The sequence below is a fragment of the Pinus tabuliformis genome, chromosome J (assembly GCF_031772625.1).
Source record: "Pinus tabuliformis cultivar Carrire ecotype Pingquan chromosome J, CPIR1, whole genome shotgun sequence".
NCBI classification, from domain to species: Eukaryota; Viridiplantae; Streptophyta; class Pinopsida; order Pinales; family Pinaceae; genus Pinus; species Pinus tabuliformis.
In genome coordinates this window covers 1171985112-1172057200 of record NC_142295.1, presented here as the reverse complement: position 1 = coordinate 1172057200, position 72089 = coordinate 1171985112, and positions in this window count along the sequence as shown.

The following is a 72089-nucleotide window of genomic DNA, read 5'->3' as shown; positions in this document are numbered from 1 at the left end:
TAAAGGAGGATGGGTTGAAAATTAAAATTTCATGTCCTTTGTTCACAAAGTAGTATGTCTTATTTTACCCTATCCATATTCTATTATAACTTTTATTGGTTTCCACTAGCACTGATCCTTTTAATGATTTGGTCTGGGCCTTCCACTGATCACATAAATGAGTCAAGAAGTTAGGAAACTTCCATGCTACCCATGAGCGTTCCTCATCCCATTCTAATATGTCTACTATCCTTTCTATTACTTATTCCTCCATCCATATTGCTAGATCTTGGCACTCAATTTCGTCATAGATATATGTGGAAGATGAGATCTGATCCTTCCATGATTGGATACACTTCCCATCATGTCATTTCCATTCCATACAATGCAACACAATTGGATTTAGTGCTTTACATAATTTGCAAACTTTGGAGCAATTAGACTCCTAGGCTTCATCCTTTGATCTGAGAAGTTTTTTTTTATGAAAGTATTTTCTCAGAAACGCAAGATTCCACCACTCTTTGGATTGAAAAAGTAGTCTATATACTAACTTTACTCCCAATTCCAAGTTTATATATCTTGGATCTTTGATCTCAAGCCCTCTATATTTCTTTGGGAGCCTTACCATATTAGAATTTACTAAATGGAGGTGTTTCTCATTCCCTTTCCATCCTTGCCATAATGTTTTTCCAATCATACTACTTATTTGATAAGATATTCCTTTTGGTGATAACAAGCCAAATTGAATATACAAAGGGAGGGGGGATAAGATTGATTTGATGAGGATTGTATTTCCTGAAACATTCAACCACTGTGAACCCCACGAGAAGTTTTTTTTTCTTAATCTTCTAGATGAATTATTCCCAATCTTCACCACTCACCGATCCCAATGATATTGGGATATCAAAATATGAAAATGGCTTCCAATTCCTGGCCACTAGGAAACCCAAGATTTGTGAGATCTCCTACAAAAAAACTTCAAAGAAGTTCAATCCAAAAAAACAACTCTTTCATTTATTAATTGGCCCTCGACAAAGAAGTGAGAATCCAAAATCCTTTTAAACCTTTTTGCTATAAATTTTGACACTCCAACAAGAAAGACAGTGTCATCCACAAATTTTGAATGATTTATTTCTTCAACATTTCTTGATATTCTCAAGCCTAAGAAACATCATTCATTCATTTCCACTTCCAAGTTTATTCTAAGACTTTCTACCATTATAATATATAGAAGGGGAGAAAGGGGACAACCTTGTCTCAAACCTCATGATGCTGAGAAGAAAGGGGTGGGCTTTCCATTAACTAGCAGGATTATCCAGGGTGCACTGATACATGAATAAATCTAGTGGATAAACTCTTGACAAAATCCTAGCTTCTCATGAATGAGAAAAAGGAAGGAGTGATTTGCTCTATCAAAGTCATTGCCCATGTTGATATTTATTACCATTCCTTCTTCATGTGCTTCTTAACTTGCATGGACTAACTCTTGCACTGGAACAATATTGTATATAATGTTTCTTTGCTACATAAATCTTCCTTGATTATAAAGTATGAAGAGGGGGAGAAACTTATTCGACCGATTTTCCATCAAATTTTTTAAAATATTGTATGCCACATTACATAAGGATATAGGTTATAATCGAGATAAACTAACAGGATTTGAGTCCTTTAGGATGTGGGAATGAAAGGAGGAATTTATACCTCCACCCAATTTCTTTTTCATCCTAGAGTTATTTAACACTCGAAGGAGGTATTTTTTGATTAGGAACCAAACGGATCAATACTAATTGATTATGAATCCATCAACATTGGGTGCCTTCTCTAGGTCTAAAGCCTAGATTACTTATAACACTTCCTCTTCTTCTATTGGCTTGATTAGCTCCATATTCTTGCAGTGCAACATTACCCTAGGTATAACTCGAAGGAATTCATTTGCTTGATCCATGGGGATTGAATTGACACTAATCGAAGAATGAAAATGATTATAGGCCTCCATTTTGATTTCCTCAAAAGTGGTTATCCTTGGTCCACCTTCCAGAGATATTTCCTTGACTTGGTTTCTTGTTTATCAAGTCTGCACTTACTTATGAAAGAAGGTGGTGTTCATGTCACCATCCTTCAACCAAAATATCTTGACTTAATCTTCCATAGTTCTTCTTTTCTTCTTGCTGAGAATATTTTCCTGGTTAGTTCTCATTCTCTTTTTAGATGCTCTTCCTCCACCTTTACTGATTCCATAAGCCTATGATATTCTTCTAATTGGCTCACTAACTCTCTTCTTGTTTGACCCAATGGTTTTAATTTTTCCTTTAGCCATTTTCGGAGAGCGTCTTTTAGTAATAAAAATGTGCTCTCTCATGTAACATAGGTCGGCAAGTCCCTTACTAAGGAATGCCAGGTCTTCTTAATCAAATCCATAACTCTTTCCTCTTGAATCCAAATTGGGTTAAATTTGAAGGGGATTTTTCCCTATTCATGGCATTGCATACCGTCAACATACATGGTGTCTGCCCAATGTGAATTCTTAATTAGACTTCACAACTTTTAGAATAGGAGCCCCATCTGGAGTATCCATTTGGCCACCATAACACAAAGCTTCATCTTGGCTTCAATATATAACATAAGAGATCATATACATAACCCTTAAACAAGAAAGTAAGTTGACATTATGAAACACTGATTTTCATGTGTAAAAGGATACCTTCATGAAGGGGAGAAAAAATAGTGAGCCTTTAGAATGAAATAATAGTACTAACCTAAGAGATACACGCGAGCAAATAAATATCCGTTAGTTATCTAGAAAAATAGTTTACATAGACACAACAATCATTAAACAACAAACAACACACCTTATACAATATAAGTACTCAGGCCACCAAAATAGTTCAATTTCCTTAGTATATATGAATAGAACATATATATAAAGCATACAAATAATAGTCCTAAGACATCCAGAGTACATGCATGCAAATTTGTTGGCTCATTGAGCTTCAATTATAAGGTGAAAGATCCAAGTACACAGTTACAATAGTGAGACACTAGCTCCAATAGTGGAACATTAAGTCACTTCTTTATTGTCCAAATACTACTTTTCTCTCCTATTCCAAGTAGAGAAGTTAAGAATAGCTCTCCAAAACATAAGCCTCGAAAATCCTTCTACTTGATTTATGAGGTTGCTTTTATAAAAAGGGGGGGTCACCTTTCATATCCCCATGACACTTGAATTACCATCATTACTCTTGGACTTCTAGTGTGTCCATTGGACTTCTAAAGAATTTTTGAAATTATAATGACTTTTGGAATTCTCCAACTGTTATAGACATTTTTGGGCACTGCAACCCCAATCATAAATGTCCATAAACCAAGGGCTCCTAAGTCCCTAAAGGTGTTTTTCCAACCCCTAGAAAAACAAGGTCAACTAATTATAGCATCTCCCAAAAGTTCTCCATGAAAAACTACTCAGAACTGGTCAAAACTGGACAATTTCACCTGCTCCATAGACAAAGTGTGTTGCATCCCACCTAAATACACACAGTAGGTGCATTGCATGTCAAAAAACCCTTCTATGGGGTGCGATGGGCGAGAAGGGACAAATGGCAGGGTCAATCCGCAAAGAGGAGAAGCATGGAATCTTCCAGAAACTTCTCCTGTGACACTTGCCTCTCTGAATTCGACCAGGGATGAGTAAGAGATCATCAATCTCCAAGTGGAATCAAGAAATATAAGAGGGAAGACACTAATCAAATCTCAAGTTGACTCACCTCCCTTGCAGACATATATATATGGATCCCTCATCCCAGAGATCCAGAGGCTGGAATTTTGTATCTTTTAAGGAAGTGTTGTTGGTTTCCTGGTGCAATATCATTGTGTTGGATGATCTAAGCTTTTCATGAGGTGAAGAAGGGCTTACTTGCTGAGAGGATGATGCTGGGTCAGAACAATTGGTTGTAATTCTCTTTTCTCTTTCTTGATTATCAATAAAGTTATTCAAGTTTTCCTCCATATTCTTGTATGATTGACTATGTATGCATTTGTATGGTCAATGTACATTTGATCCTATATTGTTTATGATAATAGATCTATGTTCTTGGATAGTGTTATGCTGCTTTGGTTCTACAGGTACTCTTTGAAGTTGGGTAGACAAGGAAGCGAGTGGCAAAGACCTACCAGAAGAGAGAGGAATCAAGCAAGGAACCAAGCGCAGGACAGAGGTTGGTCTCCTTATTTTTCTCTTATCTATTTTTCATAAAGGAAAATAAAGTGGTTTTTAGTGTGCTTGTTTCTACGGTAGCTACCAGCCTTAGTGGGATTAACAGCTCTGCATAGACACTATTCCCGATAACAAAATGGCGACTCCGCTGGGGAGCGAGTAGATTGTTTGTTCATCTACATTTGCTTACTTTATAAACTTATAGACGGAGCCTAAAGTCAAGCCAGCTAGCCTTCGAACTGTATTTGCTATGCAAGTGAAAAGTAGATCAACGTTGCTTCAGTCAATCTCTAGGTTTTGTTTATGAATTAAAAGATTGATTTAGAAGGTTTCTAATTTCCCTCGTGGTGGCTCTAGTAACCTCCTTAGATCTACCCCTGCGATTGATTTACTGATTACCACTTGCTTGGCCTAAATCCCCGAACTGAACTGCAAACTGTGACTCAGAGCCAATCAAAGTCTTGTCCCTGGTCCAACGCACTGTCCGTTATGTGAACTTCAAATGCAGCGCACTTCCCGAGTGACTAAAGAGTGACTATGGAATCCTAACGCTTCTACATAGCCTAATAAGTGTTTCTTATCTTTGTTTACAGTTTATATGTTTTATGCCATCATTGTTTCACTATCTAAATAGCAGAAAGAAAGAATAGTTCAGAGCTCACTTAGTTGTATTCTGTTCTCAATTTCTGTGATTTATCTATGTTTTCCTCTAAATTAGTCCTGAATATGAATACTGATTGGCTCATATTTACACTAGTTCCTTCATATATGAATGTTGTTTAGGAATCCTTGATTGCTCCTATATAAATTTTCATTCACCTTCCCTCTGTTAGCATAATCAGAGCTACTTAGTTTCCTTTCATTCCCTGACCTTCATTCCATCCTTATTCCAGCTTGATATTGTTTTATGTGTAGCTATCCTGCTCTGTATTCCTCTTGTGACCAAGAAAACGCAACAGCAAGCCTAATCCACGACTCCATGCCCAATGGTTTGAACTTCTCACACTATGCATCCCAACTCTGTTTGAAAGAATCCCCCATCCCACCAAACATAAACAAAACCCCCATGAACTGATTAGCTAGCCTAATATCATCTTCAACAAAGCTAAAATATAAAGAGAGAGCCCTCTCTGATTGCAGGTAGGCTAGGACATGCAGTCCAAAGATTGGTTTGTGGTTACCTCGGTCATATCCTTTAAGGAGCTTTAAGGAAAACCTGAGTGATAACAAACCCAACACCATTGAGCATGCTTCTTTACCTTTCCATCAACGTCTTGTTCATTCTTTCTGCAACTCCATTTTGTTGAGGTGTATATGGAGTAGTCTTCTTCCGTGCTATACCACACTTCTTACAAAATTCCTCAAATTCCTTACTTCAAAACTCTCCACCGTTATTTGTCCTCAACACCTTTATCTTCCTCTCTATCTGGTTTTCCACTAGAGCCTTAAATTATTTAAACCTATCAAATACTTCATATTTCTTCTTAAGGAAATATATCCATGTATTCCTTGAGAGGTCATCTATAAATGATACATAGTACACAAACTTACCCAGTGATGGAACCCTCGCAGGTCCAAACACATCACTATGCACAAGTTCTAATATATGTTTCTCCCTTTTACCATCAGAGGGGAAACTCACCCGATTCTACTTCCCATATACACAATTTTCACAGAAATCAAAATCCAGAGAGTTATTACTCATACCTGTTGGCATTATGAGACAAGTATTGTCCTTGATGGAAAATCACACTGATAACAAATCATAGTGCAGAAGGATAGCAGCAAGGAATTGATGATCAGTCTACAAGTATGAAGAAAAATATATACACGCTAGTTCACTATATACCAAGTCGCGTATACAAGCAGGTTCACTATATACCAAGTCACGTGTCGCGTGTACACGCTAGTTGGCTTCAGTAAAAGCGCGTGTATGTGGAAAACTTATCTTTGGTCCATGGCGGTTATTCCTTGGAAGTTGTGCCTATGGTTTTGGACCTTGGTGTCTCGACGGACGTGTTGATCCCTAGTTTTGAGGATGATGGTATTGGATTTCTATGGTTTTGGATCTTGGTATTGAACAAGGCCTAAGGCTATATAAGGAGAAGGAAATCATTAGGCAAGTGTATCTGAAAAGTCTTGAATATCTGATGAAGTATTAGATCCAGTATGCAGGTTATTGGTTGATGATGTATTGCTTGATCTGAGCTAAGGAGAGATCTCATCGGTTGATGGAGAACAAGATCTAAGGAGAGATCGGGATCAAATGGTTTGAAATGAACTATCTTTATATGGTTGATTATGCGTATTTCTAGATCTGCATACTGACGCAATGTTATATTCTGGGTATAACTGATATCTGGTACAGCTGCAAGTTATGAAAAGTTATTTTTAGATCTGTACGCAGGTTGTCTTCGGTAAAACCGCGTGTATACGCGGGTTGCCTTCATTGAAGTAGCGTATATCTTTTGGAGCTTGATTTTTGGGTTGCAGCTGGGTCTGACTGTTATTGCAGAGTTCTGTAGTCTGCTCTGTGTTCTGGTGACTGGGTTTGACAGGGTTTCAGTGGTTCAAAGATTGTTGATGCGAGTATTGGTTGTTTTGTAATCTGCTATGAAAGTTGAATGAATTGTGGTCTTCAGATTGTAATGTTGTGCTTCAGGAATATCCAGTCTGAAAATTGATGAAAAGTGGTACCTGAAGGAATGAAGATTGTAGGCCTGCACCTACGTACTAGTATCTTAGCTAGTACAAGAGCAAAGGGGGTTGGAGCTCCCTTCCAAGGAAGTTTGGAGAACGAGAGAAGGTTGAAGCCTTCTGCAGGTTGTAGCCTGCGTACTGGTATAAGGCTGCACCAGTACAAAAGATTGTAAATTGAAGTTCTTATTAAAGAAAGATAGAGACGACTTGCAGCAGGTGGTTTTCACCCACATTGGGTTTCCACCTTATATCATGGTGTTCATGTGTGTGGCTTTTGTGTGATGATCTGTTCTGTTATACTGCATCTGTTTACTCTTAATATGGTGAATAATGTCCTAATGCATTTAACTGAAGATAAACTAACTGAATTATAAGATTTGTGGTTATACGCTGGTTTCTTTAGACACAGTTGCGTGTACACGCTGGTTCACTTAACTGAAGTAGCGTATATGTTTCTGAGCATTGAAAAAGTTTCATTGATCTGATAATACTGATTCAGCCCCCCCCTCTCAGTATTATTTCCAACAATTGGTATCGGAGCAGGTCCTTCAGAGAATCTTGATCGCTTGAAGGTAGATCATTCATCATGAGCAACTACGAGAGAGAAGCATCAATCAGGCCACCGATTTTTGATGGGACAAACTTCAATTATTGGAAGGTAAGAGTTACTGCCTATCTTCAATCTCTTGGTACAGAAGTTTGGGACATCGTAGAGACAGGCTACACTTTTCCTTCAGCTACTCCTACAGATGCAGCCGAGAAAAAGAAATATGAAACAAATGCGAAAGCAGTCAATACTCTATTGGGATGTATATCTCAATCAGAATTCATGAAGGTAATGCACTATAAATCTGCAAAAGAAATATGGGACAAAATTGTCACGAGCTATGAAGGAGACGAACAGGTAAAGCGTGCTAAACTTCAAACTCTCAGGATTAAGTATGAGACTCTCAGAATGTATAATGATGAAAGTGTGGCTAACTATTTCCTTAGGGTAGATGAGATTGTTAATTGCATGAAAAACTTGGGTGAAGAAATAAAAGAGGCTATTGTGGTTGAAAAGGTTCTAAGATCTTTGTCCCCCAAGTTTGAATCTAAAGTGTCTGCCATAGAAGAAAAAGAAAATTTGCAAATTCTCACTATGTCTCAGCTTCACGGAATTCTAACCGCTTATGAAATGAGAAAGGGAGGTCCATCAGACAGAAGAGAAGCTGCCTTCAAGGCTTCAGGCAAAGAAGATTATTATGAAGCAAGTCACGTGCCAGAAGATGAAGAAGAGGAATCAAATTTTGTCAAAAATCTTCAAAGGGGTTCTGGAAGGTTCAGAGGTAAGTTACCTTTTAAATGCTTTGCTTGTGGAAGAGTAGGTCATTATGCTGCCAGATGTCCTCACAAAGATAAGAATGATAAGGGAAAGGAACCTGTTAAATGGAACAAGAAACAAAATGAAAAGAAGAAAAGCTATTACACTCATGAAGATAGTGATGGTCTTTCAAATAGTGATGAAGATGAACAAGGTAATAGATATAAACTTTTAATGGATTTTGAAGATGATGACTATATGGATGCTATAGATTTAGAAGGTTTTTGTGAAGAAATGAAAGATCTCAAAGTTTTCTTAGAAGAGAAGAGTGCTATTATTGATTCTCTACAATGTCAACTAGCTGAAAAAGAAAAACATCTTGAAAAATTGGAATGTGAGATTGTTTGTCTTAGAAAGGAGATTGAGAAAACAAAAGCGATTAATCTTAAATTTGTTAAAGGATCTGAAGCCTTGGATGAGATTATCAATGTGCAACGATCTCCTCTGATCAAGACAGGTCTTGGATGTAATGGAGAAACATCTCAAGCATCTACCTCTAAAAGCTATCTTGATGCAGCAAGGAGAAGCGAGCAAAGGCCAAATAAAAGTCATCAGGTGAATCAGGGACAGTTTACCTCAAGAACAAATAAAGACCATCAAGAAATTCGGGGACAAACTGCCTTAAGGACAAACAAAAGCTACAATCAGCCTCAGGTAAAATCTTCCCAATTTGCTCCAAGAATGAATGTGAATAGAAGCTACAATCGATTGGATGATAGATCTGATTATCGCAGAAGTTTCTTTAATGGCCAATGCTTTTCTTGCCATAACTTCGGTCACAAAGCAGCTCAATGTGTTGCCTACAAGACAATCATGACTAGAGAAGCTCAAAAGCAAGGGAGAATGACTGGAACCATGAAAAGGACTTATAACAACTTTTTGGTTCTTGAAAATGAAGTTGAATGCTCTATTTGTAATAACTTTGGTCATGAAGACTCTGAATGCAGGAGCAGGTTTCGAAAGACAACTCAGAAGGAACAAACCTCAAATGTCAGAACATGGAGAATAAAGGAACCGCAACCAGAAAGATGTGGGATAGCCTTTTATGCAGAAGGTCAAGAAAGTCTATGGTACATTGACAGCGGATGTTCGAAGCATATGACAGGGGACAAAGAAAAGCTTGAGTCATATACCGCATTAGAAAAGGGGAAGAAAGTTTCTTTTGGAAACGATATCTCTGCAGCCATAAAAGGAAAAGGTGTTGCTCCATTGAAAGAGAAGGTCAAAGCTGGAAATGTTTTGTATGTTGATGGATTGAATCATAATCTTCTGAGTGTCAGTCAGATGTGCGATCAAGGAACAGAGGTAATATTTATATCAAATGGATGTTGTGTTCGTGACCTTGATACAGGTAAAACAGTGATCAAAGGAAGAAGGACTCCAAACAATCTATACATATTTGAAGAAGGACCACAACAATGCTATTTGAGCAAGGATGATGAACACTGCCTATGGCATCGGAGGTTGGGGCATCTAAGCTTTTCACAAATAAGGAAAGCATGCAAATATCAGGCAGTTCGTGGTCTTCCAGATATCAAAATTCCAGACAACACTATATGCAAATCTTGTCAGTTTGGAAAGCAAACCAGAACTAACTTTCCAGAGAAGGAAGGATCAGCCAGCATACCTCTTGAGCTAGTCCATACAGATGTATGTGGTCCATTTAGGAAAAGGACACCTTGAGGAGAAGAATATTTGATATTATTCATTGACGATTTCTCCAGGTTTGTCTGGTTAGGGCTTATGAAGCACAAAGATGAAGCATTCGAAAAATTCAAATCCTTCAAAGCTTTGGTTGAAAATGAATCAGGACACAAAATTAAGTGCCTCAGATCTGACAGAGGTGGGGAGTTTACCTCAAACGAATTTTTCGATTTCTGTGAAGAACATGGGATAAGAAGAGAATTCTCTACAGCTAGAACTCCTCAGCAAAATGGGGTTGTGGAAAGAATGAACAGAACAATCCAACAAATGGCTCGTGCTATGCTCGATGAATAAGGTACTCCCGCAACTTTCTGGGGTGAGGCTACACATGCTGCGGTTATTATTCTTAACAAAACAAATGTCCGAGTAAACAGCACTCAAACACCTCATGAGCTCTGGAGTGGTGAGACACCTTCGGTGAAGCATTTCAAAATCTTTGGGAGCAAATGTTATATTAAGAATACTGATGAGCAACTTGGAAAACTTGAACCAAGAGCAGATGAAGGCATTCTTCTTGGTTATTCTCCACATAGCAAAGCATACAAGTGCTACAACAAAAGACTTGGCAGAATTGTTGACAGCATTGATGTAGTGGTTGATGAGAAGGGATATATTCCTAGGCAAGTTCATCATGAAGACATTGAAGAAGATGAAGGCTACCCTCAAAGGCAGAATGATGAAGAAGAAGAACCTCAAGAAGAACCTCAAGAAGAAGAAGGACCTCAAGAAGAACCAGAGGAGCAGACAAGAATAGAAGAGAAGACTCCATCCAGATATGTTCAAAAGAATCATCCAGAATCTCAGATTGTGGGGCAGAAAGAAGCAGGAATACAAACAAGGAGAAGAATTGCAGAAGCTTCAAGCTATTTGGAATTACTCTCTTCCACTGAACCACAAAATGTGAAAGAGGGATGCAAAGATGAATGTTAGGTCAAGGCAATGGATGAAGAACTTGAGCAGAACGAAAAGAACAATACTTGGGAATTGGTTCCTAGACCAAAAGATAAAAATGTCATAGGGACTAAATGGGTCTTCAAAAATAAATTGAATGAAAATGGAGAAGTAATTAGAAACAAGGCCAGACTTGTTTGTAAAGGGTATGCGCAGCAAGAAGGAATAGATTTTGAAGAGACCTTTGCTCCTGTTGCAAGACTTGAGGCCATTCGAATGTTCCTTGCTCTCTCAAGCTTTCAAAACTTCAAGGTATTCCAAATGGATGTGAAATCAGCCTTTCTGAATGGAGACTTAGAAGAAGAAGTATATATTGAGCAGCCAGATGGTTTCATTCTTGGGAATGATCCAAACCTTGTATGCAGATTGAAAAAGGCTCTCTATGGTCTCAAACAAGCTCCAAGGGCTTGGTACTATCGTCTGGACAAATATCTTCACAAACAAGGTTTTTCAAAAGGATCAGCAGATAGCAATCTCTATATGAAAGTTGAAAATAACAAATTGCTAATACTTGTTGTGTATGTAGATGATATTATCTTTGGTAGCAATGAAGAGGCTATGAGTCAGAACTTTGCCTTGGTTATGCAAAGAGAATTTGAAATGTCATTACTTGGAGAATTGACATACTTTCTTGGATTGCAAATCCAACAAAATGAAGGAGGTATTTTCTTGTCTCAAACCAAGTACCTCAAGCAAATCTTGAAGAAGTATGGCATGGAAGATTCAAAGCCAGTTTGTACCCCCATGGTTACAGGATGCAGCCTCAGTGCAAATGACGAATCAGCAGCAGTTCACCAACCCACTTATAGATCCATGATTGGGAGTTTGCTTTATTTGACAGGTACCCGACCAGATATTATGCATGCAGTAGGAATTGTTGGAAGATTTTAAGCCAACCCAAAGGAAACTCATCTTCAGGCAGTCAAAAGAATCTTCAAGTATCTTCAAGGGACCCAAAACTATGGCTTATGGTATCCTAGAGATATAGATCTCACTCTTCATGCTTATACAGATGCAGATTGGGCCAGAAGTGTGGATGATAGGAAAAGCACAAGTGGTGGTGCTTTCTTCATGGGTTCCAGATTAGTAGCTTGGTTCAGCAAGAAACAGAGTTCGATTGCCTTATCTACAACTGAAGCAGAATATGTGGCTACGGCATCTTGTTGCACACAACTTCTTTGGATGATGCAGACCTTGCAGGATTTTCAAATCACTTGCACTCCACCAGTCTCTATCTTATGTGATAATACAAGTGCAATCAGCATTTCAAAGAATCCATTCATGCACTCAAAGACCAAGCACATACCAATCAAATGCCACTTTCTTCGGGAACAAGTGCTTGAGCAGAAGGTCAAGCTGGAGTATGTTCCTTCTAAGGAACAAGTTGCTGATATTCTCACAAAACCATTGCCCAGGGAAACTTTTGAATATCTCAGACAAAAGCTGGGAGTAGTTGATGCTTCATCCTGCTGTTGAAGCTTGTCTATTCTACAGAAAAGTTGGTATAAGCAAGTTACGTAAGGGATATCCGCGTATATACGCCTATTTATGCTGGGAAAGTCGCGTGTATGTTGTACGCGTGTTGCAGAAAGCCTATCCGCGTGCATACGCTGTTTTATGCGGGAGAAGTCGCATATATGGAGTTATGAACAGCAAAGGCAAACTCCGGTTGGAGAAGGTCTGAGATAGGTATGCCAGAATTCTTCAGGAACAGTTTTAGGGGGAGCAGCAGGCACAGGTTCAGGGGGAGCAACTTAAAGTCTCATAAAGCATTGTTGGCATTTAGATGCTTTTGGTTCTAGTACACAACTGTTGTTGGTTTCAGGAGAAGGAGCTCAGAAGGAAATCTTGGTTGCTGATCTAAAAAGATGTTTATCAGATGCTGCTTATGACCTTCATAAGTCTTGGTCTAGATCTGCTGTCTCTATGTCATGTATTTTTTTTGTGATATCCCTTTTATGGTGTCAAGGTCATGTAACGGCCTATGTTGGTTTCCCCACTATGCCTGGGATGAATGATGTAATATAATTGGTTGTTTCTGATGTATCCCCTCTTGGTTGGGAGTATGGATTGAGTCTTTTGGTGATAGGAAGGTCCCTTATGGTGTATAAGTCTTGGTTCTTTTGAAGAACATCTTTTGCAGATCTTACCTACAGTCAGGGGGAGCATGTTTCAGCACAGCCAAGCAAAGATATCAACATGTACTCAGGGGGAGCACAGCCCTTTTCCCTTGATGACAAAGGGGGAGAGTGATTTGATTTGGTGTTGTTGCCATCAAGTCCAAAGGGGGAGATTGTTGGCATTATGAGACAAGTATTGTCCTTGATGGCAAATCACACTGATAACAAATCATAGTGCAGAAGGATAGCAGCAAGGAATTGATGATCAGTCTACAAGTATGAAGAAAAATATATACACGCTGGTTCACTATATACCAAGTCGCGTATACAAGCAGGTTCACTATATACCAAGTCGCGTATACGCAGGTTCGCTAAAGTCGCGTGTACACACTGGTTGGCTTCAGTAAAAGCGCGTGTATGTGTAAAACTTATCTTTGGTCCATGGCGGTTATTCCTTGGAAGTTGTGCCTATGGTTTTGGACCTTGGTGTCTCGACTGACGTGTTGATCCCTAGTTTTGAGGATGATGGTATTGGATTTCTATGGTTTTGGCTCTTGATATTGAACAAGGCCTAAGGCTATATAAGGAGAAGGAAATCATTAGGCAAGTGTATCTGAAAAGTCTTGAATATCTGATGAAGTATTAGATCCAGTATGCAGGTTATTGGTTGATGATGTATTGCTTGATCTGAGCTAAGGAGAGATCTCATCGGTTGATGGAGAACAAGATCTAAGGAGAGATCGGGATCAAATGGTTTGAAATGAACTATCTTTATATGGTTGATTATGCGTATTTCTAGATCTGCATACTAACGCAATGTTATATTCTGGGTATAACTGATATCTGGTACAGCTGCAAGTTATGAAAAGTTATTTTTAGATCTGTACGCAGGTTGTCTTCGGTAAAACCGCGTGTATACGCGGGTTGCCTTCATTGAAGTAGCGTATATCTTTTGGAGCTTGATTTTTGGGTTGCAGCTGGGTCTGACTGTTATTGCAGAGTTCTGTAGTCTGCTCTGTGTTCTGGTGACTGGGTTTGACAGGGTTTCAGTGGTTCAAAGATTGTTGATGCGAGTATTGGTTGTTTTGTAATCTGCTATGAAAGTTGAATGAATTGTGGTCTTCAGATTGTAATGTTGTGCTTCAGGAATATCCAATCTGAAAATTGATGAAAAGTGGTACCTGAAGGAAAGAAGATTGTAGGCCTGCACCTACGTACTAGTATCTTAGCTAGTACAAGAGCAAAGGGGGTTGGAGCTCCCTTCCAAGGAAGTTTGGAGAACGAGAGAAGGTTGAAGCCTTCTGCAGGTTGTAGCCTGCGTACTGGTATAAGGCTGCACCAGTACAAAAGATTGTAAACTGAAGTTCTTATTAAAGAAAGATAGAGACGACTTGCAGCAGGTGGTTTTCACCCACATTGGGTTTCCACCTTATATCATGGTGTTCATGTGTGTGGCTTTTGTGTGATGATCTGTTCTGTTATACTGCATCTGTTTACTCTTAATATGGTGAATAATGTCCTAATGCATTTAACTGAAGATAAACTAACTGAATTATAAGATTTGTGGTTATACGCTAGTTTCTTTAGACACAGTTGCGTGTACACGCCGGTTCACTTAACTGAAGTAGCGTATATGTTTCTGAGCATTGAAAAAGTTTCATTGATCTGATAATACTGATTCACCCCCCCTCTCAGTATTATTTCCAACAATACCTTCTACCATACCTTTACCATGAAGTATTCAAAGGCCTTTCTCTCCAATATGTCCAAGCTTTTGATGCCACAGCATGGTCTTCTCTCTAGAGACCACTACATTTTCTGCTCCACTTTTAGGAACCACAAAACTGTTGCACCCATCAACAACAATGCTACCTTGCAGCTTGTACAGAGTTCCAATCTAAACTCCCCCCATCAATACCAGTGCTCCCCGAACCATCTTGCAGGTATCCTTCTCGAACACTGTGTTTACACCTGCATCATCCAGCTTGCTTATAGAAATCAGATTTCTGGCCAATGTAGGAATATGCAGAACACCCGGAAGTGTTCTAACCCTTCCAGCTTGCAACTTCATCTTTACTTTTCGGCGACCAATGATTCTAGTGTTCCTATCATCCCCTAAGAAGACATCACCACCATCGTATTTCTCATACTCGCAAAACCACTCTCTATGGGAAGTGAAGTGAAAGGATGCACCTGAGTCAATCAACCTTGCCTCATGATCTACATGTGTACTTGAGGAAGCTAAGTAGACATCCCCACCTTCATCTGAGGTGGTTTTTGCCTCTACAGAAGGAGCATAATTAGATCCCTTTCCTTTATCAGGATCTCTAGATTTACAGTCCCTTTTGTAGTGCCCTTCCTTTTCAAATTTCTAGCACACCACCTTTACAAGTTTTCCTGGAGATTTAGATCTCACTCTAGATTTAGATCTCCCACTCAATGACTTATTTTTGTTTCTGTTCTGGGACCATCCTCGTATAGACAAGGAGTCACCATTCTGGCTCTCCATATTTTTCCGTCTCATCTCCTCCGTCAGCAAGGATGAGACTATTTCATCAAACTGCAAGGTAGTTGCATTGCTACCTATTGTAATAACCAGACTATCCCATGAATCTAGTAGAGAATACAACAAACTGATGCACTTATCTTCATCTGAAATTTTAATATCAACATATGCTAACTAAATTACCACAGTATTAAATGCGTTCAAATGCTCTGTCACCAATTCTCCATATTTCATCGTCAGGTTATACAGCTTTTTCTGCAGGAACATTTTATTCACCAGAGACTTACATTGCTACAAAGTCCCTAAATTGTCCCACAAAGCCTTCGTTGTAGCTTCCCCTGATACATTCAGCAATACTGAATCTAAGACATACAATTGTATTGTGCTCTTTGCCTTCCGATCCAACTTCTTCCATTCTTCATTGGACACTCACGTTGGTTTAGTACCCGGATCTACCACGATCCACTGATCTTTATCCACCAACAGATCCTCCATCTTGAGTTTCCACAACTCAAAACTCTGACTATTAAATTTCTCAGTCTCTATCTTTCCACTTCTCACCATCTTCTTTCACCACCAAAATCGATCTCGCAGATCTCCCACTGAACAGGATATACCACAGGCCTGAACGAAACCCCTCTGCAACAAAGGCATTGCCTTGAAGCCAAAAACAACTCTGATACCAAATGTAGGTTTTAACCCCGTACAGAAAATACCTGCATACGAATTCTAAAAACACATAAAATAAACAATGTGAGAGCATAAGACATAAAACACATATAAACAAAGATTTTCCCCTGGATCCCAAAACTAGTACTACTAGCTTGATTTTTCATTATGTTCCTTTCAATTTTATAATACATATTTATACATGCCGAAGCATCCAATACCATGGACTGAAAACCATCACGTCCAATAACATGGACTGAAAAACCATCGCGTCCAAAAAACCATGTGCGAAAATCATGCACAAAACCATAGGTGGGTCCGCCCAACCTAACATAGGTTCTAAAACCAAAATTTTCCAGGGTGCTACCCCGGACCCCATAAAGTGGGGTTACCTACACCCCTCAAACCACCTGTGACTCCCCTCGCTACGCAATCGATGCAACGAAAGGTGGGGCTCCGTCCCCCTTCTAACCCCCCGGTTAACTACATGGGCTAGTCGTGGAAAGAATATAACACAACCCAATAGGCCACCCTCCACTTCACAAAACCAAAACTGGTAGTCAAACTAGAAAAGACCTACAAACCAGCCAGCAGGAACAATCCCCCTGCCTCAACCTACGCTACCAACACCTTATACATTACAACAAAATCCTCAATCCAACTTACTAGCCCAACTCCTAGCCCAACCCAACCTGAATCCCAACAATAGACCAGTCTAGTTGATAGAAATTATTGAAGGACTAGATCTAGAGACCAAGTTGAGAGAGTGTAATGAACTCAAATTGAGGTTTGGACAGATAACTGAGTCAGAAGAGGATAAAAATGTACAAATAGAAGAACCACTACTTGTAGAACAAACACCTCAAACGGAGAATACAATTAAACAAAAAAACTATGATCAAACCATTACCTCTTCTCCACCATTCCCAGAGAGATTGATTATACCTCACCCAATTGAATATCCCAATTTCGATCTCCTAGGAGAATTAAAAAAAAAAAAAGTGTAAAAATACCCCTCCTCCAGGCTATTTAGGACATTCCAATATATGCAAAAACCATTAAGGAATTGTTTACCAAGAAGCCTACGAGGAAAATAAAAGCAACACCAACTGTCCACCTAGTCGTAACTTTGTCTGATTTATTATCAGGCAGAGAAACACTGGTTAAATATGAGGACCCAACAAACCCTATAGTCATAGTACAAATAAATGGATGTTCCTTCCCCAATGCATCAGTCAATCTAGGGGCAACCATTAATATTATCACAACAACAACCTATCAAAAACTTGGCATCATAGCCTTAGATCCAACTACGACCTTGCTGGAACTTGCTGACCGATCAATTTTGAAACCAGAAGGGACATTACAGGATGTAATGGTGTCTGTAGATTCTTCGGAATACCCAACAGATTTCTTGATTATTAATCCTAGAAGCCGGCTAGATGGGCATCCTCTAATACTAGGAAGACCTTGGCTAGTGACCACAGATGCTTATATAAGCTGTCGAATAGGCAGTATGACTATAGCAAGAGGAGGCAATGTGAAGAACCTAGCTTTATATCCTCCAGCTCAGCCAAGATTAACTATAATAAAAACTAGGAAACAACCTGTAACATATTTAACTGAAAATATTCGCTCACCACTAACTATAGCAGATGCTCTTGAATTTAAGATTCAAACAGAAGATGACATTATTAACACTTACATTAACCACCCAACTGCCATATCTAATCTAAATGTCACATGATTGAAGCAGCCCTGGATAATGAAAATGAAGAAGATCCTTTAAAAGATATCATTAACCAAACAATACCAGCAACAACTATTTATAACAACAAACTCATTGAAATTGAGCCAAGGAAATTCCTAAACATTAACAAAAACCTGACTAATGACTAGCAGTAGAGGCTTATTCAACTCCTTAGAAAATATAAAGAATCTTTCGCTTGGGATTACCCGGATATGAAAGGGATTGACCCCTAATTATGTATGAACCACATCTATACTGAGAAAGATGTGAGACCCATTCGACAACCTCAACGAAGATTAAACCCTCACCTAAAGGATGTTCTTAAAGCTGAACTACAAAAACTGTTAGATTTAAATTTCATCTATCCTATATATGATAGCAAATGGGTTTCTCCATTAGTTGTGGTTCCCAAAAAGAATGGGAAGTGTCGTGTATGTGTCGACTATAGAAAGCTTAATAAAGAAACACAAAAAGATCATTTTCCCCTCCTGTTCATCGACCAGGTGCTAGACACATTGGTAGGTAAAAAATTCTTCTCTTTCTTAGACAGCTTCAGTGGCTACAATCAAATCCAAACTGCCCGTGAAGACCAAGCTAAGACTACCTTCACCTGCCCCTGGGGAACATTTTCTTACAAGGTATTACCTTTCGGATTGTACAATGCACCTGCCACATTCCAGAGAGCCATACTAAGCATTTTTGCAGATTTGATAAACGAGGGACTCAAGGTCTACATGGACGATTTACACCGTATGGAGTTGACTTCGAGCCGGCATTTCAGACACTGGAGAAAGTCATGCAAAGATTCATTACTACCAGGCTTTGCTTAAGCCATGAGAAATGCCACATGATGATGATTGAGGGCCTCATCCTGGGTCATTACATCTCCATAGCTGGAATTCAAGTAGATCCGACGAAAATTTAGATAATCCTCTTAATACCTACCCCCTGCACTCAAACTGAGGTACGTAGGTTTTTGGGATTTTCTGGATATTATCGAAGATCTATAAAGAACTTCTCCCAAATTGTTGCACCATTATACGCTTTGACAGGAAATATTGATTTTATATGGACTGACAAATGTGCCATTGCCTTTGAAGAGTTAAAACGACTAGTATCAACAACCCTAGTACTATGGGGCCTGAACTAGGATTTACCATTTCAGATTTCATCCGATGCATTAGATACGGCCATTGGAGTAGTTCTCGGCCAAGAGGAAGATAAGAAACCTTATGCAATACACTACATCAACAAAATTTTAACTCCTGCTGAGTTGAATTACACCATGACTGAGAAAGAGTTTCTAGCTGTAATCTATGCTATTAACAAATTCAGACACTATATAATAGGATACCCTGTGGTTTTGTATACTGATCACTCTACTATCAAATATTTAGCTAATAAACCTATTACGAATGGAAGAGTGACATGATGGTTAATCCTTTTGCAGGAATTCGACATAACAATCGAGGATCAACTAGGAAAGGAAAATATGGTGGTAGACTTCATCTCACATGTGCCAAAAACAAATGACATAGTGGCAATAGAAAACCAATTTCCCGATGAGCACCTATTTGTTGTAACTATGAAAACGTCATGGTACACTGATGTTGCGAATTACCTAGCAGTGGGAAAATTACCAAAGCACCTAATGCCAAGAGAAAGAAAACTAATAGTGCAACGCAACACTCGGTTCTCTTGGATCAAAAGATACCTCTTTCACATAGGAGTAGATATGCATATCCGTAGGTGTGTTAGGGAAGATGAAATCTACGACATCCTAAAAGCCTGCCATGATGGACCTTGTGGTGGACACTTTGCAGACCGTAGGACTGGACATAAAGTCTTACAGATGGGCTATTATTGGCCCACCATTTTTAATGACGACAAGAAATTTTTCCAGGCATACGATAGCTGCCAAAGAATGGGCTGTCCTAGCCAGTCTCACGAGATGCCCCTCCATCCACAGTTAGTCATTGAACCTTTTGAACGTTGGGCGTTAGATTTCATTGGCCCAATAAACCCATCATCTAATCAAAAGACATATATATTGGTTGCAACAGAATATGTGACTAAATGGGTGGAGGCAGAAGCATTCCCAAGGGCCACAGAGGACATAGTAATCCATTTTCTTTTCCAAATTTTCATGCGGTATGGCTTTCCCAGAGAAATAATTACGGATGGAGGGCCATAATATGTAGGCCATAAGATGGCTGCTACATTAAAAAATCATCTCATCTTACACAGAATCACATCTCCACGCCACCCATAGGAAAAAGGCTAGGTAGAAGGTACCAATAAAGTAATCGAGGCCATACTAACAAAGACAGTCGCCTCACATAGACGTGACTGGGCTACTCGATTGCTAGAAGCCCTGTGGGCATATTGCATGACTTGGAGGAATACCACAGGATACTCCCCATATTAGCTAGTGTTTGGCAAGGAAGTTATCTTCCCAATAGAATTTGAAATTTAGACATTGAGGATAGCCCAAGAAGTAGGCCTAGATCTGAATGAAACACGGGTTAACAGACTACATCAAATTTATTGAATTGGAGGAAATCCAGCTATCAATGCTTTAGCACAGTGCACTGATCCAAAAACAAAGAGAAAAATGGCATGATGCCGTCATCAAGAAAAATATATTCCATGAAGGTGATTGGGCACTTCCATATGATTCTAGGTTCTAGGATTTCCCAGGAAAACTCCAGACTAGAGGGTTAGGTTCCTACAAGATACAAAAGGTGCACGATAATGACACCCTTACATTAGCCACCATTGATGGGTCTGACTACTCTTTCAAAGCAAATGGACATTGAGTACGCCTCTGTCATAAACCACTTACAAACGAATCCTTTTGCCAACAGATACATGAAGGTTCTACAATACAAATTCTTGCTGAAGAGGGAAACTCTTCAACGGCACCAGCCCAGTGAAGAATTTATTTTTTGAAACATGTACATAAATTTTATTTTCTATTTGATTGGATTTGCTTAGAACAATAGATTGTTTATTAGTTTTTTTCCTATTTTTCTTTGTTGTTCCCTATGGGGAACAACACTCTTTCATGTGTATTTTCCTTTGTTGTTCCCTACAGGGAACAACACTTTTTCGTGTACATTTTCCTTTGCTGTTCTTTTCAGGGAACAACTGTTGTTCCCTCTAGGGAACAACACTTTTTTGTGAGTGTTTTTCTTTACCGTTCCCTACAGGGAACAACACTTTTCTGTGTATATTTTCCTTTGTTGTTCCTTATAGGGAACAACACATTTCATGAACATTTTCCTTTGTTGTTCCCTATAGGGAACAACTGTTATTCCCTTTAGGGAACAACACTTCTCATGGTTATTTTTCTTTGCTATTCCTTATAAGGAACAACTACTCTTCCCTCTATGGAACAACACTCTTTGTGTGCATTTTTCTTTGTTATTCCCTACAGGGACAACCACTGTTCCCTATACGGAACAACAATTTTCATGTATATTCTCTTCCTGTTCCTTACACAGAACAACACCTTCTTGTGTGTGTTTTCTTTGTTGTTCCCTACAGGGAACAACGGCTATTCCCTATAGGGAACGACACTTTTTTGCGTGTATTTTTCTTTGTTGTTTCCTACAAGGAACAGTTGTTGTTCCCTACAGGGAACAACTGTTTATCCCTACAGGGAACAACTGTTGATCCCTCTAAGGAACAACACTTTTTTTGCTTATTTTTCTTTCTTTTTCCCTACAGGGAACAACTGTTGTTCCCTATAAGGAACAACACTTTTTGTGTGGGTTTTTCTTTTGCTGTTCCCTTCGAGGAACAACACCTTGTGAGTATTTTTTAGAACACCCCTTTTTCTTTTCCTTGCATAATCATCCCTAGACCATCCCAGTTCACTCTTTATGGTCCTCTTTATGGCACAAAAGTACAAATACATATTTAAGGGCAAGTATGGAGTTTACTGGAACATGAAAATATTTTGAATATTATCATGTTTAACAAGATTGATTTGTATTGATCAAAAAAGAAAGGACAAAATTATCCATATCACTTCACTGTCCTCATTTCCACTATAAATCAAATTGATTGATTATATGTACCATGTTGGTTCTCCCCTGTCCCCTATAACTCTCTTTGTTTATTATTAATAAGATTATGGGCATGCTTTTTTTTTATTGATATGTTCAAACTTCTTCCACCATCCCTACTCTTAAGGAGTGTTGAGCCACCCTCTATATATAAATGGGAAGTGTTGTTCAATATATATATATATATATATATATATATATATATATATATATATATATTGTTAAACACACATGGGAGCAAGAATAATCTGAATGATAAATCATGAGAGTACAATTTTTATTAACAAGAGATATACATTTATAGTACATTATGTGACCGTTGGGTTCCACATCCCAAGGTCTCTTGGACTACTTTGTCTATTCGGCTTCCACACTAACCCATTGAGGATTAGGTGTCCAACATTCCCCCCCTTAATCCGAAGGGTTATGTATGAGTCCAAGAAGAGAGCTGTAATACAAAATGTGCAAAAATGCATGGCAGCACTAGGCTGAATGTGCTCTCTGAAATGTTGGTATAAAGGGCGGTGGTTTAAGGATGACCACCAACACTGGAATTCTTAGTGCAATTCCCGGAACTCTTCCAAAACTAACAAGAAGTTGAAGTCTTCTGCTAGAGGAAGTGCTCCTATTGTTTTGAAGAGGGAAACCTTCAACCATGAAAGGGAGGTCTCACCCTACATAAAAAGGAGAACTTCAACCTGAAAAGGGAAGTCTCAACCTGTGATGGTTTAAGGATGACCAACAACTCTGGAATGCTTAATGCAATTCCTGGAACTCTTCCAAAACTGGCAAGAAGCTGGAGTCTTCTGCTAGAGGAAGTGTTCTCAATTTTGTTCCTGGAATTCTTCTGAAATCGTCAAGAAGCTGAAGTCTTCTGCTAGAGGAAGTGTCCCAGATTGCCAATTGAAGGCATGTTCACAGGCATCTTTTTTTCTGGCTACAACTCTGAAACTGGTGTGGCAGGTTGTGGCTCAGGCTCGCTTGATGTGACTTTGAAGCTTGTAGATGACCATCATTTCCCCCCCTGTCAAATACAAGGTGAGATGATGGAGAAAAATCAACTGCAAGACTGTTCAATACTCTGGAACAAGTTCTGACATGTGTTTCGAATATCTTCTTGGCTGTTGATGCCCATTGCCAAGAAGCGATCCATCCAAGATGAATCTTTGTTTTTGCAGGATGTTTATTTCTGAAGCATCTATGTGAAGAATGATTGGTTTTATGACAGTGCTTACATGGATGAAGATCAAAACAATGATCTTTCAAATGGCCAACTCGGCAACAGTGTTGGCATTTTACAATCTGTTGTTGTTGTTGTTGTTGTTGCTATGGAAGAGGAGCAGATTCTAGAACAGCTGAAGCTAAACTGTCATGAGGAGAAGGTGAACTATCATGAATGAATCCAGCACTCTGAAACTGAATGGGCTTTGAGTAGTATGGAATATGAAAGGACAAGCCCTTGTCATATCCAAGACCAGTTTTGTGCTTGTTGTGGACAAGCTATTCCCAAGGTTTGATGATGGGCTTGGGAAGTGCAGATTGCGTTTCTGCATCTGCATGTACAATTGCTGCTTTATTGGGCACTGGATCTAAATGAACTTCAACAATATTGACTTGCTATTTATGGGAGTCTACTTCATTATTCTAAACAGAAACACGTTCAGAATGATGATTCCTCTGTTTTAATTCTTATTGTTGTAGCTTTGTCTAAAGCTACAAAAACTCAATATTCTCATGTGCATTTTGGAGACAAATTTTAATATTGGAAAGAGAGGTTTTGTTGATCTTAACCATCTCATCAACAGTGGAAAGTATTAAATTATTCAGTAGTTTCACTACATCATCTATTCTATCCATTTCAGACCAATATAATCAGAGAAGTGATGTTATCTTCACCTACAAATTGGTCTATAAAATGATAAATAATTGCAACTATTAGATGAATAGTAGGATATCAATATCACCAAGTCACTGTAGCAGACAACACAGTACCAATTTCAATGTAGCAAATGACTCACTGCATTAATGTACTTCTCAAATTATTCAAACTACTCACACTATGAAAAAGAGAGTCAATGCAGATGTAGATCACCTATGGATATAATGAGTATTTCGGCCTCCAATTTGACTGCTTAATAAATTTTGCATAGGCAATATATTTGGAACACAAATTCGCCCTTGACACCTTGAGATTTCAGAGCATAATTAAATCTGAAAACACAACTCAATCCTTAGGTAATGTGACAAATAATACATCCCTTATTGTCTGATCATAAACCCTGTGATATGTAATTCAAACTTCAGATTTGGAAAATTAGATGAAGAACTGTTTTTTTTTAGCCATAACATATTTGTTCCTTCATTTAATATAACTCAAAAACTACAAAATATAGCAGATCTTTAACATTTGACGAGGGAAACCTGGTGTAATTTCTTCTCAAAGATCTCAGCCTTTGACAGTCAAATGGAGCGAAGAATAAACAGTTTTCTGTTTGCTATGTTCAGCCCTTTTTCATTGGTGTAAACACTAGCAAGAAACCCAACCTCTTCACTATTGTAGCAGCTCCTACACACTGATGTTCTGTGTGACTCGGCCTTCCTAATGGAAGAAATATATATTCGTCTAAAGATTTCCAAGCAACATATCAGTGCCTTATTTTCCTCTTTAAGGAGCACACACAAAATCTTGGAATTGAAATCAATCAATTCCAATGTCTTTTCAATGACTTCACTTGGCTTCGTTGCTATTGGTCAAACCAACTACTCGGCACAAGGAAGGAGGACTCGCTTTATCTCTCAAGCACCAACCCAGAGAACGAGTTCCCCAAACCATCTACGCATTTCAAGAACATCTACACATTTCACGAACATGAGGTTAGAACCCATGCGACAAGCAATGATCTTCCCTCGGTTCTCCACAAGGAAACCAAATCCAAAGCTTCCCTCCGCTCGATTCATCTCTTTCATTAAAAGAATGGTTGTCTTCGTATTCCACTACCATCCAGACAGTATTGCATCACCATCTGCAGAATGTGGTCTCCAAACACGTGAATGTCAAGGCAACTAAATCCCTGAGGTCTGCCAGATGCCTAGCTTAGTTCTATGCTTTTACGGTTAGAAGGGAGAAAGAACTAAAAGATAGGAGGGTTTTAACCAGAGAAATTGATTTGTCTGCCGCAGGTATCTAAACACAGGAAACCCATACGGAACTGATTGGATCCCTGCAAGAAATGCGATTCGGACGAATTCGATGATAATAATGCATAGATAATGGGAGATATTTTGGCTACTACATACAGAGACGTTTTCGAGGAGTATCATCCAACAATGTCCAACAAACTTAAGGACTCAACTAATCGCTCACGACATTTAATAATACACACACAGATGTGCTAGCATAGATAGAGTGGCATTCCAACACAGAGATACAACTGCATAAATTCCACGGTTCACGTCACAAGAAAAGCACTTTGAGAAAATTTATCCTATGTGTGGTTCCGTCGCTTGGCACAAACCTTTCAAGGATACCATTAATGTAGGATACCATGCACCAATTTGAATGAGCAAAAACATTCCACCATACTCTGATCTCTTCAATGCACTGTCTTCGAACTTTTGTATTCCATATTTATGGAATTCAAAAAACCAATCGTGTCTGTGCAACATTCAAATATAATATATATGCCACGGCTCCTTTATGGAGAGACATAGCCTTGTCTATCGAGCTCTAGGCTAAACATCCTCACGACCCCCACCGGTGTAGCCAATCTCAGTGCATTCACCACTAGCAGCGACTAGGTTTGTGCTCTTCACAATATAGGATCGAGCCCTTCTTCATGACTTATTTATTTGAAACAAAGAATTAAAGGCAAGTGTCGACCAACATGGGAAATGGATAGTACAACAATCACTGAAATTGAAGAATTTCTGGATATTCGATTGTGGTATGTCTTTCAGCGATGAACAAAAGAATCTTTGAGGAGAAACAATGACACATAAGTCGACAAGCTTGTAACGTAAAACCTGTAATGCTTATTCAGCTCTTGCAGAGATGACAAGAAGAGTGAAAATGATAATTTTATGTACGCAGGTTTTGTCTGGAGTAGTGCTTTTAAATGGAGCATTTATGGACAGAGAGCGCAGGTAATGGCAGACAGAGGTCTGATAAATGGAATATGGCAGAACAATAAACGTTCATGGACAGTCGCCTTCAGGTAGACAGAGAGCGCAGGTAAGGAATATGGCAGACATACATGTCAGAATAGCTTGGACAGCGCTGGCAATGTCAGGCAGAGGAACGTTTCATCGTTCAAGTGAATATGGCAGACAAGGGTCAGAGATGTCAGTCAGCAGCGGATTTCAGGAAGAAAATTCTCATGAGGTAGTGCATGCAGTGTCAGGAGCAGCTAAAATTTAGCTGAAGAAATATTCATGAAGTTCATGGCAGAAATAAACTGCACAGAAAGGCCATAAAACAAATGGCTCAAATTAATTATGCAGGACAGGAATACGCCTGCACTAATACCATGTTAAACACACATGAGAGCAAGAATAATCTGAATGATAAATCATGAGAGTACAATTTTTATTAGCAAAATATATACATTTATAGTACATTATGTGACCGTTGGGTTCCACATCCCAAGGTCTCTTCGACTACTTTGTCTATTCGGCTTCCACATTAACCCAGTGAGGATTAGGTGTCCAACATATATATATATATATATATATATATATATATATATATATATATATATATATATATATATATATATATATATATATATATATATATTCACTAACAATTGTATGATTTTTTTTCCACAAATGGAGGATAGGGGGTCTCATTATGAGCCGGCCTAACCACTTTTCGCTACTTCCTAGTGAATGAAAATGTGTTCATCTGGTTACCATGCCAGCACATTGGTCTCTACTCTAGATATCATAATTCACTTCCCCAATTATACATAGAGGACCATGGTTCCAAAGGGTTAGAAGGAAACTCTGTCGAGGCTATAGATGCCTGCAGGCAACAGAGGCTCCACTGATGGTATTGAAGTTTTATTTTACATCAATAATTATTATAATGCCCTCTTCTTATGTTTTCATCTTTCTACGGAGAGACTATGTTCCTAATTTACCGTGAACCTTTATGCATGAGTTAATCTTTTTAATCAATCACAACATTTAAGTGGATTAAGATGGTAAAGCACTTTTTCCTGTGTATGTTGTCCTTTTTCTTTATCGCATCACATCATGAAATCTTATCACTTATGGATAGTTCTTGTTACACGCCTTTTTTTCATCACTCCAATATCCTTTATGATCCTTTCATTAATATGCGTACCTTGCCAATACATCACCCCTGTACTTCGCCGCCAGTGTGCTATCCTTTCATTCATTCTGTCGTAGGTGACCTATTATTTCGAAGGGGGCCAAGGACCTTCGCTATACTTACGCATGCACTGTCATCTTTTCATTTGATTTTGCAAAACAATATGACATCCCATGATCACAAAACATGTGGAATTATAATTGTCCTCAATAACTGTATTTATGCTTATAAAGTATCACCTGATAGAGCCGTTACAACCATTTGTTGTTCCATCACTCAGCTCTGTTCGTTGCTGTGCTATCTCCGATACACTAATCGTTTGCAGAATTCAAGCATCATGGGAGGAAGAACAATGCACCAAAAACCATTAACATTGGCTATCTTTGATGAAGCAAGGGAAATTCTGGCTCGTGTAGGATGGATAGCATACTTTACGACATTTCAACCCCCCAACAAGGAAATTGCCATGAAATTTTTACGGAATATACAAAATTTACAATCCATGGTAAGAGGCAGGAAAATCACTGTATCAGAAGATGTAATAGCAAAAGTGTCCGGGTTGCTATCAAAAGGACCAGTATGGGTTGGCAAGCGATTGAAGCTGCATGACACTATCGAGGCTTTTAGGGATGAAGGGCAGGAGCTAATTAAGAAGGGAAAAGGCATTTGGCCATCTTCTCTTGGAGAGCCATGGGGAGAATTGGCATGAATTGTCCAAAATTATATTACCTACGATGGGCGTAAAGACATGGTAAGGCCATGACAACTCAATCTTTTAGCATTTCTAAAACAAAAATGTTCTGTTAATTTACTTGCATTGTTGAATTAATTATTGCATGACACTGCCGAGAGGCTGAGACGGTCCCAACATATAGAAATAGTAGTTAGCCATCATTTTCTGATCAGGTTAATAGTTAGCTGTAACCTTGCATAGTAACAATCAACTTGGGATGATCTAATATTAGCCCTCGAAGGAGGTATAGCCCTGCCAGCACCTAACCCTATTCCAAAAATAAAGAGAAATACCCTTTGATGGAGCATACCTCACAAGTGCAGACGATCCACAAGGTTGAGGTCAAAACAGAGAGCGTCTGAAAATCCCCAAGGCAGCACCAGTCAACCTATAGAATTATCGAACCTAGTGAGTGAGCAATACTTGCAGCTAGAGTTAGAAGGACAGGATAACCCTGAATCAGAACTTGAGGAAGGAACAGGGCATTCTGGAGATGAACAGAGAAATGAATTGGGACTTCCCTCAACACCAGATATGAGTCCCCAAGGCTATTTGTCGCATGATTTCGAGATGGCCTAGGTCTTGGCCAACATGAATGTCTACATGCAGTCTGAAGGACTGCTCAATATTAACTTAGGAGAAACCCAATCTCCTAGGAATTCTAACCATACAAGAATTCTATCTCCCTCAAAAGAGGGAAGCCATGAAGTGGAAACAGATGCAGAGGCCATTCAAGAATAAGACAACCAATCTGGTGACACGCTTCTAGTGGAAACTAGCCAGGTAGGCATAAGCATAGAAAACATAGGCCAAGAAGAAGAAGTCGAGACATAGATAATTCGGGAAGTGGATTATCAATCTAGAGACACAACATTATTATAACAGAGGCAGAGTGAGCAACCAGGCTCTTTAGAAGTAGAAGCCATTAATGAGACTGCCAGCAGAATAGTCACTCCTTCGAAGAAGTATAGAGCCAAATTGAAAAAGCTAAGAAAAGAATAGCAGAAGCTCCACAAAATGGTCAAAAGGCTCAGAACAAAAATAAGAGAAATCACAGCCAGAAAGGTTTGCAACAATACCCTAGAGACAGTAAATGTGGCCGCACAAACAAAGTTATATGAAGGTAGGGCTACAGGGACCCAAACCGAGCCCATACCTACTCAACCAGTTATCACTCAAAAGGAACAACATGCAATTCTAGTAAACTTAGCTATTCACATAAAAGATGTACCCTCTTATAGCATGGCTACTCGGACGGAGCTTTGGACCTCCCATAATAAAGAAATTCAAACAGGAAACATCCTTTCTCATAGCATAATCACTCAGAAAAGCTTACAAGCCAAAGATGTCATGACACACAATGACCCCATTATACTAAATCTTCAGGAAGAATTAGCATAAGCTCGGCTCGCGTTAGAACAACTTGAACAAGAAACTGTTTCCCAACAGAGATATCAAGAGCTGCAGAGTCAGATTCAGGAAATGAATGCAACAAAGAGTGAGATTTTCGATAGATACAGAAAAGCAGAAGAGAAAATAGAGAGAATCAAGCTCAAACTAGATAGGGTCATAGGTCGGACAGACACCATCTGCTCATTCTATACAGATGTCTTGGCATGCAGGTCTCCCGCCACCAATTATGCCTTATTTTTGTTAGAACGATACTTGCTGTTGGAAATTAAAACCGTGAGCTCTGGAAAACCAATTGAACTAAAAACAGTTGAAGATTTTATAAATTGCTGCAAACAACATGGTGTAAAGGTTCAAAGACTTCTTTGTGGATTTTACCTACACAATTTTGTATTAGAGAACGAGGTGGAAAAGAACCCTAACCCTTTTCTGGGAGATGTTCAATTCCAGGCCTTTAACTCGTTTGCAGTTAACCAACTTAAATGTTTTAAAGCTCATAACGCATTCCAACGATAAGAGCATGGATTGGATCTCTAGGTAAGAAGTGAACCCAAGCACCCTTTGCAAATGCTTGCCAACCATAAGAGTCTGATGACAAGGGAAGGGGTGATTAAAATTTTGGGGCCTATTCATAAGGAGATTGTACAGAGCAGAGTATCATATTTTCACTCCATTCAAGAAAGCTCTCTGGCTGCATCCAAGCTCAAGTGGACGATCTGCGCTAGTAGTGTACATGATAGGGAGCCATTTAGTTATAGAAATTTCAAAGCAGTTGCGGCCCGTTTTGTCACCTATAGCAACATTATTTTGAAGGAAAGACCTATTGTGGTAAAACACAACCCCCCCATTTTTGACTTGTTCACCTCAAATAATGGGGACTCTTTCTATAAAAATTTTGGCTAAACACCTTTTAGGATTTTTGTTTAGTTTATTATTCTACGCTTTTGTTAATTTTTCATTTTCTTTGGATTCTTGTTTTGATTGCTTTGTTAAAATCGATTTTTTATAAGCTCCCCATTGACACTTGTTTCGTCTCATTTGGTCAACTGGTTCGTAAATGACACTCCTTTGAAGTCTAATCATTTATGTCGCCTCGGTTAAAAATGCATAAAATGTACAATATTCAATTTTTGTAAATAAATTAGTTTAATAATCCATTTATTTTAAATATTAACCCCTAGTTAGTTATTACTAACATTTTTCATTTTTCAGCCAAATCATGACACCCCGGGATTTTTGTAATTTATTCCAAATCTCAAATTAATTACTAATCTCCAAAACCCAGAACATCGAAGTGGCTGAAGTTTATTTTTATTTTTATTCTCAAAGTGGTTGTAGTTTAGAACTAAAATCAATGAAAAAAATAAATAAAAAAAATTGATGTTTAATATTAAATTTTAAATTAATTAAATTAATTAATATATAAAATATAATTAATTTTATTAAATTAAAATTTAAAATATAAAATAATAATAAAAATCGATTGCATCGGGGCTTCTGATCCAGTTGGAAGTTTTAATCGCAACCTCTTTAAAAACCTCGACACCTTCATTCCCCTGATGTCGATTGCCGATCATTAAAAGTCAAAAGGGGCATTCATAAACTTTGGTTTTCATTTAAAAGTTTCAAAACTCACTCATACATGAGTGAATGAGTGAAGGTAATGGAGGATAGTTTTAATATTAAAATAGTTAATTAAAATTTAATATATTAAATTTTAAATTAAATAAATTAATTAATATATAAAATTTAATTATTATTTAGATTATTTAGATTAATTAGTTTATAAATAGTTAATTATATTAGTTAGTTAGATTAATTAATAATAGTTTATTAAATAATTAGTTTAGTCTATAATTAACAATTTAATTAAAATTAATTATTAGATAATTAGAATTCTAATGTAGGATTGAATTTTTAATTAAAAATTCTAATTTTTTAGCCGAGCAACAGAAATTCCAGAATTGTGCTAGATTTGACTCATCAACTTTGGAGGCTCATAGCTTGAGTTATTCTTGGCCAAATGAGGCCTAAGACAGCTCATTGGAAAGATAAAATAAAGGAGAACATTTCTAAGGAGGTTTCACTAACATATTTGGTTATTTATTGGGTTGAAAATTAGGTAGAAGATCAAGCTCTGAATTTTTCAACAAAATCAGTTTGCTGAGATTTATTTTCTGCATTTTCATTTGTCCAAGATGCTTCTGAATGCAGATCTATTCATCAATGATATCAATGGCCAATTAAACCATCTCAGGCATCGATAGAGAGCTTATATTTTATTTTCAATTATTTATTTAAATTGAATTTGATTGGATTTGTTTTAATGCCAGAAATGATATTTTGATTTTATTGTTGCATCTTAATTTATTTTGATTTCTTTTTTGCAGGAAAACAGTAGAAGAGATATGGAGAAAAATATCTGAATCAATAAAAATGCTCCAGCAATTAAAGATTGGAATTTTGAGCAAATAAAATTAGATTGGACAGATTTTTTCTTCAACAAACTTTCCTCCCAAGAATTCCTTTGCAAATATTATAAATAATAAATTGCATAATGTAATAAAGTGCTGCTCTCCTCTACAATTTTGGAAATCTAAAAGCATTTCTGCAATATGAATTTAGAGTTGTACAAGAGAGGAGAGAAAATCTCAGATCAAAAGATTATTGAGGCTTTTTCCTTTGTATCTTGAATTATGTATGATAGGTAGAATTTTCATTATTGAAGCTCAAGTTTGGAAAGGAGAAGTTCAAGCAATGTAAAGGACTGTTGGAAGCTAGGGTCAGAGGAATGGATTCAATAAATTGGTATTTCTAATACTAATGTTTCAGATACTAGTTTCATTTTTATGATAACAGGAGCGTGTCATTTTATTCATGTTTGTGCACTTTTGTCAATATGGGTAATTTGTCTCAATGTTGTTATTATATATCTCTGATCTTATGGATTAAATTATGATTTCTGAGTAACTATTTACTCAGAAATTTGTCTTATAAAACTGATTTATTAAATAGTGATGTGCTGCAAACTATTTCTGCATATTATTGTTTAATTATTGGATTTACTTATTTGAAAACCAATATAATTTTTGTGAATTATTTCCTGAGTGTTGTTCGTTTATTATTTAAGTTAAAAGGTCTCAATAAGATGTGTTTTGGTATTCACAAATGTCAGTTAATTGAACTAATTCGTTAGCTTGACATTAACTAAAAGCCAGACATATTTAAATTCTTATCATTTAATCATCTTGCTCTTAGTTGGGTTAGATCTATATCTGTCTAATTGAGATAGGATTAAGATAGTTCATTTTACTTGCATCTTAGAATAAGTTTTCATTTAGATTATGTTCTACATTCTTTTAAGTCCTCTTATCAAAGAGGCAAAACTTTAGTTGTGGCTTGTCTGAAACCAAATCAGCTTAAGAGTCATTCTCTTTCCTGATCAACAAGAAGAAGTGATTTGATATCCCTGTCTATTGGTAGTTAAACGATATATCATAAACCAATAGCGATGGGGAGAAGGTAGCTAAACCTAGTTAAACCAGCCGGAGCCACCACTCCAAACGGAAAAGGAGCTACTTTAAGGTCCGGACTGAGTGGTTATCCCTCAATGGTGAGGCAAACATTTTTGGCCCTCAACATTTTTGGCACTAGAAGGAGGGCCTGAAACTTGTTGTCTATTGGAGTCTTTTCAATTTTAACATTTTATTTAAATCACGATGGCTCCTCTTAAGCTTCTTATTTGAAGTTGTATCCATGAATGTGCATCTTCCAATACTCCACCCGAAGTGGTAAGACTCTTATCTTAGGTAAATTTTAATGGTGAAAGAAATTCTTCTATTTTTAATCATGTCTTTCAATCTATTGAAAAAGTTTCAAATTATGATTTTCACAGAATTGATGAAGGCATTTTATGTAGAATTTTTACTCTCACATTTGCGGAAAAAGCTAGAAACTAGTGTAGAACTCTTTCAGTTGCCTCAATTCGTAGCTGGGATCAATTTGTTACAATTTTCATTTGTAAATTTGACGGCTATGATTATGAATAGGTATGTAATGAAATTTTATATCTACGAATGTTTGAAAATGAGTCTGTTATTGATTTTAATATTCCATTTCATTTGAATTGTTTAAGATTCAAAATTGAAGATAAACCTATAGAAGAAGAATCACTACATTGGTTTGAATATATTTGCTCTCTTCCTCCCATACCCAATCCATATGAAATTAGTTCAAGTTTTGTTTTATCCCCTTCCAACATAAATGAGAATTCCAATATGGATGTCCAAATAAATTGTGATGAAGTGGTTTCACAAAGCTTGGAAAATATTTCTATTCAAATGCAAGAAGACAATAACAGCAATTTTGGAGAAAGAACTGCATTGGAATCTGAAAATTACTCTGTATTAAATTCAGAAAATCAGATCGCAAATCAGCAAGTGCAAGCAGCAATCAAAGTAAATAATAAAATGCAAACTGCTGTACAAATTTCTGAATTTTTCCATGATGAACAAATGCCGAAATCAGAGCAGCAAAGTAGCCTTCTTCAAGAAAGCATGAGTACACAAAGGAATGATTTAGAATATGAAATTTACAATCAGCATAATGTACAAGAGTTCTCAAACAGAGACATTTTTAATTGCATTATTTCAGATTCACATTTTTCCCTTTATCCTGATATTTTTAATGATGGTAATTTTTCCCCTCTTGGTATTAATGATATTTCAGAAAATAAAGAGGATGATCTAAATGAATTACCAATAAGTTTTTATCAAGATAGAGAAACAATTATTGATCATTCTTTTGCCATTAATGAACATGAAATTTTTATTCCTTCTTGTTTTGATATATTGGATGAAATCAAAGGGAATTCTAGAGAATATCGTGAAGTCGCTTATGATAATTACTCTAACATTGAGGATGTTGATTTCTATTTTTCTCAAGAGAATCTTCATGATAAAATTCAAATAACGTCCGAGAATGAGGAACGTTTTAACTTAGAAATTATTCCAACCAATCCTCATTCTAGAGTAGCAAAATATCTTCATGATTTCACCATTCGAGAAAACATTCCAAATTATGATTCATGTCATGATCAAATTCCCATTCCTACTCATAATCATAATTCCCTTTCTAATTCACAAGTTGGAATTGGAAATTACTCAAATTCCATAATTCTGGACAATCCTTTTGAAGAAGAAATTATTTCAAAACAATCCTAACTGTGTTGTAACATTAGTTGTACCATTAGTGATTTTATTTTACTTTTGTTTCCTCACTTATTTTGTTTAAAATCAGATTTTATTTCTGATTTTATTTTTCAGTTTTTTGACACTCTACACTGGCATATTAAGCACTTTAAAAATAAACACTCAATTGATGCATTGCCCTATTGGGAAATTGAAGTTTCATATTATAATGATGAACATCAAAAGCTATTAATATTTCAATTTCAGTCAATGCTAATGTTTTATCAAAAGCTTCTATCTTCTCAATGGAAATGTCAACAAGAGAATGTATTTTTACAATATGGCTAGCAGTCCAATTCAATTAATAATCTTTCATTATATCTAACATATTTCCATCCATTTTTCTTAAATTCATTTGAAAAATATTTGGAAAATTTTTATTCATAGAAGATTGTTAATAATTTAACATTTGTAAATAACACTAATCATATTTTTCAGGCCTTTGAATTTAAAAACTCATATCCCCAATCTGGCCTGTCATCTCCTCTTTTGAACATGTCCCAATCCTTAATGGAAATCCATCCAGATTTCTATGATCTAATTGGTATTGGACTGGAAAGGAAATTTCAAGAGAAAGAGATTTTAATTAAGTTGCTAACAATAACTGTGCATTCTACTTACAGATTTAATTTTCTTATTTCAATAAGATTTCTATTTTTATTACTAACATTTGAATTGTACATATATGCAGGAATTAAAATGAGAGAATGGTTACATTGGAAATATGACTATACCTAGTCATTTTCATGTATATGGTTAGAATATAAGTAGAATTAATATAGTTAATTTATTTTCAACATTTCTGCAGATATAAATAAAGCAAAGCAATTAGCCCTTCTCATGCATGTTCAGTGAAACATTTTCTCCTCATCGGAAACTTTTTAATTCTTGCTTCCCATTTTTAAATCAAAATTTATTGCAGCAATACCTCTACTCTGCCTATTTTGAATAATGTCTTGACTAAATTCAATTGAGGTTGCACTTGGCACCAATTACCTCAAAGCCAATTTTCTCCATTTTGAGATGCCCTTATAATATTTTCTTCTGAAATTTATTTGTTAAAGATTTTGATGATACAAAGCTTCATGATCTCATTATCTCATGAAATGTATGACTGTCTATTATAAGCTTAATTCCAATTCAATCATTATTAGTTAGTCTAACCTTTCGTTATAATCACATGAAGTCCATCTTATCTTCCTCGAAATTTGTTAAAATGACCTTAAGGGTGTCCCTTTTGCTGTGTGCACACATTCAAATCTGTGTTGATATTTTTCCATAATTAGTGGCTTTATATGATCCTAATATTTAGTTTATTATCTGATGCTACAACACACACCATATTTATTTACTAAAGGCATTATTGAACAGTCACTATAACAATACAAATTTTTCTCAAGTTAACTCAGAATGAGCAAAGATAATAAACTATTATTACAATTCAAAGAGAAGCATATTTTCATTTTATTTCTGATGAATTTTATAAGTTTCAGATTTTCTGAAGATGAATAAACAAATTTTATTTAGGCTAATTGCACTGTTTGATTTAGAATAAATAATGAGATAATTTTGAACAAAGTCAAAATTTTGATAAATCGAAGGAAGAATTTGAAGATTCATGAGGTAAAAGCTACAGAGAATTTCCTTCCAGGTACGCATTTGCAAGTTCATTTTCATCTATTATTAGTTTCTCTTTTCTTTAGTTTATTTTTTATTCTTGTTATGTTTTATTTGTAGGTTTTCATTTGTTTTCAAAACTTGAAGTAAGAAGCAAACCCATTTCAAATTTACAACAGGTTCATGGGAAATTTTATTTTTGATTCATTAGAATTTGAGCATTTTTTAACTTTGCTTTCATTCATCAGAAAAACCAATTGAAATTTAAAGCAGTATCACAGGATTCATATCAGAAACATTTCAACTTGATTTCCATATTGTTGATACTACAGTGAATATAAATTCGCAATATTCTCATCCCGCTCATCTTCGTCAATTATTTCATTCCCACATCACATCATCCATTTCACAACCATTTGTAATTAAATATTTCATCAGAAGTAGCTCTTAGCATTTTCTGATAACAAATTGATAATGTGAGACCTCTGATGCGTTACCTCACTCAGTTTCTCATAAAATGCCATATTGCATTTCACATATCAGAGTTTTTCAGTTGAATATATTTTCAGTTATATTGAATCACCGATCTCTGATAATCGACTTACCAATATTGTGATGTACACATAATTCTGAACCCGATATGAAACTTAAATCAAGTTCATAAGAAATATCGTGTCTGTTCAATCACAATAATGATAGAGGCATAATTTTAAAAAGTATCGATGTTTCAGATCCGATATGATATTAAATTTTCATAATAAATCCATCGGGTCCATTTTTCATCGCATATCGACGTATCAAGAATGTTACATCGGGTACTCAATTTTGCTGATCGCCGATTTCTTTTGAGGTCCAAAGTGGTCCCACCTAAGAGCCCCATCATTCATCGCATATCGGCATCGCAAGAATCATATTGTATTACATCTTGTACTTAAAGTTTGCCAATCGCCAAGAGCCATGTCATCCATCGCATTCTCGCTATCGCAAGAATCATATTGGCATTTCCGACATGACTACTTTCTAATATCTCGATATGCCGATATCACAATCGCTTCATTGCATTTTTATTTATGCTCGCATCACAATTCCGAATCGACAATGTGTGATGTGCGATGTGCAAAGCACAATGTGGCTATTCCCTGATCCTCAATATAACATTTCTTCAATGGTGTGATCGCTCCATCTCATCGCACATATTCTTTTCGCATGATCTCATATCGGCAATTTGCTATTGCAACCCCCGATGCGATAAACTCCAACGCATGCCTCTACATGCAATGTGAATCATCCGATAAGGCATTGTGTTAATTTAAAGCAATCTTGGGTAACCATTATGGTAAGAAAGCGATTGATGACAAATTTGCAGCATATTCAAATCATTTCGATTTCTCATACATTTTAGTTTTAAATATATAATTCCATAATTTAATAAGAAATTCAAGACCTTTTTATCTTCATATTTAAATTTCATTATCTTGGATTTGGTCTTAATTCTGGACAATTTATAAAAATCATGGAGTTTATATGAAACTTATAATATTTTGAGAAACATTCATTACTGCAAATTCTCATTCTCATTTCTGATGCATTTGTTTTAATTTCGATTCCCTTGAACACAAAGCATTCCCTTTTTACATTTTATGCTTGCTTTAGTTTAAATAAAATAAATAATGATTTTGGGTTATAGGATTTTGGTTAGCCAGACTTCTTCATTTTTTTAATGTTAATTAAAATAATAAGTCAACTAGTTTGGAGAAACTGATACCTTTCAGGTAAGATCAAAAGCAATTATCCAATGGTAAGATTCATATACCCACTTTCATTAATTTCCATTTTGTTACTTTAGTTTCATTTTTGTTTTTAAATTATGTTGATATAAAAATCTATTTTGCAGCTCTTCATAAAAGCTTCCAATCCTCCGCCAGATCATATTTTCGAAGTCCTATACTCTTCTCCTGGTTTTATTTCAAGAAGCAGCGATAATCTTCATTGAAACAACTACACTAGGAAGTTTCTGAAGCTTTAATCTATTTCTTTAAGCATCCCTTTCTTATAAAATGATTAAGATGATGCTTTGAAACAAGAGCATTGACATCAGACAAATTTTTTTCATTGTGGCTGAATTTTATCATCACTGCTATCTAAACCCTATAACATTTATAACCCTGCAAGGTATGATTTTTCTAAATGTCGACATAGGAAGGAATGATTACATGATTAGTTTCCTTTACCTAATTTTGTTGAGACATAGGTATGTTTCAAAACTTAGATTTTTCTTTCCATTTTTAAATTTCTTCATTTTTATTTTTGTTTGCTGATTTCTTTTCTCACTTTGGCTTAAAAATTCTTTTCCTTTGGTTTTCAGTTTTGATTTTGGTGACTTTGCCATGATTTATATGGAAGGCCTTCTTGTTACCTAACAATGGTCGACATACATAGGGAAAAATTGTTAATACTCACCTATTAGCTTTTTCTTAAAATCCCTTAATAAAGTTTGATTTTCTTATTATAAAGGTAGACATACTTAAGGAAGAGATTACAAGACAAGAGAAGTTGACAAAGTATCATAAAATGTGAGAAATTTCTTTTTTCATCAAAATTGTAATCATTTTGAGATTTGAATACTTTATTAAGATCTTTCAAAGTTCTATTATCAGTCAAGAAAAGTTATTTTTAACCAAGTAAAAACACTTTATAGCAAAGCACCTTTAACTCTGAAATTGTCGTTCTTAACTCTTAAGGAGTCAATGATTCTCCCCGTCCAAAAAAGTCTTATTTTTCTAGAGTGTAATCCAAAAATATATTTACAAATTAAAGATAAGAGGTCTCATCATGAACCTGCTTACCATGATCATAGGGGAAAAATAGGCTGACATTGCCAATACTGCTAAACAAACTAAGGTAATGGCTTATGATTGCAAACAATTATAAGACAAGAGGTCTCATCACGGGCCAGCTTGTTCAGCCCAACTATAACTAGTCGATGGCATTTTCAACTATCTGGCTACCAAACCAGGACAATGGCTTTTAGGAATAAAAAAATAAAAAACAAATTCAAAGAAAATAAACATATATAAATGGATTTATCTCTAGGTCAATAATTCTTAAATAGATAGGATTCTGAATAATTCATGATTAAAAGGTAACCCTGTCGAGACTATAGATGTTTGCTGGTAGCAGTGGTTCTACCTGTGAAAAATGAGTATATTTTAAAAGCTAAGCTATAAAGTTACCCCTACTTTATCTCTACATCTAATTAAGGACTGATATAGAGTTTTGAAATATTTTAATTTATAAGGAATTTTAAGAAAAATTACAATAAGATAATTCTTGTTTTTATTCATATTAATGAACCTACTCAAATATTTCAAACATATTTCTCTCTTCTTTAATTACTTTTACTTGAATTTTGGGAAAATCTCATTCATACCAAACAGAGATAACTGGTTCTTCTCCCGTGTCTCGCCATTGTTGTGGTAAAACACAACCGCCCCATTTTTTACTTGTTCACCTCAAATAATGGGGACCCTTTCTATAAAAAATTTAGCTAAACACCTTTTAGGATTTTTGTTTAGTTGATTATCCTATGCTTTTGCTAATTTTTCATTTTCTTTGGATTCTTGTTTTCATTGCTTTGTTAAAATCGATTTTTTATAAGTTTCCCATTGACGTTTGTTTCGCCTCATTTGGTCAACTGATTCGTAAATGACACTCCTTTGAAGTCTAATCATTTATGTCGCCTGGGTTAAAAATGCATAAAATGTACAATATTCCATTTTTGTAAATAAATTAGTTCAATAATGCATTTATTTTAAATATTAACCCCTAGTTAGTTATTACTAACATTTTTTATTTTTCAGCCAAATCATGAAGCATCGGGATTTTAGTAATTTATTCCAAATCTCAAATTAATTACTAATCTCCAAAACCCAAAACATCAAAGTGCTTGTAGTTTATTTTTATTTTTATTTTCAAAGTGGCTATAGTTTAGAAAATAAAATTCATGAAAATAAAACCAAAAAATAAAAGTAAAAAAATTGATGTTTAATATTAAATTTTAAATTAATTAATATATAAAATATAATTAATTTTATTAAATTTAAATTTAAAATATAAAATAATAAAAAAATCAATCGCATCGGGCTTTCTGATCGGGTCGGAAGTTTTAATCGCAACCTCTTTAAAAACCCTGACACCTTCATTCCCCGGATGCCGATTGCCGATCATTAAAAGTCAAAAGGGGCATTCATAAACTTTGGTTTTCATTTAAAAGTTTCAAGACTCACTCATACGTGAGTGAATGAGTGAAGGTAGTGTAGGATAGTTTTAATATTAAAATAGTTAATTAAAATTTAATATATTAAATTTTAAATTAAATAAATTAATTAATATATAAAATTTAATTAATTTAATTATTATTTACATTGTTTAGATTAATTAGTTTATAAATAGTTAATTATATTAGTTAGTTAGATTAATTAATAACAGTTTACGAAATAACTAGTTTACTCCATAATTAACAATTTAATTAGAATTAATTATTAGATAATTAGAATTCTAATGTAGGATTAAATTTTTAATTAAAAATTTTGATTTTTTAGCCCAACAACAGAAATTCCATAATTGTGCGAGATTTGATTCATCAACTTTGGAAGCTCATAGATTGAGTTATACTTGGCCAAATGAGGCCCAGGATGGCTCATTGGAAAAATAAAATCAAGAAGAACATTTCTAAGGAGGTTTCACTAACAAATTTGGTTATTTATTGGGTCAAAAATTAGGAAGAAGATCAAGCTCTCAATTTTTCAACACAATCAATTTTCTGAGTTTTATTTTTTGCATTTTCATTTGTCCAAGCTTCTTCTGAATGCAGATCCATTCATCAATGATATCATTGACCAATTAAACCATCTCAGGCATCGATAGAGAGCTTATATTTTATTTTCAATTATTTATTTAAATTGAATTTGATTGGATTTGTTTTAATGCCAGAAATGATATTTTGATTTTATTGTTACATCTTAATTTATTTTGATTTCTTTTTTGCAGGAAAATAATAGAAGAGATATGGAGAAAAAGGTCTCAACCAATGAAAATGCTCCAGCAATTAAAGATTGGAATTTTGAGCAAATAAAATTAGATTGGACAAATTTTTTCTTCAACAAACTTTTCTCTCAAGAATTCCTTTAAAAATATTATAAATAATAGATTGCAGAATGTAATTAGGGGCTACTCTCCTCTACAATTTTGGACTTCTAAAAGCACTTCTATAATAGGAATTTAGAGTTGTAGGAGAGAGGACAGAAAATATCAGATCTGAAGATTATTGAGAATTTTTTCTTTGTATCTTGAATTATGTATGATGGGTAGAGTTTGCATTATTGAAGCTCTAGTTTTGAAAGCAAAAGTTCAAGCAATGTAAAGGACTATTGAAAACCAGGGTTAGAGGAATGGATTCAATAAATTGGTATTTCTAATACTACTGTTTCAAATACTAGTTTCATTTTTATGATAACATGAGCGTGTTATTTTATTCATGTTTGTGCACTTTTGTCAATATGGGTAATTTGTCTCAATATTGTTATTATATATCTCTGATCTTATGGATTAAATTTTGATTTCTGAGTAGCTATTTGCTTAGAAATATGTCTTATAAAACTGATTTATTAAATAGTGACGTGCTGCGAACTATTTCTGCATGTTATTGTTTAATTATTCGATTTACTGATTTGACAACCAATATCATTTTTGTGAATTATTTCCTGAGTGTTGTTGGTTCATTATTTCTGTTAAAAGGTTTCAATAGAATGTGTTTCGGTATTCACAAATGTCAGTTAATTGAACTAATTCGTTAGCTTGACATTAACTAAAAGCCAGACATATTTAAATTCTTATCAATTAATCATCTTACTCTTAGTTGGGTTAGATCTGCAGCTGCCTAATTGAGATAGGATTAAGATAGTTCATTTTGCTTGCATCTTAGAATAAGTTTGCATTTATATTAAGTTCTACATTCTTTTAAGTCCTCTTCTCAAAGAGGAAAAACTTTAGTTGTGGCTTGGTTGAACCCAAATCAGCTTAAGGGTCATTCTCTTGCATGATCAGCAAGAAGAGGTGATATGATATCTCTGTCTATTGATAGTTAAAGATACATCATAAAACAATAGTGTTATGGAGAAGGTAACTGGACCTAGTTAAACCAGTCAGAGCCACCACTCCAAATGGAAAAGGAGATGCTTTAAGGTCTGGACCGGGTAGTTATCCGCCAATGTTGAGGCAAACATTTTTGGCCCTCAATAGGACCTTATTGGTTAGGGTGTTGGCTTCCTAGCCCCATCATTTGCTAGCCTCCTAGAGGTTATCGTGCTATCTACGAATTGCCTAAAGGAAAGGAAGGGCCCGCCTTTGAGCTCCTGGCTGAACATCATGGTTTCAGACCAATTTTTGACGCTCCTTCTCCAGCGTACTCTTTAACTGTACTACATTAGAATTACTTACTTTTCATGGGGACATGAAATAGGGTAAGCAGGGGAGTATGTTGAGTTAAGAAATGGATATGTATTTAACATTAATTTCATCAACTTTTTCCTTGTTTCTTATCTTTTTCATATCTTAATGCGCTAATATATTGATTGACTATGATAATAAATGGCAGAATTACTCGTAATTAAGATTTAGCCATAGTTACTGACTTTTACTCTTCTTTATGCAAAAAAATGATGAAAGGAATAGTTGTTGTTCCCTAACAATAAAACAACATAAACCAACAAATAGACGGCAGAACATGTCAGTTGCAGATAGGGCTGAGGGTGAATCAATAGGATCGACGTGAAAAAGGAAACGTATCTGAAGTTAAAAATCAGTTGTGAATCTCTCAGGATCAAGCAGAATATGATTGTAGGAAGAAGGGGGATGAATCCTTGTTATTTCAAACTATAACTTTAGTTTACAGACTCGTGTTGTCAAGAGAACGTGATCATATTGTAATGTTACTCAAGTTCAATGATTAATATATATAATTTCAGGTTGTTTTTCATTCGCCTTATCTGAAGTAGCTCAGCAGCATTTGTTCATGGCTAAGGGCCTGGCCTCTAATGGATTAAACTACTTCTCTATATTATAACTTTTTGATTTCAGCAAGTTTCATTAATTTGTTAATTTTCCCATCTTATGCGCTTTTTACTATTTTCCTGAATTGAAGGAATATCTTTGCTTTATGTGGTTTACAGCACTGTCGCTTGATTTAGTTTACATTCATTGCATATTAAGTTACTTAGATAATTATTCAGATTGATTTAATCAACTATAAAGAGTTTGGTTATTGCTATTGAACTCTCAGATTGATATCATTTCCATCTATATTTCTTCGTGGAGACTAAGTATGATTTAGATTGAATCAGGTAGGAAGAGATGAGTTATTGCTACTATGCTCTCAGCTAATGTTATTGTTGATTAAATTGCTTGTGTGAGATTTGATTACGATTTTAGTAGAGGATTAAGTCTCGAAGCTTAGATGTCATATTTCCTTTAATGATTGCAATTTCAGTTTATTAGATGCATCTGTTTGTTATTTTATTAAATATCTATACTTTGTTTTAAGAAACATTAATCTCTGAATTCATAGCATGCACATATTGTGTACACTCTTGAAATAAAAGGACTTGCCCAGGTTGATGATTAATGTGGGGTAATTAGGAGTTTTAGAAGACACTTGTTATCAACCAATAATGGTGTTCACAAGATTAGAGGATAAAGATACAGTGTTCGAGGGAGGACCCTATTTTTACGCTGCTGCAGCCATTTACATGCGACCATGGGTGATGAATTTTGTCCCAGAATGAGAAACGTTCACTTCGGTACCGATATGGATAAGACTTTACTCCCTTCCTTTAGATTATCGGCTATTGGAGTCTCTAAAGGCTATCAACAACAAGCTAGGGTATTTTATAAAGATATCATATTTGACTCTAAGAGGTAAAAACACTTCCTTCGCTTGGATTTATGTGGAAACGGACTTATCTAGGGAACTTTTGAACAGGATCATTTCGGAAGTGTATGATGAAGAATGGGTGCAGCCGGTGGACTATAACATGTCCCATTTAGGTGTGGTAAGTGCCATGAAAACGGACACCTATACAAAGACTGCCCATCAAATAAACTAGAGAGCAACACGAAAACCACCACAGACAAAGATCCCGAGGGTTTCATGAAGTTGGGGGGTAAAGGGAAAGGATGAAAGCAGTACCAAAAGAAAATCAACAAGGACGGGAAACCGAGCCACAATAGCTTCAAGATCTTACAAGGAGAAGTCGGAAACAATGGGGTAAACTAGGAATCAGAGAATAATCCCACTCAGAAGGAAAGGGATGCTAGCATGGAGGATATACCAGAGAACAACCAGCAAAAGGATGATATACTGAGCATTATGGAGCTCATTAGGGACCATGAGATGACCTCAAGTGATGCAGGAATGGAGGAACATGAACTGGAGGAGATTATAGAAAGGGAGAATTTATATCTAGAAAATTTTCTGGAGCAGGGAATCACCAAAGGGGTTGAGACCCTACCAAAATAGGACTTTGACAAGGTTCAACAGCTCTTCCTCTGGACATCCCAATCGAAAGGTTCTGGAGTTAAAATAAACCATGACAACGAGGAGAATAAAGGGATGAAAACAATGGAGGAAACACTGGGGAACTCTTCAAAGAACCTAGGTAGGAAAAGTGGAAGGAAAAGACAGAATGAGCTGCTGACTGAATGTGGGAAATTCATGATTAACTCAGGTAAGATGAAATATCTCACCAGTTACTCCTTTACAAACCTTTCTTAATGAAGCTTACAACTCGGAACATTAGGGGTCTTGAAAGTAAAAGGAAACAAAGAAATCTTAGCAGTAGAATAAAAGAAGAAAAAACAAATATGGTTTTTATTCAGGAAACAAAGTGTTCAATGGAAAAGATCCGAGAAATACATAACAAATGGTTAATCAAGTATGAGCATCTAGAGGTTAAGGTAGATAACTCGGCGAGGGGGATTCTTACGCTTCGGGATCCCTAGAAACTTGGAATCCTGGATGATGAAGCATTCAGGAACTATCGATGACTGGTGATAAAGAGATCGACATGATTAGAAATATCTATGGTCCTCAAAAACTAGAAGACAAACTCAAGCTTCTCACCTCCCTTGAGAAGCTAAGAGAGAGATATACTAATATGCCTTGGATTTTGGCAAGGGATTTCAATATGATCAAATCTCTTGCAAAAAAAAACTTAGCACCAGAATATATGGCAGAGACTCCATTTCCTTCCAAAAATTCTTAAATAACATGGGACTAGTGGATACTGAAACAATAAATGGCCCTTTCACCTAGAAAAATAAGATGGGATGGGCTTCTCAAATTGCCTCTAAACTAGATAGATTCATAATCTTAGGAAACTCCTTCTCACAGGTCTTGACATGTCAACTTTAATCCTTCCCTTTTGAGGCTTGGACCACTGGCCTATCCAGCTTGAAGCCACTTTTATGGGTACACCAAGGAACAGACCTTTTAGGTTAGAAAATGTCTAGCTTTCTCACCTTGACTTCACGAACAATATTGACAAATGGTGGATGGAATATATGCCCATTCAAGGCACTAAAATTTTCATGCTACAACAAAGACTTAAGCATATCAAATCTAGACTTAAATATTAGAACAAAAAAAAGTTTGGCAATATTTTTAAAGCCAAAAGAGAAGTTGAACAGAAACTCTAGTAGATTAATCAGATCATCATCACAAATGGTTTTACCAAGGAAAGGAAAACTCAAGCTGATTCTCTTCAGAAGGAATGGGAAGATACGTGCACGCAAGAGGAGATTCTTTGGAGACAGAAATCGAGGGTGCAGTGGATCAGAGAAGGGGAACGAAACACGAATTTTTTTCATAAATCAACTTTGGATCATAGGTCACATAATAGAATTTCAAAAATCAGAGATGTCCAAGTGAAAGAGCTTGTCTCCCACAAAGAAATGGAATTTGTCGTAGTTCAACACTTCCTTAGCATAGCAGAGGAGCCTCTCTTCAATAGATGACTGTTCATTAACAATTTCACAAAGTAAATTCCCAAGCTTGTAACCAGGGAAGACAACCACAATCCTAATAGACCAATGTCTGAAGATGAGGTCAATGTTATTATCAATGAGATGCAAAATGGAAAATCTCCTGGCCCGAATGGTTTCAATGTGGACTTCATCAAAGCATGCTAGAAAATAGTCAAACAAGACATCCTTGATGTTATGGAAGACTCAAAAAGATCCAAAATAGTTTTGAAGGCTCTCAATGCCTCTTTCATAGCTTGGATTCCAAAGCAGGAAAAAGCTATGACACCGGACAAATTCAAAACCATACCTTTATGTAATGTAGTGTACAAAATTATTTCCAAAGTGATCGTTAACAGACTCAAGACCCTTTTTCTAGCTCTTGTCTTAGAGGAGCAAACTGGTTATGTGGAAGGGAGATAGATTCTCAATAACGTCATACAAGCACACCAGGTGGTACACTCTCTTAAGAGCATTAAGCAAGCTGGTATGATCATACATCTTGACCTAGCAAAAGCTTATGATAATCTAAGTTTGTCTTGCATTAGGGCAATGCTAAGAGCTTATGATTTCGACCACAACTGGATTAGATGGGTTATGGCCCTTGTATCCAAGGCTAGTTTTTCAACCCTGCTTAATTGCTCACCCTCCAGAACCTTTATGCCTTCAAGAGGTCTGAGACAAGGAGATCTTCTCTCCCCTTTCCTCTTTGTGCTCATGATGGAAGGGCTAGGCAGAGCGGTCAAAATGGAAAATGTTGAAGGAAGAATCCAGGGACTGAAGCTAACCAAAGATGGTGTTGCTTCGACTCATCAACGATTTGTGGATGACACTATATTGCAGGGTATTCCCACTGTCAAGGAAGCCAAATCTTTCAAACAAATCTTGAACGACTTTGCAATGGCCACTAGTACAGAGGTAAGCCTTGACAAATCAAACGTTTTCTTTTTTAACACTGACATTTCTATTTAGGGGAACCTCACCAGAATTCTTTGGTTTCAAAGGGATCAATTATCTTCTAAATACCTTGGAATGCCTCTTATGGACAAACCTCTGAGAAAGGGTGTGTGGGAGCCAGTAATTAACAAACATCAAGACAAGATCAGGAAATGGACTTGTAGGTCTTTGAATTTGACAGGGCATCTTGTGCTTACAAAGGTTGTCCTGTAGGCCATTCCCATTTTCATGTCGTCAGCTCTTCCTACTCTTAAAGGAGTTATGCAATAGATTAGGAATATTCAAAGAGATTTTCTTTGGGGAAAAAGGGAAGAGAAAAGGAAGTGGGCTTTGGTAGCTTCAGAAAAGCTCTGCAAACCTAAGGCTAACAATCATTTGGGGCTTCATGACCTTAAAACCCTGAGTACAGTTTCGAGGGAAAAACTTTGGTGGAGGTGGCTTAAGGAATCAGCAACCCCTTGGGCCAAGCTTTGGAAACAGAAATATAAAATTAATTAGCAGGAGAGGGATCATATCTGAATGTTTGGGCTTATCATGGGCTCCCACATCTGGAATCTTTCTTGGGAAAATAAAGCCATTGTCCAACAGCATAGCTTCTCGGAGATCCGAGTTGGAAAGCTAGCAAGATTTTGGCAGGATAACTGGAAGTAGGAACCAAACATGTTTAGGGAAGAACTAACTGCTCTCAAGAATGACACTGGCATAAGTGACTTTTGGGATCATGCAAGGAAAAATGGTAAATGGAGAATATGGAAGGATCTGGGCTACAGTGAAGAGATCCCTTTGAAGGCCCATGCAGGCTCTTTTACTCTGGACTTGGAACAGAGGAAGATTTTGGTATCATCCTCGTCTGACCAACTGAGATGGGGAAGAAACACAGAAGGTAACTTTAACCTCAAAGAAGCTAAACTATTGGCCCTAGGGTTTGACTATCAAAACCTTGATAAGGTATGGAAGGGCCTTTGGCAGCACCCCCATTGGATGAAAATAAAGCTATTTATGTGGTTGGTTCAACAAAATAAAATTCAAACTTGGGAAAATCTTCTAAAAAGTGGTTTTGTTGGCCCATCCAAATTCCATCTATGTGGCTTACAAGAGGAGACGATGGAACACTTACTAAACCTCTACCCATTCACCTCTACCTTGTGGGATTGGGTGGCCTCAGTCTTTGAGCAAACTGATAGGGACATACTCAATATCACCAACACTTTGAAGAACTGGAGAAAAGACTTCTCAGGAAATGAAATCATCAACAAAGCTTTGACTCTGGTTCCAAGCTTTATAATCTGGGATGTCTGGAAAGAACATAATGGCATGATTTTCAAGAACAAAATTGGCTCAACCTAGAACATTATTGCACAAATATTATGACAGCTCAAAGACACTATTGGAGCCCTCTTTTGGAGACCTCCTGAGGACCTTAATCTGCCCCAGGATGCTGGCATACTGCTGCAGTTGGGTCTCCATTCGCTAGTTCCACTGAGCATAAACAAGGGTGTGAGCTAGATAACTGTTGGTAAATACTTTTGGCAACCTCCTCCTCATGCTTTCCTGAAAATCAATATAGATGGAGCCTCTAAGGGAAACCTAGGGATGGCTGGATTTGGCGGGCTCATCAAAGATGAGAAGGGGCGCATAAAGGATATCTTTCATAGTCATTTGGGGACTGCCACTAATAACATGGCAGAGCTCATGGCCTTAGATAAGTTCTTGGAAATACTGATCCAGTCAAATCTACACAACGTCATCATTGAAGCAGACTATGAATTAGTAATTAATGTGGCCAAGAAGATATGTAATGGAATGGCACCTGAAAAAGTTTCAAAACATTGACAGTTTTTTAGGTCTTTTAGTGTATTCATTCCCACCTGCGAACACTGAGAATGGTTAGCTTTGTTCATGTGCAAAGAAAAGACAATATGCTAGCTGATCGTCTGGTCAATGAAGGAGTTCTTTGCAAGGAAAGTTATAGTAAAGATGCTTGGGATTCGACACCCTCGAGGAAATTGCATGATGATTGTCAAAGAAATGTAGCCAAATACATGGAGCACTTCTAGACCATGAGGAATGAATAGAAGGAAGACTAGTGGAAGCAGGATAAAGCAGAAGCATAATTCAATCATATTCGTTGATCCCACATAGAATGCTTAAAATAGAGTTAATTACAAGGGAGGGGTACTTGGTAAATAGAGGGCTTGTTGGAAGGTCGTTGACCACATATTTTGATGGCCTCCATCATCGAATGGCTATCGGGTTGGAAATTGATCGAAGGTTAAGTCTTCAAGCAGACGCGAAGATTTATAGATCATCGGTTTATAATACTCATCAGATCCGTAAGGAGGGTAAAGATTGAGCTAGTTTCTGTTCCGATATCTTGAAGGATCGTCAGATCAACAGGGGCTTGATCATATGGATATCGGGTTTTAAAAGTGTTCGAAGGTTAAGTATTAGAATGGACCTAAACTTTTATTCATTGACAGTTTATTTTCTTTGTCAGCTCCGTAAAGCAGGTAAGGGTTGCACAAGTCTCTAAAGCAATTTCTTTAAGGACCGTTGGATCACTGAGGTCTTATTGAATAGCCATCGGGTTGGATAATGGGTGGAGGTTTTTGTGTAAGATTTATGTTTAAGGTTTCAGGTTTTGTTTCATGTTTTGTTGATGGTTACTCATAAAATGGTTTTCCCTTGCTGCTCTTTATACTTATAAAGACATGTAACATATGTAATCTTTGATGTGGTTAATTGAAGCCTTCACTCTTACTTGACCAAAAAAAAGAATATAGAAACAATCATACAATTCGAGTAATTCTTTCCACCATGTATAATTAAGATAGTGCATCAACCATGGATATACAATGATTTAGATAATATTTAATGAACTATATAGAACCATAAATAAACCAAAAGTAGAGTCAGCATAATAATAATCCATAAATCACATATGCATAGATTATTGTACTTATATGAGTGGATTATTTTAGTTGGATACTAAAGGAAAAACTTCCACTCTCCACCCAGCCATAGGTCAATTACACTACAATATTTAATGTAGTTAACAAACTCTAAGATGGATTTTGAGTTAGAGGGAATGTTTGCGTAAAAAAATTTAATACCAATGGCCAAGTGAAACACTCAAGGGATGGAGTCCACTATCCTGGTGGTTCATCGACTACTCGCTAGGAGTAAGCACCATAATGACTAACATACTCTTTGAGCTATAAATAACATCGGTTCACCCAAATCTAAAGGCAGGTAAATTACACATCTCAAAGGGATTTAACCCATCATGAAGGTGGTTCATTATCATTTGGCAAGTAATTAGTAGTTCATCTACCAGAAACAAGCCCTAAGTGGTCCATCATCCAAACATAAAGCAACCAACGATTTTTTTATTCAATGAAATTTACAAAGGCCATAGAAGGTTTGGAAATGAGTTTAGTGGTACTAAATATAGTCACATGAACTAACACCCAAGGTCATAGAGTACATTATTAAGTTCTCTGAGAAAAAGTTCAGGGTCATAAAGCACAAGCACAATGTTAGTTTCAATACTTCTCATTCATCAACGCTATGTTCCACCACTCCACATTGTTCAAATTTGGTCATGAAGCATTATATTCTCTAGGAGGACAATAGTGCCTACACATCAAAACCAAAAGTAGAGAGAAAACATGGCCATCTAAGGACCAGCCACAAGAGTCACACCATGAAATGAAGGTAATCCAACGTTATCCAAAGAGAGTGTACTCTTGTTCACTTATATATATATATATATATATATATATATATATATATATATATATATATATATATTCTTTATGTCCCAGTGTATTCTGAGGGAGGCTCATCTTGGCTCTTCAAATTTGTTTCCAAAAGGCCATTTTTTAGGTTGTCCCTTTTACCTATGAGGGAAAAGGTAATGGGAACCAACCTCTCATTGCAATACCTAGTTTAATCTCATCATGGCTATCAGTAAACATTATTTCTCCCTAATCACATCATAGTAAAATTATGTCAGGTAATGGTTTTCAATAAAATTCAACATTTATGTTTGGGATAGGTGATGGATTTTTAGAACAAGTGAGCAAAAGAGAGGCTTCCCTCAAACCAAGGATCCATAAGTCTATCCAATGTTCAAAATTTTTAATTAATTTAAGAGAATATATTTTCATTCTTAATCATGTATCAGCAAACCATGGTTTCCACCATGTTGGTATTGTTGTCATATTTATTATTACAAAAGGTAATGTTAAAGGGGGGGATCTTACAATTGTAATGTAACTAGCCAATTTTGTACTACTATCAAGGTAATTGAGTAGGTTGAAAGAAAACCCAACTTCTTGAAATGCATTGTAAGGTGAAAGAAATGCAAATAAAGGAAAACAATTCAAATGTGATCATATAACAATGAAAGAAAGTTCCATAATGTATGTTATTCCATAAATGTAAAGTTAACTCATATGACAAAAGAAAACAAAAACTTAATTGGAAACATACCTTAGGTAAAATGAACATTTTTCATATTCGTAAGCAATAAATAAATACTTTAATTTTTCACCAAATGGACATAAATAAGAATTGTACCAACAAAGAATAGAAACTCTATTATAAATTCCACCCTTGAGTTAGGGAAATGAATCTGAAAGGAGAAACTACCCATGGCGAGGCTTTAAATATCTCACACTCAGCCTAATTCTTATATTACATACATACATAAGGAACTAACACTTACACTTCAGAAAATTCAACCAAAAAATTCCCATTCAACAAAAATATTTTATGTCATAATTTACACAATATTATAAATGGTATCCTTGTCATTGCACCATATTCACTCACATTATTTCCCTTTCCCCTCTAGCACTTTGTAGAATGGTCGTAGAATATCTTTTGTTCGGAACCTAGAATTTCAACATTTACAAATGTTACTTTTGTCACAACCCTTACCCATAAAAAAATCAAGAGATCAACCTAATCAAATAGGAGTGTAAAAATATTGAAGATAATTAACAAAGAACTTGCTTTAGAAACACCACTGCAATAAGCCATTGTCTTGGTTTATATATGCATGGAAAAATGCGATTGCATGCCTCATACTAAGTCTTTATATCTCTTGTTAGGAACATGTATCCTCAACACATATAAGAAATAAATAAACATGAATACAAGTTGAATAGTTAGTTTTAAGTCATATAAAACCCATAGATCCACTCTCCTTATCTTCACGGGGAGTCATAACCCCCTCTTTTCTTCTCATCTTCCTCACTTGTAGCCACATAGGTCTAGACTTATAACCTTTTTGGATTTTAATATACAATCAAGGCTTGGGCTAAACTAAGGTATTGCAATTATAGTATAGGTATGATAATAAACAATGGAAAACAAGGGCTATGCTAATCAACTCCAAAAATGTTACACTCATTTTGTGTACAACAATAACAAGTTAGGTGAATTTAATATATGTAAATATCTTAGAATAATTATGAAATTAATTATAATCATAGCATTACAAAAGTATTAATTAAGGAAGGAAAACTTATTTTGGTCTTGAAAAAAACTTTAATCAATGCACTTAGGTTATGGGAAAAAAGAAACTTGAAAAATTACACTGATTCTTATAATATTATATGGACATGAAGCTTGAGCTTGCAATGTCTCTCCAAAGTCATGGAGGAAAATTAAATATATCTATAGGTATTTACAACTTATAATCTTAAAGTTGAGAGGGAGATGCCCTATCCTATCCTCCTTGCAAAAATTCATCTATTCCCCATTGAGAATATAACTATTACTAGGTATCTAATGTATAAGCATAATAAAAGACAAGTGAGATGAAAGATAAGAAGGCGAAGGAATATTTTAACAATCTATATCTATATAAAAGTTTAAAAGCCATGGTAAAACTTACTAATTGAAAAAATACCAATGACAAAATATTTGATAATATTTCTATAAAAATATTCAACCTGTAAAGACTTTATATGGTTTCTCAAAAAGTTCATTGTTTTATAATAAAATTCTTCTATCCTATAGAATTTATGCATTTTTTTCTTAAGAAAAAATGAGAAATGGTTAAACTTTTGAGAAAATCATTGATGAGATGTAGCCCCTAAAATTTTCTCTATATAAGATTGTTTCTAATACTAGTCAAATATACTCACAACTTATGAGGGGTTGCATAAAATTTCTATTGCTTCATTGAACCATTGATGAATAGAAGAAGATGTCACTTTGTAGAATATTGATACCATAAAAAATAATATCACATCTAATTATGTTTGTAGTGCAATAAAGACATATGAGATAATACAAAATTAAGATACTATAAAGAGTTTATTCACTCTAATTATTAATCTAATATAGATGACTAATTTTTTTATTTTTTTATAACTAGCTTAAAAAAGAAAAACAAATTTACTAAAACATTAATGAATTCTCCTAAACTCCACTTTGAAATAAGGTGTGAGACCATCCCTATTTGTGATACAAAGAGTGAGGAGGATAAACAATACTTAATCTTAAAAAAGTACACTTGTATAAACAATAAATCTAAAATTTAATATATTTGCAACAATTGGCATTTATATATTCTAAATTCATCAACACTATGGATATAGTGGTTTCATCTTAGAAATGAAATTTGAAGAAAAGCTAATTAATCCACTTTCATTTTTGTAAAAATACTAGAAAACAATGGTTGTCTTAGCAGAATAAAAATCATCTTCTTATTCTTAGCCATCGGAGAACGTCAATACTATACTGTTCAATCCATTGTGTACCATCAATTAATTAGTATTTCATTTTGGATACCGAACTATAGCATCCATTCAGGGTTGATAATCAATTAATCAAGGTTTTATTTTAAGTATTTTATTATTCAATTTAATATATAGAGAAAGTGAAATAATTTATTTTTTATAATATTTGAATTTATTTTATAAAACATGTTATTTGATTAATAAGTTCAAAGTATGACCTATGATTTTTGCTTATAATTTAAGTTCAAAATTTTATTGTAAAGATTTGACTTCCCCACATCAAATGCTATTGGTAAAAAATACAATGAATATATAAATCTTAAAGAATCAACAACAAACCCATCGATGACCAACTCAAGGTTATACTAATTCAAAGTATAAATCAACATTACTCGTTTAAAATTGATCTGTGGGATAAATTCCTATTCTCTTGAAGGCTTTTTTTGCAAGGTTATTTCAAATGAAAGATTATTTTGATTTAGAGTGAAAAGAACTTCCGCCTTTTCAGAGGTTCACCAGGCACTTCTATTTTCGCATTTTACTTTGAACCCGATATTCACATTCATAGCTCAAACTGGTTTTTACTTATGCTTATGAATAACTTCATAATCTCTCTACTCTTTCTGTGCCGTTGGACACTGATGCTCCAGTCTTTGTCTATGGTTTATGTCTTGGCATGGCTTTGATGCATGCTATCAATGTATTATTGGGTTTAGGTTAGTGACAGCCCTAAGGTGGCTTATGGTACTTATGTCTACACTAATACAATGATGGTGTTCTCATTATATTATGGGGTTACTAATTTGCAAGTTTAAAACTAACTAACAGTATTTATGTTATTTTGCTGACTTTAAAATCTGAAAAATGTATATATAATTTTATTTTATATATATAGATAGATAGATAGATATATAACCATTTTATATCTCAAAAATGTGAATTCCACATTGAAAAACGATTTGTGAAAGTAGTTTATAGATTGTGAAATATTTTTTATAAATAAACGTATAAAGTCCAATAAAGCTATTATTCGATTATTTAATTTAATTTAATTTAATTAAATAAAAATATACTTATTAATTTAATATAAACCTAATTATAAATAGGTTAATATAATTTAATTATAAATAAGTTAATAAAGAACGCGTTAATAATTCTTTATTAGTTGGTTTAGTAAAACTCTAATTAGTTTAACATTCTCATGTTATTTAATTCAGTAAATTTATTTGAACACGAATACACGAATAGATACTTATTGTTATCTAATGGTATATAGTTATGATGTATACCTTAAATGATATGTTATATTTTAACATAAAAATAAAATATCTAATAACATGAAACATATCAAAATATATAGTTGATTAGATTCGAGTAACGAGAAGTAATTGAAGTAATTAATGTGAGATTTAGAAACTTGATTGGTTGTATTTAGAAACTTGATTGGTTGTATGTTTCTTTTTTCATTTTTTAAGGAAGTTGTTTAACTTATATAGATGATTAAGGTCATTTTCAAATACGGATGATTCCTACCCTATGTCTAAAAGTAATAAGGAAAATTAAAATTATTTAGTTAGCATAAAATATTTTAAAATATATATTTTGAATTAATGCTTACAAATTAATATTTTAACTTATATATCTAATATTTTAATTTACATATATATTATGTATATTGGTTTGATCTTAGAAAATTACAATATCGTGATAATGGATCTATTTATGGACCTGAAATATAGACAATTCTAAAAATTAACTATAATTAATCTAAATTTCTAAAATAATTAGAATGTGTTACAAATAAATTTATTGAAGTCAATACAAAGGTTCCTCAATATTTATTTTCTAATTAAATATGTCATAATATCGTTAAAATGGTAGAAGAATATTATTCTCATTTCTTTTTTATATAATTAAATATAATAATAAATAACCTAATTTACATTATCAACTTTACAAATCAAGATTTTATTTAGAAATTAACTTAAATTTTTTATTTATTTAAATTTATTAAATATTAAAAAACTAGAAAACCTAAAATATAATTTTTTAAATATATAAAAATTATAAAAATAGATAAAATAAATTATTATTTATTTTATAAATTTATTATTATATTTTTTTTCCACTTTTATATTATGAAATATAATATTTTAATTTAGCCATCGTAACTTGTGTTACATTTCATTTTAGTATCAATTTTACCTTCTAAAACATAAAAAATAACTTTAATATTAAGAAAAATAAGTATCTAACAAAATTTTTACAAAATAGAAAATTAGTGAAAGTAGAATAAAATATTACTCTTTATGTCACTCGTTCCTCCAATATGAGTTTCATTTGTGTCCTTCTGCTCAATAAACACTAAAAAAAATAAAATATCATTTTATATTTTTTTTCGAGCTTTAAAACTGGAAAAAATAAAAAGAATTGTTGATCATACTTATCTTCTCTTTTCTGCTCATTAAAATATTAAGGAGGCTAAAAGGATAAAATCGAAGGGGAATTATAGACTTGAGTTACTAGTCAAAATGGAAAGATTAGTTGTGTCACCCTTGAACATGGCACCTCTCTAACTCATTATCTCATAGCTAGGTTTTAGCTTGCCTACAAGCCATACATACTCCTCTAGCTGGTTACACTTCTAGTCACTATGGAGTGTGGTTCAATTCCTCTCATGTTGTTGTGTGATATCACATCGTTCTCATTAGTTAATTCTACCAAGTCACTTGTGTGTTGTGCCATTATGTGTTCAAGGAAAATATCCCCCTCAGTCGGTCATTACAGTCCTTGTTGACCTTTTGTGTTTTCCATCCATATGTGAGTTGTAATTCGTCACTTTATGATTTCATTTATTCATATCATCTATCAGTCTATTGCATGTCAATTGATTTGGGATACATCAAGGCCCTCCTTTGATGGATCTTCTCTTGTCAACTTTAGCTCATTATCCAAAAACGTGATATAGAAACCAATATTACATTGTTGTTTGCAATCCTTAATGGTAGGTTTCCTCACAATCGACAGTGGGTTTACCTCATTGATTCAAGATCAGTTGAGTCCATTGGTGTTCAATGTCAACTGATTTATTCACACTTAATGGATTGTGCTAGATACTTTTGTAGAAATTTCTGCAGATCCAACTCCGATACCATGTAGAAATTCTGCAAATTCTCTACAAATCTCGGTCTGAGACCATATAGAAAGTCTGACTATAGATTAACCCGATAATGCAATATACCAAAGAAAAATACTATAACCTACTTCTACTATCAATTTGTGGAATCTTAAGGATCGAGCTATCGAGCTAAAAACATATAACTAGAAGAAGAAGAAGCAATGCACGATACACATGAAAATACTTTGGGGAAAGCCTCAGCTAAAAACCCCACTATCTGTATTATCATACAAGATGGAAATACAAAAATTCTTAGCTCTCACAGCTAGCCAGCTCTCAATACAATCCTTACAGATGCTCATCAGAAATCTTGGCTTCTCACAAGCCTTCCTCTCTACCCTCCAAGCTCCTAGTTCCTTACGTTGTTCCTCTGGGACGATTCACCTTCAACCAAGTGGAACACTACTCTTACACATTGTAAAACTTCGCAATCCTCAAGGAACCTTACCTTGACTACATGCATGAGTTCCTTTATAGGAAAACACATGCAACTCATAGTACATTGTCCTTGACTTTAATCTCAACTGGGTCTTTCTCTGAATAGACATGCATGCGTTCCTGATGAGGGAATCTTTAATTATATGGAGTACACTTGTTGAGTGCATGCATGGATCAACTGACTCGACCTTTCTACACTGTTCTCAATCCTTCTCTGCGCTCTTCAGTATCTGACTTCTCTAGCCTCAATCACTTTGATCTCTGACTACGTCAATCCCACTGATTCCTCCCACTACTATGTACTTTGGGCTCCTATAGCAAGTTACAATCCATGTGATAAAACCTCTCAATGGACCCTACCCAATTTTAGCCTTCATGGAACTATCACTTCACATTGCCCCACCTCATACCTAGAGGTATGGCTACATGTGATCCCTCTGCCCACTTGGACCAAAATTCCCCCCAAATGGAGGTATCTGCATGAGTGGATCTCTTCACTCAGTCTCCTCTCTGCTTCTCCAATTGTGGCTGCTACACAATTGTCTGAGACTTCTTCTAGGGTTGCATGTTGAGAGGTAATTTACTCTCCCTCTCAACCACGAATTCTCTAACATTTTCCTTACTCCTCAACGCTTTTCATGCATCTTGAACCTCAAGAGCATAGAGGCTCTTAACTCATTAACCAATCTATTTCACTTGTCTCGTGGTGATGTGTCTAAGGAAAACCTTTCCCTTATAGAAGACAACATCATATCCTTTGTCCTCCAACATCGCGACCGATACTAAGTTCTTCTTCAGTCCAGGCACATAATTCACATCTTTCAAGGTGATAGGAGCTCCATGCTCCCTTTGAAAAGAAATTGTGCCTACTCCTAAGACACTATACCTTCCATCTTCACCCATCTCTATGCACATCTTGAGGTCTTTCTCCTCCAAGGTACTGAATAAAATTTTATCACCGGTCATGTGGAATGAGGCTCCACTGTCAATATATCAAACACAACCCATCATCAATGACACCATTAATGTGATGAGGGTAAAGTCCATTTCGAACTGAGAGGTTAATGCTTCACCTTCCGATCCTTCCGAGGATCCCTTTTTCGACTTCTTCGATCAACAATTATTCGCATAACGTCCCATCTCATGACAATTAAAGCATCTCACTTTAGACTTGTCACCCTTCTTCCCTCCATGAGAAGAATTTTATTTGGAATGGGAATCCTTCCCCTTCCCTTTCCTTGCCTTACTCGCTAAGGCCAGATTTTCTTCATCCTCATCCTTAGATGAATAACCATCTCGAGTGCTCCTCCTGATCTCCTCCTGCATCAGATCCAACCACAGTTGTTCCCAATCTAACATTTTCTCCCTTCCGTTCATAGAGTCTTGGTAGCTATTCCAGCTCTTTGGAAGGCCAAGGAGAGTGAGGCTCACCATATCATCACAGGAAGTAGTTATTCGCACACTACCAAGCTCATCTCTATAGGTGGTGACCTTGTTCAGATATGTGGAAATAGTATCTCCCTTCTCCATCTTGATTCTTTGAAACTTATCCCTGAGCACCAATTTCCTCTGGTCACTACTATTTTGGTAGAGGTCCTTCAATGTCTTCCACATTGAAATTGGAGTATCCTTCCCATGGAGACTCGAAACAATATGGTCTCAAACTCCCTCAAGGATGATCCGTCTTGCCTTCGCCACACACTTCTTCCACTCAGCCAACTCTTGTGCATTAGTTGAAACTAGCTTTGGGATTTCTTGATCAATGAAATCCTTCAAGCCCTTGTCTTCTAATACAGCCTCCATGCAATCTCTCAATGCTATGTAATTCGAGCTGCATTTCATGGCATACTCAAGTCTCAAGCCATAGAATGCCATTGGCAAACCTTGAAGTATGATAAGGATTCGATTTGCATGTGCAACCCTGAACTTTAAAATTAGAATTCTCTTCTCCATATACTGTTCACTGCTCCGATAAACTTGGCTCTGGTACCATGTAGAAATTTCTACAGATCCAGCTCCGATAACATGTAGAAATTCTGCAAATTCTCTACAAATCTCACCCTAAGACAATATAGAAAATCTGACTGTAGATTAACCCAATAATGCAATATACCAAAGGAAAATACTATAACCTACTTCTACTATCAATTTTCAGAAGCTTAAAGATCGAGCTATCAAGCTGAACACATATAACCAGAAGAAGAAGAATCAATGCATAATACACATCAAAATACTTTGGGGAAAGCCTCAGCTAAAAACCCCACTATTTGTATTATCATACAAGGTCGAAATACATAGAGATTATACAAAGCCTTAGCTCTCACAACTATCCAGCTCTAGATACAATCCTCACAGATGCTCACAGGCAATCCTGGCTTCTCACAAGCCTTCCTCTCTGCCCTCCAAGCTGCTATTTCCTTGCACTGTTCCTCTGGGATGATTCACCTTCAACCAAGTGGAACACTGCTCTTACACACTGTAAAACTACGCAATCCTAAATGAACCTTACCTTGACTGCATGCATGAGTTTCCTTTATAGGAAAACACATGGAACTGATAGTACACTGTCCTTGACTTTAATATCCACTGGGTCTTTCTCTAAATAGACATGCATGAGTTCTTGGTGAAGGAATCTTCAATTATCTGGAGTATACTAGTTGAGTGCATAAATGCATCAACTGATTGATAACTCACAATTAGTTCCTCAAGTAGTTTGGAACTAATTTAAATAGACTTAAGTCAGTAAACTGAGCTAACTAATTACGACTCAAATATAACTCAATCTTATCTCCTTAATTAAGGGATAATCTCCTTAATTTAGGGGATAATTGTTGCATGACTTTAGAAAGGCTTCTAACTTGAATTTCTCCAACTAATTAATCCATAATGAATTAATTAATTATTTCCAAGTAGTTGGTGAGACTAAATTCAATTTTAATTCAAGGACAAATTAAAATTGGAATATTCTGGAATCTATTTTATCATTTCTTGTTGCTATTTTCAAAAACTTTGAGGTCCATTTTCATTATTGATGGTTCCCATTGGATTTGTTAATGGTACACCTCATTGATAGGTAAGTAGGCGGTTTCTACCATGCTCAACATCAACGCCTATAATTGCATGTTGCTGATCCATACAATCCGGGGTTGTGTAGAATGCTGTGAGTTAGGGACATTTCATTCTGATATTGCAGAAGCGAAAATTTTAATAAACCTGCCAAAAATTTATATTCATAATAATTGGGTGAATCCCCATGGCATATAGAAAAATGTATAGGATATATTTTCAATACAAGATAATATATAATTTTTTGGTGAATCTTTCACTAAATTATGAAATTTTGTTAAATATTAATGATTTTTTCAGTAGGTTATAAAGTACTGCAAATTTTTTGCTACTCGTCTAAGAAATTAGAAAATATTGTAAAATATTGACGACTCGTTGAAAATGTATAGAAGCATATATAATAATAAGAAAATTATTTAATTAAACTATAATATACAAATTTTCCATGTTTGGGAAAAGAAAAATAATGGGTGATGTTGCCCTAGGTTCTTATTATGCACTATTGCAAACGTTTTTGCATATTTTTATGATGTTTTACCACAAATGACTTATTACATAGCAAGGGTAAACTAGTTTGAGCGGCACCTTACCACAAAGGTCTTATTATATCCCAAGGGAAAACTCATTTGAGAGACACCCCCAAATGCGTGTGTTGTTAAACTAGAGAAATCTAAACCTAAATTAAGTAAATACAAATCTAAATCTTAATATATGTAGTAAAAAATTATTACTAACCAAATATATTTACTAATCTAAATATATTTACTAACCAATTAACATAACTATTAGCATTGACAAGTTTTCATAATATAAAATTATGTTTATCAATCGAAAGTTAGACTTATGTGTATATATCAAACAAATCAATGTTTCAAGATTTGAATCTAAGCTTATGCAATATGAAAAATAAATTAAGTATGAAAATATGCAAATCTAAATCTATATATATTTAGAAAAAAAATTATTACTAAACAAATATATTTACTAACCTAAATATATTTACTAACCAGTTAACATAGCTATTAGAATTTGCAAGTCATAATATAAAACTATTTTTATTAGTGGAAAGATGGAAATTAAGTTTGAGAAGATACAAATCTAAATCTAAATATATTTAGTAAACAAAAATTTATTAACCAAATATATTTAATAATATAAATATACAAACTAAATAATTAACATAACTATTAACATCGACGTGTCTTCATAATATAAGTTATTTTTGTTAGTAACGAATTGAACTTATGTATATATATAAAGTACATGAATGTTTAAATATTTGAATCTAAGCATACGTAGTAGGAAAAGTGATTTAAGTATATATATATATATATATATATATATATATATAAAGATTTGAATCTCAGCGTATAAAGAAAGAAAAACTTATGAAAATTTAAAAATCTAAATATAAATATATTTAGTAAAAAATTATTACTAACCAATTAACCATTTATTATAAACCAAATGACAAATAAATATATTTGCAAACCAATTAACACAATTATATTAGCATCTACAAGTTTTCATAATATAATAATTTGTTTATTATTCGAGATTTGGACTTATATCTGTATATATGAATGAATGTTTCAAGATTTGAATATGAATGTAGGAACTAAGAAAAATAAATTAAGTATGAGAAGATACAAATATAAATATAATGGTATTTAATAAAAAATTTACTAATAACCAGATATATTTACTAACTAATTAACCATTTATTATTAACCAAATGGAAAACATATTTATTAATATAAATATATTTACTAAGATGTTAAGATAACTATTAGCATCAGCAAGTTTTTATAATATAACACTATGTAGTTTTTATAATATAACACTATGTTAATTAGTCGAGAGTTGGAATTATGCATATATACAATAAATGAATGTCTCAAAATTTGAATAATATATAATTGTGCTGATTAGTCGAGAGTTTGATATATATATATATATATATATATATATATATATATATATATATATAAAGAAAATGAATGTTTCAAGATTTGAATATGAGGCTATGTGGTAAGAAAAATAAATTAAATATAAGAAGATATAAATATAAATATATTTAATAAAAAAAATTATTACTAATCAATTAACTTTTTTTTACTAGAAACATATATTTACTAATCTAAATATATGTACTAACAAATGAACCATTTATTTCTAACCAAATATATTTACTAACCAGTTAACATAACTATTAGTATCAACAAATTTCATGATATAAATTTGTGTTTAATAGTTGAGAGTTGGACTATTGTATATATATTAAGCAAATGAATGTTGTATATTTTAATATAAGTGTATGCTATAGGAAAAATAAATTAAGTATGAGAAGATACAAATCTAAATTTAAATATATTTAGCAAACAATTTATTACTAGCCAAATATATTTACTAACCAATTAACCATTTATTACTAACCAAATATATTTATTAACAAAGTAACATAACTATTAGCATGGACAACTTTTCATAATATAAATTTAAATTTATTAGTCTAGAGTTGGACTTATGTATATATATAAAGCAAAAAAATGCTTCAAGATTTGAATCTAAATGTATGCAGTAAGAAAAATAAATTTAATATTATAATATACAAATCTAATTCTAAATATATTTAGTAAAAAATTTATTATCAACCAAATATATTTACTAACCAAATATATTAAAAACAAAACGACAAATGTATTTACTAATTTAAATATATTTACTAACCAATTAACATAACTATTAGCATCGACAAGTTTTCATAATATAAAATTGTCGTGAACATGAATTTTATATATATAAAGAAAATAAATATTTCAAGATTTGAATATGAGCATATGCAGTAAGAAAACTAAATTAAGTATAAGAAGATACAAATCTAAATCTAAATATTTTTGCTAACAAACTAACATGACTATTAACATGAACCACTTTTCATTATATAAAATTGTGTTTATTAGTGAAGAGTTGAACTTATGTATATATATAGAAGAAGTGAATATATATATACAAAATGGATAATTTAAATCTAAACATATGTAGTAAGCAAAATAAATTAAGTAAGAGAAAATACAAATATACATCTAAATATAATTAGTAAATAATTTATTACTAACCAACTAACCATTTATAACTAGCAAAATATAATTACTAATCTAAAGATATTTACTTACAAATCAACATAACTATGAACATCAAAATGTTTTGGTAATATAAAATTGTATTTATTAGTCAAGAGTTTGAATTACGTATATATATAAATAAAATGAATGTTTCAAGATTTTAACATGAGGATAATAAGAAAAATAAATCAAGTATGAGAAGATGCAAATTTAAATATAAATTTATTTACTAAAAAGTTTATCATTGACAAAATATATTTACTAACTAATTAACCATTTATTACTCTCTCACTCTCCCTATATATATATATATATATATATATATATATAACCAATTAGCATAACTGTTAGTACTGACAACTTTCCATAATATAAAATTGTATTTATTAATAGAGAGTTCAACTTATGTGTATATCTAAAGAAAATGAATGTTTTAAAGTTTTAATCTAAGCGTATGCACTAAGAAAAATAAATTGAGTATGAGAAGATACAAATCTATTTATAAATAAATTTAGTAAAAAAATTTTACTAACCAGATATATTTACAAATCTAAATATATTTACTAACCAATTATCATAACTATCAACATCACCATAAAATTAACATAATATATATTGTGTTTATTCGTTGAGAGTTTGACATATATATATATATATATATATATATATATATATATATATATATATATATATATATATATATATATATATTTCAAGACTTGAATCTCAGTGTATGCAATACTAAAAGTAATTTCAGTATGAGACGATACAAATATAAATCTAAATTTATTTAGTAAAAAAATTATTACTAACCAAATTTATTTATTAATCTAAATATATTTACTAACCAATTAACATAACTATTAACATCGTCAAGTTTTCATGATACAAAACTCGGTTTATTAATCGAGAGTTTGGCTTATGTATATATATAAAGAAAATGAATGTTTTAAGAAAAACCCTCAAGGGCATGGGAAAACCCCTTTCATATTCTCTTATTCATTACATTCCATATATAGACTCCAATATGGTGAAAATAGGTAATAGTAGTAATCATTTTAGGTCCGGTGAATTATACTACATCACAAATAGAATTCACTTCTTCGAGCAAACTATTCACCTCAACAATTACTCTTAGAACATGATACTATAGTTTTTTTTGTTGCCTTGTTGTCATGTAAAACTTTCCAATAAACTTGGATTTGTGTAAATGTATTTCTATATTTTTTTCTTTATAAATACAAGTTCTTCTCCATCTATCTTTTTCATCCAGGTTTTCTTCCTCTCTGTTTCTTTTCGATCTAGATTTGTCTCCTCTCTAGTTGTTTCTTTAACTGAATATTGAATGGATTTGAATTTCATGGATCTCATAAATATTACAACTAACTATGCCTTTCATTCAATTTATTCTTATCTACCCTCTTTGTTGAATTGTGGTGAACAAAAAAAGAGATTGGGGCCACTTGACCAGATAATCACTACTCATTAAACACACTTGATAATGCAAGACCATTTTTTTTAGACATCGTTGTTTTTAATTTGCAATGGGTAAATATAATAAACCATACTTATTTTATTACCGAAAACTAGTACTTTTCCAAACAAAAATGTTTGTGGTTACCAAAAATGAAGAAAAAAAGAGGAAAAGGGAGAGCACACAAGGAAAATTGGAATGTAGAATAAATACATAGAGTTACCTATACCACTATGTGTTGAGTCTTGAATTTTTAATTCAAATTCCACTACTTTTCCAAGAACCTTGTACCAATATGTGTTGAGTCTTGACTTCTTAATTCAAATTCCACAACTCTACAAACAACCTTTGTGCATTAAATAATTGTGACTAAACATATGAAAACTTTGTAGTGAATCTTTAAATAGACATGGAAATAAGACTCTTGAAATTTTAAACAGAGATGAATTATTCTTTTGGGGTCATTTGTTCCAAAAAGTGGGGGTCATTTTCTCCAAATTAACCCCAATAGAATAAAATAGGGGCAGATGAAAGCAAGAAACTTATTTTACAACAAATGGGGAGGTTGAAATAGCTATCATAAATATGTATTCTTACAAATTGGGGTGAACGGAAGGTTGTAATTCATAATTTCAAGGGCTGAATTTAATTTTCGTCCCCTCTTTATTAAAATAATGTGGTATAACCTCCATACCTATTTTTTTATACAAGAAAATTGGGGCGATTTCTAATAATGTACTACGATACAAAAAATTTGCTCAATACAAATTTAAAATCCAATAACTTCCCCTAAAATTTTCTATGTATGGAAATCTTCCCCAAGTTATGTTAGAGTTATGTATCATTTATGTACCTTGAGGAATACTCCAAGGTCCCTCTCTTTTATGTGTCCATAGTCCTACTAGTGTATAATATAACCTGAATCGACACTGCATTTTTTGGTGGACATGATATTTTGATTTGTCACGTGGATCAACTATGCATCATTCAGGGAAATGTCCTATCATTTCATGTCATTGATTTTTAGTGTATAGTTTGTGGTCATGTTTACTTTTCTTTATGTCTGAGCATGGGTGTGCCCAACTTGGGGATGTTATTAGCAGGGTTGAGACTCTAGCATTTTAGTTCCTCTGAATCAACTTTGTAGTCTTATATCCTTCCACCCATTTGATCTTTGAGTTTTGTTACAATGCATTTCAGCCACCAATTTATCTTCTGACATCATGCAGTAGGGGGCAATTTTTATAACCCTATTTGCTACTTCAATATAATGAGATAAATCTAAGTTCAACTTTCCTCAATTCCTAGATAGAATGCATCATATTTGACCTTTGATTTTACATACGTGGGAGTTATTCCATGTTAAAATTCTGAAATTACATAATTGATTAATTTCTCATAATTATTTTGTCACAATTTCATAATTATGAGATAATAATTATTCATAATTGAGAAAAAACTTGTAATTGGAAACAACGGTTCTAGAGTTTGTCATTCCCGAAGCGATAATCTTGTCCTACTTGTGTATGAGTTGGCTATGGGTCCATTAATGTAGAAGTTTCCTAACTTCTCAAGCTCCGACGTGTCTAGATACATGCTGTCGGGGGATATAGTGAACTTATATAATCTCACCCTGTCAAGAGGAAAAGGGATAGATATAGTGTCCATAATATAGTGTGAGAGCTCTGATCTTATGGGAGGCTATCCTTTTTAGGAGGAAGATACTAGGTAGCAAGGTGAAGAGACTTATCTCATGATTGCGGTGTACTTTCTATGTATATGCCAAGTTAATATAATGCAATATTGATTCCTTTTTCTTATATTGTTTGTATTATTTCCATTTACATGTTATTCATGTGATTTTGATGCAATATTAACAATGGTTATAATGTTAACTTGACCATGTAGGAAGGATTTTGGATCTTAGTTTGTTGGTTTCATATCTAGAAGAACTTGGATACTAGGAGGTTTGTCATCCCCCAAGCTAGCTGAACCAACTTACTGCTAGATCTAGATTTGACAGGTGTGATCTATAATCCTCCTGTTGCATTTATATTAGGGTTTGTATGATATAAAGATTGGATTAGAATCTTTTTTTCCAATTATCACACACATATTGCACATGTCTCTCTATTGATCCCTGGGCAAGGGTCACAATGTAATAGCTCCTTGTGGTTGGGTAATTTTGGGAACCAAGGATTCCAACATCTACAAAGTTGACTTTTGTCACAAACCTTACAATTTAAATAATAAAGCAATGAACCTAATAATGTAGGAGTGTAAAAATATTGAGAGTAATGAACAAATAACTACCCCTAGAAACCCCACTTTAATAACCCAATGTCTTGGTTTATATATGCAAGGAAAAATGAGATTTCATATGTCATACTAAGCCTCCATATCTCTTCGTTGGCACATCTATCCTCAACATAGGTAACTAGTAAATGAACATGAATACAGTCAATACTAAAGTTTAAGTAATTCGAAACCCTTATATCACCTTTCTTCATCCTCATGGGGACTCATAGCCCCCTATTTTCTTTTGGTATTCCTCACTTCTAACAACATAGGTCTAGAGTTTGAACCATTTCAACTTTATATATGAAACCAAGGATTGGGCTAAAGTAACTTATTACAATTTAGCATAGCTATGGCAATAAACAATGAAAAAACAAGAGTTATGTTAATACTTTAAAATATTACTTACTCATTTTTTATACATCAATAATAAGTTAGACGAAGTTAATCACGGAAAATTTTAAGGATGGAAAATTATATTGAGGTTTAAAAACATTGGCGAATATCATTAGTCCCTAAAATGCAAATTATAAATGTGTATTGATGTATTTGTAAAATTATTCAAATTTATAATGATTTTATATATACTCTATTTATAATGTTGGCAATTTTGTAAGGTAAAATAATTTTATATTGTACAATTTGGGTGAAACATTTTTATAAAAAATGGAAATTGGCGAATCTTTTTTTAGAAAAATAGTGGAAAATTAGCCCACCTATGAATATTAGCCCCTAAAATTTTCCATGAAGTTAATTTATGTAAATATCTAGAAATAATCATGAAATTAACTATAATCATACCATTAGGAAAGGATTATTTTAGGATGGAAAACCTATTTTGGTCTTGAAAAAAACTTTAATCAATGAATTTGTGTTATGGGAAACATAGAAACTTGAGAAATTACAGTCACTCTTGTTATCTTATATGGTTCTGAAGCCTTATCCTACAACATATCTCTAAAGTATTGGAGGAAAATTGAATATATTGAGAGCTATTTATAACTTATAATATTAAAATTAAGAGGAATATACGCTATCATATCCTCCTCACAAAGTTTGGTTTATTCCCCATTGGGAGTATGGCTATGACTAGGTATCTAATGTATCAACACAAGAACTAAGATAAAAGACAAGAATATTAAGGAGAATTTTGAGAATATATATCTATCTAAAAGTGTAAAATTCTTGGTGAAAATTACTAATTGAAAAGATACTGATCATAAAATGTCTCGTAAGATTTCTATAAAATTATTTAACTTGAAAATATTTTATATAGTTTCGCAAAATGTTTGGGTTTCTATAATAAAATACTTCTATCCTATAGGATTTGTGAATTTTAAAAAATAAAAATAAAAATGCTTAACCTTTTTGGAAAAACAAATGGAAAATTATTCCATGGATGAAATTTAACTCCTAAAGTTTTCTATGTATAATATTGCTTCAAATTTAAGTCAAAGCCACTCACAACTTAAGAGAGTTTTCATAAAGATACTATGGCTTGATTGAACCATTAATGAATAAAGGAAGATGTCACTCTATAGAATATTAATACAATAAAAAATAATACCACATCTAACTTTGTTGATAAATTGTAGTGCAATAAAGAAATGAGTGATAATAGAAACTTAAGATACTATAAAGTCATTATTAACTCTAATTTCTCTAATCTAGAAGACTAAAAGTGTCATTTTATTATAGCTAGCTTAAAGAAGAAAAACAATTTTACTAAAACATAAATGAATTTTCATGAACTTCACTTTGAAATGAGGTGTTAGACAATCCCCAAACATTACGAGATGAAATAATTTGTAATGTTTGCGAAACACACAACGTGGATGATAAAAAATAGATAGTCTTAAAATTTTGTACTTAAAGTGACATTAAATCTCAAATTTAATATTTTTCCAACACTATTAACATTTATATCTTCTAAACTCATCAAAATTATGAATATTGAGGAAACGTTTTCCCTGTGTCTCCTCTCATAAAAAGAATTCTCCTTTCATAGAAAAAATTTCAAAACAAATGAGAACCGGTGGGAGGGCGAACAACAGAGGGCGAACAACAATCAGCACAGATAGAGGCAGAAAAAGATCCCTATGAAGGGTGGTAGAGGAGGGGCCTCCACTCCCTCCTACAAGGAGGACGTGGTCAGCAGAGGCAAGAAGCCTCTAGAAAATGCTAGGGTAACACGGGTGGAAGGAAAAAGTATTACAAAAGAGGTAAAAGAAGAACCCATAGATAAGGATTAATATGGCACAAAAGACAAAGAGGTAGAAGACAAAAAACAGGGAACTAAAGACAAGAAAAGCAAGGGACCCTACAAACCCAAAGCAAAAATAACTCCCAGGGTTATTTTAAATAATCCAGAGCTGTAGGCGCATAGGGAGCACATGGGGATGTATGCCATCATCTGTAAGTTCATGGGAATATGGCCCACTAAAAAAGCTTTGTAGTCGTGGATTAAATACCACTGGAAACCTAAAGGGAGCATAGATCTTCATCTTGGGTCTAAGGGTTTCTTTATGATGGTGTTCACAAGTATCGAAGACAAGGATAGAATATTTGAAGGAGGGCCTTACTTCTATGTTGCTGCGGGGCTCTACATGAGACCATGGATGATGAACTTTGTTCCAGAAAGGGAAACTTTTACTTCAGTACCAGTTTGGGTAAGGCTCTATTCTCTACCTCTTGATTACTGGAAAAATGAATCGTTAGCAGCCATAGGCAATAAATTAGGTTGCTATGTTAAAGCCTCTGAAGCCACTAGAAGGGGTAAATATACTTCCTTTGTTAGAATATGTGTGGAAATGGATCTATCAGTAGCTATAACAGATGAGGTCATCTTGGAAGTTTTTGAAGAAGAATGGGTGCAAACAGTATATTATGAGCACATTCCGTTCAGATGTCACAAATGCCATGAACATGGACATCTTTTCAGAGACTGTCCGCTCAACAAAGAAATAAACAAAAGCAAAATCAACACAATGAAAGAATCAGATAGCTTCCGGAAAGAGCTTAATCGAAGTAAAGGAGGTAAAAAGGGACCGAAAAACTAGCAGTGAGAAGGACAATAGCTCAGGAAAAACAGTTTCCAGGTGCTTCAGGAAGAGGAAGAGATTACTAAAGAAGAACAAGCAATGGTAGGGAGTACTGTAGAAAAGGAGAAGGAAGAAAACATGGAACAAACACATAATATTGAGTACCAAAAAGAAGCCACTATGAGCGATGTTGAACAAGAAATGGATCAGGAAATGGCCCAGAATGATACGACACAGAGGACCATGAACTACTAGATATTCTTGACAAAGAAAACCTAGATCTAGAAGGATTCTTGAGGTAGGGAACTACGGGGGGAGTGGATTCGCTACCTTAAGAAGAACTCAGCAGAATACAATAGTTGTTTTTATGGACAATGCAGACTAAGGAGCTAGAGCAAGGGAACAACATAGATAAGCAGGACAACTGAGTAGTGAAAACAATGAAAACTACTATGGGACTAGCTACTAAAAACCCAGGCAAGAAAAGAGGTAGGAAAAAGTAGAATGAACTCTTGATCGAGTGTGGAAAGCTCATGATAGATTCAGGTAAGATGAAAGATCTAGCCAGCTACTCCTTTACAAATCTTTTATAATGAAGTGGATATCTTGGAATATTAGAGGTCTAGGGAGTAAGAGAAAGCAGAGAATGCTTAGTAATAGAATGAAACAAGAAACACCAGATATAATGTTCATCCAAGAAACGAAATGTTCCATTCAAAAGGTAAGACAAATTCACAACAAATGGCTCAGTATCTATGAGTTTCTTGAAGTAAAAGAAGAGAATACATCAGGGGGCATACTCACTCTATGGAATCCCCATAAAATAGGCATTCTGGATGCTGAGGCTTCCAGAAATTATTTATCGATTGTTATTCAACCGGTTGGAGAAAGGGACACCTTTGTGGTCACAAATGTTCATGGTCCTCAGAGATTAGATGACAAACTTAGGTTTCTAGATACCCTGGTGGATCTCAGGGATAGACATGCAGATATACCTTGGATCATGGGAGGGGATTTCAACATGATCAAATCTCTTTCAGAGAAAAACGGAGGAACAAGATCTCTAAGTAAAGACTCCATGGCTTTCCAAACCTGTTCTGACAATATAAAGCTTGTTGACACTAATTGGAATATGGGCCTCTTCGCTTGGACTAACAGGAGGAGAGGAGACTCCCTTGTTGCCTCAAATCTAGACAGATTCTTCATCTCTGAAAATCTTATGTTGAATGGTAAAGAGGTAACAATGAGAGTTCTTCCCTTTGCAGGCTCAAACCACTGGCCAATTCAATTGGAAATCAAGGGTATTGG